The sequence below is a fragment of the Punica granatum genome, chromosome 1 (genome assembly GCF_007655135.1).
Source record: "Punica granatum isolate Tunisia-2019 chromosome 1, ASM765513v2, whole genome shotgun sequence".
NCBI lineage: Eukaryota > Viridiplantae > Streptophyta > Magnoliopsida > Myrtales > Lythraceae > Punica > Punica granatum.
Window position 1 is genome coordinate 3,108,607 of NC_045127.1, and position 60,948 is coordinate 3,169,554.

Genomic DNA, 60,948 nt, shown 5'->3' on the forward strand with positions numbered 1-60,948 from the left:
TCAACATCAACCGAACACTGAACAGTCTGTCTGAAAGTATCAAAGAATAATTAAAAAGAGCAAGTTACAAAAGAAAAAATAAATGCAATCAACCACCAGCTTAAAATGTATCAAAAATTTCAAGAACTATTTTTGTGGCTCAAACCAAGAAAAAGGACAGCAGCTACCAAAAGAAGAGAAGCAGGATGGTGTCTCAAACTATTGCATCACTTACTTGACCTTGAAATCATCCTGCAGCTTCACAGTCGAAAATCTTTTCAACAAATGATACCTCATGCAATGCACGGCCTTCCTTCACACTGAGCTGCTGTTCTTCCAAAAGACAATAGAACCAGAGCAGAGCCCTAGAGTATGATGTTGGACAGCCACACAATTATCCCAGAGTTTGATAGCCAGAATACCTATATCTAGGGATAACTATAGTCCTTGATAGAGGAAGCAACAACCATAGGGATCTCTGATTTTCCTGTGGGAGCTTCAAACTAGGATTGAGGTGATCTTTTGACAGCGAAGCCAAAGATCTATACAATCCCCATTCCTCAATGAGCACTATCTCATCGACCATAAGCAACAAATGGAGAAATTATCACCCAGATCAAGCTATGACTCAACCATGTTATAGGTTATCTATGCAAGTTCTAGCACCATTCTGCGAAGCAGGCCAAACCCTTCCGTACTCTATAGTTCTCCCCTTATTGCTATCTTGACTAGTAATTGCTCATACACTGCATAAGTGCCACATACCCTGGCCAACCAGGTCGCCAAAATAGAAACTTCCCTTTTCTACTAACAAAAGGATTATCATAAGGACATCTTGAAGTACTCTGGCGGAGTAAGTGCTCCAAGTCAATCAGCTTCCAGGTTAAAAATCATAATCAACTCTCTCCAGAAGAAACATCCAACTAATCATCACGAACAAGGAACAAATTTGAAGCAAAGACCCCAAGACTTTCTGGATGTAGTCTTAAGAAACATGTTGCATTCTACTGGCTCAAATACAATCCCAACATGAAATTTACAGACCCATTTTGACTTTGAAGTGGTATTGTACCTTTAAGGACTTTGGTAACCAACCCACATCTCACATTCCACAGAGGTACATTTACTCAAAAGTTGACAGTTCCCTTGGCAAGCTCTTATTGGGAGGAGAAACAGATTGCACCATCTTAACTTTTAGTATAAGCAATAAACACTTAGTAGGCAAGAAACAGCACAATAACAATGCCAAACTAGAAAACTATCAACCACCTAGGATACTTCCTCTAGCCTCAGCAACAACAAAGATATGTCAACATATAAATTCTTTAAATTTACGCATAATTCCGGTTAGCCAAGTAAGATATGGGCAAGATATTAAGCTAATCAAGTAGATGATGATGTGTAATTTCTCCACCTAAAATATTTCCAGCTAAAGAAATAATGAAGCTAGAGATTTAGGGAGTAATCTCTCATTAACAACAAAATAGCGCTGACTTTGGAATCCAATTCTGCTTCCAAGGATCCTTTCAATCTGATGTTTTGTTTTGGGGGTTGGTGGGGGGGGGGGGGGGGGGGGGGAGAGGAGACACTCAGTTAATGGTGCAACTAGACGGCAGGACCAGAAAGCATCTAATTTTATTTTGCTAAGAAATTAAAATTGTTGCTGAGAGAGAAAAGGGACTAAGTCAAGTCAACAAAGATAAACTTTTTTCCTGAAGGGAAAGAGAGACAACAATTCAGACAACGTAGTCCACAAATTATACAACCGTAGCTTCCAATGACCATAATGTTGGTCACATCAGCGACCCTGACTCCTCCCCTACAAGGCAATCATAGACACAGAGCTTTTATCCTAGACTTGCAAGTAAAAGGACGGAAAATACAGTGAATCATAAACGGATAAGAAAAGAAATGTGAAGGGGGGGGAGATTGCTCCCAAAAAAATCACCAAATGTATAATGAAACTACAATATTGTGGCTTTTAAGTCAGAAATGATAAGAACAACTATAGATGCTCTACTGGGAAGTATCGTCGGGTGGATTAGTACACTTTACCAAATAAGACTGTACATTTTATATATCTGGCAAGTTAGTCTTCCCCAAATTGGTCAACAGTCTCTGGCAAGCAGAGTATGTATTCAGAAAGTTTTCCTACTTCAAACGAAAAAAGAATAGCAAAGCTCACGATGTAAGCTTCCCATTCATCACCTAAAAATATCATAATAAGCTTAACGAGAGGACTTCATTCATAAATGACCGGCAAGAATGGTTAATTTATCACAGGAGTCAGGAACTCCGATTTACAGAACAATTGAAAGTAGCAAAAACTCTGGTTGATTAAGGTCTTTAAGATGGTCTGGGAAGACAAATGTCAGCTCCAGATATGTTAGTGATCGACTTTATTACTTGAATATTCCTTCCCCGGTTCTGGCATGTCACATCAAAGTACATGATAATTTTGCAAGAGGATGCTGAGATCTATAGTAGCTGACTATAACCTGAATATTATCAGTATATAAAATGCAGTACATGCTCTGAATAACTTCAAAAACATGCTTCAAAGAAACAGAAGTACACATATTTCAAGGTGATAAACTGTCAAAGGAAAGCAACTTCCAATAAGCATGGCATGCAGTAAATGTTCAAAAATGCCTTTCATGACTCATACGATAACACTTCAAACCCTGACCTAAGTAGCGAAGCCAGAGAGTCTTGGAAATGATGGAGCTTAGGCTGATAAGCAAGCTAATCTATCTGTGTCCTTGAGCTCGGTGCATGTCATATGCACCCCAAGCAGCAGGTCCGTGTCCATACTGAGCATAGCCTTCTGCGCCAGCAGGTACCTGACATTAAAACGTGTAAAAAATATACATATATATCAAAATAACCTCTTACGTCCAAAAAAGATGCACTTTTCTAAAACAAGTATATAAATGTGAAAAATATGCATGCGACGCCACAATGAAGCAGAACATGAACAACTATGAGACAGCAAGACTTACAGGATTAATGCCATAATTCACAGGATAAGGGTTTCCAGCAGCATAAGCAGCTTCCGGATTGCCATATGGTGCAATATAACTAGCACCTGCACCTGAGGACACACAAAGTATTCAACAATCGCAGACAATATACTAAGTTTTTTAGGGCTAATGACCAAGTAAGATGCTAGTTGTCATGTTTGCCATCTCCATGATGTTATGGCTTTTCTTTGATCAAGAAGAGACTCACCTCCACATATGGAGACACAGCTACCATGGGTAGCTGCATCAAAATTTCTGAATGCTTACTGGGAATATTGCCACGCTACTAGGTCCAGAAGTAAGAAACTAGCTGTAAGACAATACGATTTTTTTTTTAAAGGAAATTACACTTGATTAATCAGAGAAACAACAATCTTTAGTTAAAAAAGCGAATGCTGATGAAAAGTTTTTACAAGAAGTTTGACCACACGGCCGGACATGGCGAAAAGGTTTTAACATTTATCTAGTCAAGTAATCTTTTTACATACATGAAAGGGCACAGCGAAGAAATCACATTCTGACTCCAAATCTCAAGAGAAATGACAAAGGAAACAAGTCCAAAACGTAAAGCTTAATAGGGATTTTACTCAATTATAAGAGTCAGGATAGATGGCCACTAGATGGGTTTTAACTGCATAATGGCAGGTAGAGGCAAGTAATTCCCAATAATTAATTCAAAATTCTCATAAAAGCTTTTTGTTGATTCATTGGCTACTATATCTATCTAATAATATGAGGCCTCTCAATTAAATCAGCCCATAACAGTAAGTAAATGAATTAACAAATTCCACCCCCCCCCCAAAAAAAAAAAACCCACCAGGATTGCCAGCAACAGCAACTGCATGAGCCCTCTTTTCCGCATTAGCAATCTCTGCGCGAAGCTTTTCCAACTCCCTTGCCATCGAGATTAATTTCTGCTCCATCACCTGGCCATGTTCATAATTTTCTGCACTTCCTTTCTTTTCATACTCAATAGCAGTTCTGGAGAGCAGCGAAAGCACAAATAAATTATTCACGTCCATAAGAATTCATACTCCTTCACAATTTAAAAGTAAGGAACAAGGATTCAAATCAAACTCCGTGTACCTAACACGTTGCACTTCCTGCTTCATATTCTCGATATCTGCTTTTAAAGCAGGAACCTGACGCAAATCAGCAGTCATTCTGGCCAAATCTTGATTCATAACCTGCACCTGACCTGTAAGGTCCTGCCTTGCACTAGTAAGTTCCTTAATATCAGCATTCACTTGAGAAAGCTCCGCTCTCATAGCCTCCACTGCCCGAAGATCCACTTCCATTCTCATACACTTCTCATACAGTTCCCTCATATGAACATCCTTCTCAGCGCGTAGAGAATCCGAGACCTGCACCATCCTCTGCAACTCATATTGTGCAGCTTCCAACTCCTGCTTAAGCGCCACATGGGTTGCAGCTAGCCTTTGGTTATCAACTAGAAGCCCTTGAATCTCCTCGTGTTGAACTGCAAGGCGATCCTCGATAATGGCCGGGTGGGGAGGGAGTCTTGGTCCTGGGACCCTACTAAACCGGGGTTCAGGAAATTCTTCAAGCAAAGCTGGATGAGGCGTCAGACCTAGTCCCCTGCCAAATGGAGGCTCGTGAACAGGTGGTGGAATCCCACCACGGGGGATGCCCTTCATTGGAGGAGGTGGACTACGATTCCTCCCGGACATTCTCTCTTGCATAATTGGTTACAAGAAAAAACGCTGCAGCAGGAAGATAGGAAAAAGGAAAGAAGAAACCTTTACAGCTTGTAATTGGTACCCAAAACATATCATCCAAACAAAGAGAATTTGTATTGCCATATTCAAATGTTTAGCCCGCATGTACCATCATAACAGCACCTTCATTCGCACCAATACACTGATATTGACCATATAAAGAAAGGATTATGAAATCAGAAGTACTGTTTCTGCAGCCTTCTGATTGATTTTGCACGCACTTAACCAAATTCTACAATACAACAGAGAAATTTTCTACCACAATGCATAAACATCATAAATATACACCAACCCGCAGCCATTGCCAGTGAAACCACATGGAAACCAACAAGACAATAGCAGGGATGAACAGCTCGCCGAATCGAACTCAAACAGCCGCGCAATTTCCAGCACTGAAGAAATACAGTGACGTTTTCATAATTCGCAGTCAGCGAACAAGATAAGAAAATGCTCAGCGAAAGAGAATATACAAAAAAAAAAGAAAAAACTCGTGATCTACGAAATCAAGAAGCCACCGAGAAATCGGAGCTCAGCAATTCTGACCTTAGCAGAGCTCGGATGTTGACGGCGGCGGCGACGACCGGAAGATCAGCTGAAGAAGATATCCCCGGGTTCCTTCAACCGGCGGGAACTCAGGGAAGAGAAGCTCGAAGTATAGATTCTTACGAAAAATGGAAAAATTGCCAGAGTTGAGGTTTTCCCTTTTTGTTTTTTCTTTTTTAATTATTTTTTTATATTGATGGGCTTATTATATTTTCAAGATTTTGGGCTAATGGGCTTTTGTGCTTCTTACATATAAGGCCCAATGTCACAAGGCCTTTTTCTGGGCCAAATTATCACACGAGGACTAGGATGTAACGAGAGTTGGATCGGGTCTGGCCCATGCCCACAAAGCCTGGATCAAGTTTGATATAGACATGGTCCATGGAACGCGAGACCATGTGAGATAGAACCTACCTAATGCGACCTTGCTTGCAGGGTGACTCTAAGTTGGAATCGACCTCGGCTTGCGATGCGAGTCAATCGGAGTCTCCTACGACTTCTTTCCTGGCATACATGTCCTCTCGCCTGTGTTCCGGATCCCCAACACCTACTCTCCAGCTGCTAACCGGAAGTGCAACAGCCCGGCGGTCTAACAAGGTCCCATTAAAACAGTGAAAGGCCATACACAATATTAATTACAATGATGATAAAGATTTTATAAAGATTATATACATATATATAATATATATACACACGATGCTGCACGTGGCGAAATCAAACGCTAGACATCAAATGCCATTAATGGGAGGCTCCGTCTCTATCATCGAGTTGGAGAGGCGATGCATATAAATAAGGCACATCATTTGATGCCAATTGGTGGACTAATCTAAGAACACAACGGCAATGAGAAAGTGTGTGTAATACTGTGATACACGCCCTTACTTATTAATCAATAAATTGCAAGCCCGATTCTTATAGCAAAATTACACGTGCCTATTTATTGATTATTGTAATATCACAGCTGTAGTTCCAACTTGCATTGATTGGTATTCCGCAACTTTACAATCCACATGGGGAAATTACCAAGAGGTCAATACAAAGACAAGCCTTCTCTGCCTCAAACGGATTGACATTTGACTTGGGCCACAGAAACTGCCCGTCAAAAAATTTCGCACGTTTTCAACAATCTTAACATGACACAGCAACATGCTTCCAAGTTCCAAAGTCTCAGTCACGGAAGTTAATTCTCAGTTTTAATTCAAGCACACACGTATGTGCCGATGTATTTCCGAAACATTGATGTAGCGCCGCTGCTTTCCTCAAGACTGTAGCACACTACGATTTCGTCAATCATTCATGGTCCGGGTCTTAGAGAGAAGGTCAAGAAAGGGGCACCAAACGCGGTATCAACAACAAGCTTCAACAATCAAAGACAATCAATCATTTCGAAAATCAGACATGGAGAAAGACCGTTTTCTCATCATCTGCCTAAATTATCCGAAGCCCAATAACAAAAGCAACTGCCAATGGCACAGGATCAATCGGGCAGTGAGTTGTATCAAATCACACCAACATCCAGCTAAACAACTGATAATTGACTAGGCAACTGAATGGAGCAGAAACCGAGGCACTTGATACCGTTCTATTATTCCAGAAGAAATGATGCAGCAACTGCCCTGTACAGGGGGACGTGATATACACATACGGGCACAAGAAATAATATATGACGGCTCCTTAACAATGAGAGTGACCCGGGCTCGAAATCTATGGCCAAGCAATTCAGAATAACCCAACCTGGAATAACAAAATGAAACAAACAAACCAAAAGGTCTCTGAATTTCAGGTTTCACCTTTTCCTACCCCTTTATGCTCATGAAGAGACTCTAACAAGGGTTCCCTCGAGCTCTCGGAGCCGTTGCTTTTGTAGTAACAGTACAAGAGCAATTGCGTCATCCCCAGGAGGGTTCCGATACTATTTGGAAGCTGCAATACGAACAAAAAATATATAAGCCAGTAGGATTTGCAAGGCACAATTTTTCTGACTGATCATAGATATAAGATGTGGAGAGCAGTGAGATAAGGGGATCTTACGATGATGAAGATGTCACCATTAAGAATGCCGTAAAGGAGGAAAGATGTACTCATTAGGAACGTTGAGAGGGAGAGATAAAATGGCATAAACTCAACGCTCCTAGTCCGTATCACCAGGTTCTGCAAGGAAATACATTTAAGTTTCTTCAAGAGTCCGACCATTCAACAAACAAGGCCCAGTTCTGTTCCAGAGAACTGGGAAAACGAATTCCACTTTTCTGTTTTTCCCCTTCTTGAAAGTCAAAGCTAAAAAGAGATCGGGACATCTTTTCATCAGAATGATCGGATCATGAAGCCATGCATGTTTGAAATCAAGCAACGTTTTTCAAGAAGAGAAAATGGATAACTGAAAAAAAGATTTTCTAGTCTTCTGAAACGAATCTAAACCCAAATTTTGCTATGGTACAGTCACATAAGATTTGATGAGTTTTATCAAAAGGCAGATGAAATTTCGAAAAACTCACGATGATAAATAATGGAGAAGCGAACATGGATATCAGAGTGAAGCCACTTATCACCCCAACAACTATCTGCCTCAAGTGATAGTTAGGAATCTGCAGGCTCCCCACGACAATTATTGCAAACAAAATGATATCCCCCGCTAGCAATCCAAGCATTCTCACCTGACACCAACATTCGAGATAGATAAGGTACAGCAAGTTAACATATCCGCTTGGCCATGGAAGAGTATCCCAGTTTTCTGTTTTTCCATTCTTTAAGATTAAAACCACAGAAAGCCACAAGTTTCAGATCGCTCTTTGTAACGATATCTGTTTCATACATAGCATGAGAATTGCTTTTGGTTTCCGAGTGAACTGAAGAGAAAAAGGGCACAAAAACATTTTTCATGCACAAAAGAGAAAACCAGGGACCATTCTCCAGACCAATTCTTTTTGTCTAAAATGTCATAGAGGAGACAGGAGACCTTCTTTGCTTTATCAGCACATGTGATAAAGAGAAGTACGTACACCAACTGGAAAGCCGCACCCGTTGCATTGACCGTCATGACCAGTATGTTATCGATCGATATAATAGGAGTGCCATACCACATGGTGATGAAGCAGTTCAGGAGGGCATAAATGTATGGCAATCCAGAGAAATTTTCTGTTGAACGGTTTCTGATGATTCGTCGGAACGTCGGTCTGAAAATCAACCATTAAGAATGATAAATAGGTGAGGAAGAAGTTCGTCAACGAGGCATCCACCCAGAAGAATCGTGCCTAAGAGTGAATCTTACATGGGAGACACAAACAGGCCAAGGGCAAAGATGTTTCCTACAATAAGAAAATAAAGTCTGCATCAGTCTCGAATCCTCCATTGCAGGACAATGAGCTTTCCAAATGTGATTCCGAACCCGGCTAAATAAGCTTCAATATGGCAGGAAAAAGATACAAGTAACAGCCAGCATTTCTCGATGCATAGACCTATTCAACTCGCATCTTTCACGGGAATTTACCATAAAAATTAATCTACAAAAGCAGCTGTTTGTAGTGAAAGGAAGGTCCAAAATGCATATCTATCACATTTCAGAATCCAAATATCCGACATCCAAGTGAATATTGAGACCCATCAGAGCATTTTCTGGGCATTGGGCATGCATCTTAAATGCTCTCATGGTTCAGAAGGATTGATTCCCATTTGGCTGGAGAGAAATGTTGAAGGGATTTTGTGGGAAGCACACCCCTTTTCTCAACTCCTGAGATTATTGAAAACGGGGAGAGGTCATTTTTCTAGTATGAACCAATATTTTTTATGTTTCCCAGAAAAGGGAAACATAATTGAAGAAACCCTTAATCAGAGAAAGGTCGGCAGCAGCAGAACACTCAATCAACGAATACGCATGGGGAAGAAGAAAGGGGGTGGGTGCTGATGACCAGAGGGACAGGGCACATTACATGAGAATCCGAGGAGGGCATGAAGAAGCAAGAACCGACAACATGTTACCAACTTCACCTTTACCCTTTTAACAGTAAGAAGGTCCCGAGTTCTTGACAAAGAACGCAGCTGACCCAGAATCGGAATTGGATAGACAGACACAGAGAGAGAGAGAGAGAGAGAGAGAGAGAACCTGCAACTCCAGCTGCATCCTTTAAAATCAGATTAACCATTAATGTGTTCTAGTTATGCAACAGAAACCCTCAAATCAAAAGCAAAACTATCTCATGTCAAAAAGGTTAAAGGGGGCTCTCTATCTTCTCTCCCTCCCTCCCTCTCTCTCTCTCTCTCTATCTGGAAACAGACCAATTTCCCGACGTTAGAAGAAGAAGAAGAAGAAGAAGAAGGCAATGGAAGATCGATGTAAAGAACGACGGATATGTAAATAAAGTGAGCTTAGGGGGTCTACATCTACATCTACAGCTATTGTTGTCCCGTAACTGCAGTCTCACTCCCCTGTTCTGCTCAAGCAATCTCAACTTGCCAACGTGGTCCTCTGAAGCCAAATCATTGGGGGGAGATGCTCACCTGGCAGTTTGTGTCGTACGAGTCCACGCGTGGACTCGTACCACTCAGACAGCGGCGTGGGTCCCACACTCACTTTGTCCCTATAATTTTGCTCCTAAATATGGTGAGGGTAGATTTTTCTAATTCGTGATAACAACACCACTCATGCTCGTGTTATGCATAATTTCTTTTTGTTGAAAATTCTTTATAGAATGTAAATATTATTTTTAATTTTTATGATGATTTATTAATGGAATAAGAGGGAGATAGAGAAAGTAGGAAGAGGGAAATCGAAAACTGAGGGTTAAAGACAATATTAAAGTTGCTATTTTATTCTTTTAACTCCCCCTTAATTTAAGTAGTTTAAATTTATAATTTTTATTCTTAAAAATGGCAACCTCCAAATGAGAAAAGTTAGTCCAACTGTCATTCTATTCATTTTGTAATACATATTTACTTATATTTCTAATAAACTATTAATTAACGAGATAAATTACTAATACAAAATAAATTACGCATGTTCCGAGATAAATTGCACATATTTCGAAATAAACTATACAGCTTTTTAGATAAAATGTTCTAACTTCGAATAAATAGACAATTTCGTCCCTGAATTTCGCAAGTTACATCAATTTCGTTCCTGATTTTTCAATTACATCAATTTGGGACTCGACATCATTTTAGTCTCTCGTTACATCAATCCAGTCTCTCACTACATCAATTTAATCATTTGTGACATCAATTCAATCCCTCGTTACATTAATTTAGTCATCGTTACATCAATTTAGTCTCTGTGTTACATCAATTTAGTCCCCGACTGGTGTAGTTACATCAATTAGTGCTACGGTTGCATCGATTTGGTCATCGTGTGGTGTAAGTGCATCGATAATGTCCCAATGCGACATCAATTTGGTCCCATGCCACATCAATTTGGTATTACCGTTAATTATGACTGCTGACGGTGTTAAATGGTAGAAATTGTCACATCAATTTGGTCATCGTGCTACATCAAATTAGTTATTCCTCCCTCCGTCCCTCTTTCATTTCACATTCTCTGAGCTGAGCTTAAGGCTCAGAGAGATCACATTTCTCCTACTGTGAGCCCATCAATGGCTTTTACTGTAAAAACAAAACTTTCCACAGCCTCCATCCTCAAGTTCCTCTCACTCCGCCTTCCGATCATAAGCCCCTCTCCATCACCTACTACGCTCTCTCCCTTCTCCGCACCTCCAACCTCATCTCTTCCACTTTCGTCATCGACGCCTCCAATAACATCGACCGATGCCTCACCTTCTCTGAGACCCTCCGCCTTGCCAACTCCTTTGCTTTCTGCCTCCGGGCCTGCTTTTCCCTCCCCAAGGGCGACGCGGCCTTTATCCTTATCCCCCCCTCCCTCAATGTTCCCATCATCTACCTCTCCCTTGACCAGTGTTATCGGAACCGGACCGGATGATGAACCGAAAGGGGTACGGGTTCATGGGTTTATGGGTCCAACCGGGGGTTCGATGGGTCGGACCGCACGTTTATTTAAAAAAAATAAATATTCATATTATTAAAAAAATTATGATAATTAAGATAAAAGTATGATGATTTTAAACAAATATAACAATAGTATAAGAAAGTATCTATATTAATATTTCTTACTCAAAATAAATATTTTATTTTAATAAGTACTTAAAAGTAGATTTAAAAAAACAAAAAAGTGGTGGTAGATTGGTTGGTAGTATGCTAGTATGAGAAGTAAGAGGTCATGAGTTCAAATCCTTACACAACCAATCAATTTTTACATTAAATAGGAAACCCATAAAACCCATAGAACCGGCCGATTCAATGAAATTTTGCTTAAAACCGGCCGGTTCAATGGGTTCGACGGTTCAAAGTTGCAATTTCGGTTTTCAGGCAAACCGGACCGGACATGGTACCGGTTCCCGATCCGACCGATCAAACCGACCAATCCAATCCGATTCTGATAACAATGCTCGTCGTCTCTTATACAAACCCACTCAGCTCTGACTCAGAGATTGCCCACCAGGTCCACATCAGCAACCACTCAATCGCTTTCGCCACCTCCTGGACTGCTTCCAAGCTGCTGCTTAAGCTCCGACTGTGTGTGATCTTCGTTGACTCGCCCGAATTCGACCCTCGTCGGCTCACCGGAACTGGAAAGCAACTGGGGTTCACCGCAGGAACAGAGCTCTGACTCAGAGATTGCCCACCAGGTCCACATCAGCAACCACTCAATCGCTTTCGCCACCTCCTGAACTGCTTCCAAGCTGCCGCTTAAGCTCCGACTGTGTGTGATCTTCGTTGACTCGCCCGAATTTGACCCTCGTCGGCTCACCGGAACTGGAAAGCAACTAGGGTTCACCGCAGGAACAGAGTGAAGAGAAGCTGAGCGAGAAATGGAAGCTCACACGAGGAGAGGAAGAGAAAGAGGAGATAGATGAGAGGAAATTCGTTTGAAATGGGATTGTGGGACGAAAGATAAAGAGAGACAGAGAGAGAAGGCAGAGGAAGAAGAATAATTTAATTTGGGGTTACATCAATTTGCCTAAGAATAACATCAGTTTAGTCCATGAATAAATTAACGGAACAGTAACATCGTCTGTCCCTTTTGTCGCAAGGATCAGATTGACATAATCGGGGATCGATCTAATGTCACGCCAAACTCAAGGACTTGTGTTGCACTAGTCAAGGACTAAATTGATGCAACACAGGGACTAAATTGGTGTAACGCATGGACTAAATTGATGTAACGAAGACTAAATTAATGTAACGATGGACTAAATTGATGTAACGCGATGACTAAATTGATGCAACGAGAATTAAATTGATGTAAAGAAGGACTGAATTGATGTAACGAGGGATTAAATTGATGTAACAGTGCAAAAGTTGAGCTTCAAATTGATGTAATTGAAAAGTCATGGACGAAATTGATACAATTTGCGAAAGTCATGGACGAAGTTGCTTATTTACGCTCTAACTTCAAGAATCTTTTCATAATTTTTTAGTAAAATACTATACAAATTCTCTACCTAGAATTTTCATATTTACTCTCTACCTAGAATTATCTAGCTATCGCGGCAAGACCATCCAGAAAAGGTGGTGCTCCACGTGAGAAATTCTTTGCTAAAGCTGCTGAGGGCAGAACCGCTTTGATTAAATAATATTTTTTAGAATATTTTTAAAAACTATTCACTAAAATATAATGAAAATAATTTTTAAAAAATTGGGAAAAAAAAACAAAACAAAGCCAGAAAGTTATAACCATCGGCTTCAATTTATGTTGGAGCCTTATAAATTGCATTCTACCTGGTCCAACCGACTAATTTTTATCTGGGTTTCGATTTTTTCTTTTAAGAATCTTATTTTTTAAACTATACGCGTAGACATTCGGTCCATTCATGAGGAACCCAACTGAATCCGGCCCGAATCTAGATGTTTCGAGCATGTTGCTCAAGGTCCTAATTTGGAATCTGGCCTCCCATGAGGAGTGATGGAAATTCAATCAGAGATTACAGAAGACATTCTTTTGGAGCTCTCGTATCGACTAAGTAGATGTGATTTATCGGCTATACAAACATACAGGCACATAATGTTCAGGGCGAGTGCGCCATTAGAGAGGTGGTTTAGTGAGAATCCATCCGATGAATCTCTTGTACTGTGAATCCATCCTATATAGTGAGAATCCATTCTTGTACCGTGAATCCCTTGAGAGTTTCAACGGATCGGACAACTCCGAAACTTTCTCGGGTCCTATAATATTATTCCTTAGTATATAATGTGGTTTCATACTTTTTTCAACGATATGATATCCACTAAATATTCTTTAGAAATAGAAAATTAAGACGTGGGACATATTTCCTAAAACATAGCAAACAAACAACTAGGAAATTTAAATTTAAAATAAGTTCACATTATTGGAGTACCGTCTGAGTTTCATCTATATATCAATTAATCGCGTGAAGATAATGTGTTCAATATTTTAATACACGTACTTACCGAAAAAAAAATTAGTACACGCAGCATGGGATGAATGATGATTATATTCTATTTATTTTTTTTTATAATCATCCACATGCCTCGTGATGATAAATGATATATATATAATCGTCCACATGCATGTGGATAGATTCTTTAGTTTTGAAATGGTATGAAGAGAGGCTGGAGGCCTAACTTACAAGAATTCATTCCGAGCCATACTCTACACCAAATATCGATTCCCTTTCCGATAGGTGCGCCGTGCAAGCGACAAGGTCGACATGCCCAGCCAGCTCGGCAAGGGTTTCGCCCCACCGGTATACTCAAATTAAAATGCAAGCAAGCGATATCTTGCAAGCAATATAAATTGCTCTGCTCGTTTTGAAGAAATTGTATTTTGAAGATTACCTAAAATATAATAAGAAGAAGATAAGGGGGGACAAAAAAAGTCAACTATTCCAAGTTTGATTTAATTTAATTTAAGAAGATAAAAAAAATAATTTAAAAAGTTATATAAAAAAATTGGATAAATACCATTATGTATCTGAACTTTTACACTTAATATTAAATTTTATCAATTATTCATTAATTTTTTAAAAAATATAATCATTAATTTATCTCAACAATGCATTACTCTTTTTTTTACTTTTCTCCATAATTCAATAACACAATCATTACAATCCCAAATAAAATATAATTATTTATAATTGAAAACTTAACCCATTTCCAAACAAAGCTTAAATAGTTGAGAGAATTTAATATTAAAAAATAATTGTAATAATATATAAAAAAAGTGTGAGAAAGAATTTAAAAAATTAAAACTAATGATTGTGTCATTGAATTGAGGGAAAAATAAAGTGAAAGTTAAGTTAAATTAAGTAATTTATTTATACGCGAATAAATTACACATAATGTAAGTAAATCACTCGAGTTCAAATAATTTACTTAAAAAAAATGTAAGGCTTTATTTGATTTTTGAATAAAAAAATTTTACTCTACCCAATTCAACTTTATTCTTCATCAAATTTAACACTATAATTATTATTGTTTTATTTTTTTCTCAATTTAATAGTACTTTTTTATTCAATTTTTTTTAATTATTTTTATAATTAATTTTTTACTAATAGAATTTTCATCTACTTTTACATTTATACATACATATATATTCTCACTCATCCATATATTTGTCAATATTTATAATCATTACATAAAATGAAGTTGAGTTGGATTATGATCCAACTCCAAAACCAAACTTAAGCTTAAATAATTTATTTGCATGGATCATATTAATAATTTCAATCATACGTATTGGAGACCAACCCGACTCCATATAATCCAGATATTGGAAATTTTTGTAAATCCAGTTGACGTGGTATAGGTTGATATATAGGTTCGATCAAGTTGGTTATTAATTATAGGGTCTGTGTCATATGTCGGCCTTTATATATCGATGAAACACATAATTATGCAAATGAGCTATATTCAGGGCCGACTCTTAATACGTACATTCGGCAACCAACCGATTTACATGAAAGCTAATTTCTTTGGATGATTTAACATTAATCTGGGGGGGATGCTTGGCTGGATATTGATCACAATTGGTTTATTTTTCCTTTTATCTATATATACAAGTTTCGACTAGCCATGTGAGTATCCGCCAGGTAGCATTCTTAATCTACAATTTACCACAACGTGTTTGGCCTAACCAGGGACGGAGCTAAATGGCCCTCCTGGAAAACAAAGTTGATTTATTCATAAATATGCAATTTTCCCTAGATTATTGAATAATTATAAGTTCTGCCCCACCTAAATCGTGGAATATGAAATCCTAATTTTTAATTGCCCCTAGTCAACTCTCTTTGTTGGCCTATCATAGCTTCAATTCTTGTGATTGCCCGTTTGAGTTGAGCAAAACTAACGTCACATCATAAACTATAGTAATATTGCAATATTAACTTTCTTTTGTTTGAAGATAATTTTGGTACTGATATTTTCTCCTTATTTTGATATAATAATGAACGGTGGCGGAGCCAAATGGACTCCAGGGGGGCAATTGCCCCCCTGAAGTCTCAATTGCTTTAATTTTTACCCTGGAAATTATATTAATTTAAGATTTTATCCATATAAAATTAATATTTTGCCTCTCCTGAAAAAAAATATTTTTGCATTATCTATGTCAAGTCGTATTTTGGCCCCTCTTACACGAAAATCCAGGCTCCGTCCCTAATAATGAAGATTTTGAACAATTTCTCACATGAAAATACAGTAACTTTAGCTAAATAATAAGTTCATTACATGCACTTTCAGCGAAAAAAATAATAATTTATTACGTGCACACGAGTGGTCAAAGGTTTAGCAAGTATAATAATTATTCATTAGTGAAATAAACTATATTGTATTTTAAATGTGAGAACGATAATGAGCAATGACAATATTATCTTACAAGGAATATCTACGGGCTTAGTACTATGAAAAATTGAGATCAACGCGATTACCACCTACGTGCTTACCTCAATTTTTGATAAATCTCGTGTCATGGTGATGAAACTTTTTCCATATAGTTTTTTTGGATAAGTGTTCGTTGTGAATTTGTTCACTTCTGAATTATTCAACTTATTTAATTTATGAATGTACTTTATAAGCAAAATCTTGCCCCCTTTGAAAAAACTTTCTGGCTCTATCCCTGCTTCCACAAGATGTTCTCTTCGCTGATAAGGGTGATGTTTTCCTGATATTCATCGGGACGGCTAGTGCGGCCAAGAGTGCATTTTCTCTGCCCATCGTGACCATCTTGTTCCCCCAGTTGATAGATTTTTTTGGGAGGAACGGGGCAGAGGAGTTCGAGTTTGGAACAACATAGAAACCAAATTCTAGCCGATTGCAGCTACTTTGGTTCGCAATCGCATGTATATTTTTGCACATATATGAATATACATACTCATTTACTCACCCATTATCTACACTATCAATAATCTGAAACCTTTTCAACCCTCAGTTACTTTTACTCCAATAAAAATTATAAAACAATTAGCTTGCATTGGTTTTCTATTTGGATAAATGATCCAATTCAATTTGATTTTATGCAATAATTGAAAATGTTGATAAATATATTGATGTGTGAATATATATATATATATATATATGAAAGTAGATGAAATATTTATTATTAAAATATTGATTATAAAAAGTAAATAAAAAAATTAATTATTAAAAATGATTAGAAAAAATATGAGTAAAAAATTATTATTAAATGGCTTCGATCCACCCCCGCGTCCTGTGGTCTCCCCCTTGCTGTGCACCCTCTCGCACTCCTCCAAGGCATTCAATAAACTTATAATTAGCTATTGTTGTGTACTTGCTCGTAGTAATTCAACATGCCCTTCTATGTGCAATTTCAATTTTCGACTTCCCATATATGGAGAAATTAAATCCTCAATAACTCCATATCTGCTGGCCAGAAATTCAATTCGCACTTTTAGTAGATGTAAACTTCTTATCTATATTAAGTACATTGGGCAATTAATTATTCTATAAATTTAACCTAAGTAGATATCACGACCGTTGTACGTCAATAAGCATGTGTAACTTTTTTCAATTTATAAAAAAATATTTTTGTTTTGATATGCTTGTACAAGTTCATGGTGATTAATTTTGAAATGATGCGTAGTTAAATTAATATCTATCGGTATGTCCAAAAAAAGAAGAAGAAAGAAATGTCTGCTGATGTATTTCATAACCATAACAAACAATGTTTAAATTACTTAGTCGATAGCAGATTAATCAGATCATACACAAAAATATAAAGTTGGATTAGTGTAACCATCGAATAATCTATAGTTAAGATATCCAATGCGAAGAGGTCTTCATTTTACTTCTCAAAATAACTAATCTTAGTTAATTTCGAAATAGAATGAAGTTTTAAAAATAAGACACAAGTACAAAACTTAATTTAATTTTTAAATTGTGTATTTGTTCCATAAATCATAATTAAGTGGAAAGGACTAGCTAAGAAGGCAAAAGAGAAAAACGAAGCTCATCTGCAAAATATGACAGCACTGGCAGCCTCCTTTCCGGTGACAAGCGACGCCATGAAAGGAGGATTCAATCTACACATTTGGATTTTTAATTTTTCTTTTTTTTAAAAAAATAATTTTCAACGCCATCATAAAAAGTTGCTAGCAATTTCTTAGGCTTTCTCCAATGGATCTCTCATTTTGGAGTCTCTAAATTGAATCTTATATTATCATAGAAGCGTCACGTCGAATAGATACAAATTTTTTAAAAAAAAGAGATACACAAATTCCAATGCAATGCAAGCCTCTAAATTTACTCTATGATCCAAACTTACATATTTTATATTTTTAAAAAAGAAAGATAACAGCAGCTGTCGCGTGGGGCCTACGATTGCCACGTGACAATCACTGGTTAGTGCATCTATGTTGAGAGACGTCTCTCTGCTGAGGAGAGAAGTCTCTTTGCACAGAGACGTCTCTGGCCACGTTGGAGCGTCTTTGAGCTGCTCCAGTGGCAGCCATGTCTCTGATCAGCTTCACGAGGAGAGAGAGACGACATGGAGAGATCGGCAAGAGATGGTTTTAATACCCATGCATTTCACGGAATAATTGAATTTTTAAGTCAATATTCATATAACTAACACATATTGGTCCAAACAATTCGTCGTTTATTTTTTAAAAATATAATCTCGAGTTCGAGTGTTGTAAATTAAAAAAATACATAATTAGAGAGAATTTTATTTTTTAATAGATCGACTTGATTTGAACTGAATTAGTAAATTGAATTTTCGAATATGACGATGAAAAAAAAATAGAAAGGTTAATATTCGTATATACATATAGTTTCCAGGCACTTGAACCATACACACAGCATACACATGCCACCTATAGAACATGGACTAGTATTCGGTTTTGTTTTGATTCCATCAGGACATCTCTCTCTCTCTCTCTCTCTCTCTCTCTCTCTCTCCTTTTCTTTTAAATATTTGTTTCCCATTGGTTTGAGAAGTTTTCTGTGACCTTGCAAAAGCTATAAGGAAACGAAGGCATCTTGTCAGGAATTAAAGAATATTCACATGAAGACATATTAAATTTGTGAACGTGTTAAAATAATAAAATAAAATTGGGCAGATAAAGATATTTTGGAATTAAGATATTCGAGAATCCTATCCGATCCTGTCCTATCTATATGGAGCTGTTCTTACACGATAACACGACGAACGTAACTGATGTTTTACAGCTGACTACCAGTCGAGTTTTTGGAATTCTTCACGCCTCGAGTCTGCATAAAATTTCCGAATATTAAGAAACACCTTATAGATTCTCGTAGGATCTGCGTTATTTTATCCCGATTGTCCTCCCGATGGACCAGAAGAGGCTCGCAGGGCAGATGCCTCCCGTAAAATTACAATCTTCTAAGTAATTCATACATAAATATTTATCCTTCCACGAAATTACTCGTTTTCGTTTTCGTTTTCGTTTTCCCTACTAGTAGGAATTTTTCACTTCTCCCATCCAAGGAGCCTACCCATATCCAAATCATCGGTCTGTTCCTGCCAATAGTATTGAGCCGACCCGCATTTCCAAGGCAATGTACAGAGGAACGCGAAACGCGATTCGGCTCGGGATCTATTGATATATCCGACCAATTGATAAAAGCCCGAGCACCTTTAAAACCATATGGAGGCCCATGAAGATACAGAAAATTCGGCTCTAAAATGAAATATAAAAAAGACCGCATGTGAAATAGATCTTTTTTCTGGTCCGTGTCCATATCCATTGGACAGCATCTGATCAGGACAAAGATGACAGACGAAGTTGGCACAACATCATTCCTCTCCACATGGACAAGGGAAAAATAAGTCCGTACTACAGTGAACAGTTGATTATGCGAAAGGGTCGGGAAATTATTCGGTTCATTCGGTCGATTTTCTGCAAGTAGATCCCCCTTGAAACAGTTGATCTAGCGGCTTGTAGAAGCACGAAACCGTTCCTCGTAGGAATTAGATGATTTTCGTGAACGTATGTATATACCAACTATAATAATCTTATGAAATATGAAGATTTAATTAATTAATTAATTTTTATCTTTTCCACGAGAAATAATTATTTAAATTTTCCCTCTATCTTTTGTGCACCCAAATAACTCATTTTCGGTTTAAGATTACAGAGTGAAATGCAGACCCCGGCCCAAATGTGGTTTGTCCGAACCTTCGTTTTGAAATATGACAAAAATTTTGCCTTCGATTTCATACATAAAATTCTATTCTATCTGTCAAAATATCCGCCGTTAGATTTCCGTGAGCACACGACTTAACAGCATTAAATCGAATCAAAACAACAATGTTTTTACACAAAAACAAATACATTTTTTCAAAAGAAAAGAAAATGCAAGAGGAAGGGGGAGGTCTGGAGGTTCCCCGTGACCTTTCCCTTGGGCTAGGTTGCCGGAGATGTCGGACCCCCTCCGGTGACCTTGCCCGAGGGAAGATCCAGTGGGGGAGTTTTGATGGGGGCTCCCCTTCTTTTTTTTTTTCTCAAATATTAAAACGACATCGTTTTGGTTGTTCAACTAAAACGACGTCGTTTTGAGTTTTTTTTTTGGCATTGTAGGGTATAAAAATGATATCGTTTTGGTCTTTTAACCAAAACAACGTCATTTTAAAATTCAAATGACACCATTTGATATTAAAAAAAAAAAAAGGTAGGGGAGCCCCTGCTGAGCTCCCCCACCAATGACCTCCCCTCAAGCAAGGTTGTTGGAACGGTCCGACCTCTCCGGCAACCTAGCCCAACCCCCCAACAACTCCGTCTCTTTCCCTCCAGTGACCTCGTCGCTGGTGGAGGTCGTCGGTTGGGGGCAGCTCCGGTGGAGCTCCCCCCTTTCTCTTGTCTTTTTTTTATTGGGTAAAAACGGTGTTGTTTTGATTCGATTTAATGCCGTTAAGCCTCCTGGTCATGGAAGCCTAACGGCGGGTCATTTTGACAAACATAGTAGAACTTCATGTATCAAATTGAAGGCAAATTTTTTTCTTGTATCAAATGGAAGGTTCAGGCAAATTTTATGTACCAAATTGATAGTTTTTTCATGAATAAATCAATAACAATCAAATGGAAGATGATAATAATGATATGAAGATTTTATCAATAGACAATAAAGGGGTACGATATATAAAAGATTTCCCGCTTTTTTCTATTTCAAGCACGTAGATGATCGCTCCTGCGCTGAGCTTGGACCATGACATGAGAACAATGTATGATCTTTTTGAGGGGTGAAATGAGAACTACGAATGGAACCCTTTAATTTATTGTTTTGTCAAAATAATAATAGCAATTATAATAATTGTACATGTCTTACGTTAATGTCTAGAATATGTGTAATAACTCACGGCGGGATGTTATTCTTCAGATATATATATAGCCTAGAAATTAACATGATCAGCTCATATACATAGAATTATGTGATCCGATTAATTAGGGAACCGTCTCCGTATTCAACCCTCCCGATAAGCTGCGGCAAGTCAAGCCAGCTAGTGATTTTGTTATTCTTTCTTGGAGGGAAATGACTATTTATCATCCTTTTATAATATAAGATAATAAAGATAAGATGCGTACCTAATACTCAATCACCACGTCTTCATTTGGTCTTTAAAAATAAATGCGTATACAGAAAGGGATTTGATACAGTGACATTATTATTGATTTAGAATTAAGGATCAATTTTTATTTTGAGACCTTACACGCCTCTTCATTTCCCTTTCCCCTATCTTCTTCTAGGTCAATGAATTTTTTTTTCTTTTTTAGGTTAAAAAAGAGATTCACAAGTCTAATTCAAAGAAAATAAATTGAAATAACGGAAACACTTATCATTCATTGATAAGGGCAAAGATGACAACCGAAGTTGGCACAATATCATTCCTGTCCACATGGACAAGGGAAAAATAAGTCCATGCTACAGTGAACAGTTGATTATGCGAACAGGTCGGGAAATTATTTGATTCATTCTGCACGATGTTAGGTCGATTTTCTGCAAGTAGATCTCAAATTGAAAGAGTTGATCTAGCGGCTTGTAGACGCACGAAACCGTTCCTCATAGGAATCAGATGATTTTCGTGAACGTATATATATATATATATGTATATATAAAAGCTATAATAATCTTATGAAATATGAAGATTTAATTAATTAATTAATTATCATCTTTTCCACGAGAAATAATTATTTAATTTTTCCCCCTCTCTTGTGTGCACCCAAATAACTCATTTTCGGTTTAAGATTACAGAGTGAAATGCAGACACCGGTCCAAATGTGGTCCAGCAGGGACAGAAGAAATGAACTGGAGAATGAATAAAGAGAAAATTGTCAATTTGGTACGCGAGGTTTGCCCGAACCTTCAATATGATACATGAAAAAAAATTTCCTTTGATTTGATGCATGAAGTTCTATTCCGTCTGTCAAAATAACCCCTTGTTAGACTTTTATGACCACATGACTTAACGGTGTTAAATCAAATCAAAACGATATTGTATTTACACAAAAAAAATCCATTATTTTCAAAAAAAAAACAAAAAACAAGAGGACCGGGGGAGGTCCGGAGGTCCCCCTGTGACCTTTCCCCTGGAGGCTAGGTCGCCAAAGATGTCGAACCCCTCCGGCGACCTAGGGAGATCACCGGTGGGGGCTCCTTTTTTTTTTTTTTTTTTTTGCGTCGTAGGGTATGAAAATGACGTCGTTTGATATTTTTTTTTAAAAAAAAGAGGGGAGCCCCCACCGGTGACCTCCCCTCAGGCAAGGTCGTTGGAAAGGTCTAACCTCTCCGACTCCCTCGTCGTGGCTGGAGGTTGTCGGCTGGGGGGAGCTCCTCTCTTTTTTTTTTTCTTTTTTTTTGTGTGTGTAAAAACGGTGTCGTTTAGATTCGATTTAACGCTATTAAGCCGCGTGGTCACGGAAGTTTAACGGCGGGTCATTTTGACAGACGGAATGGAACTTCGTATATCAAATCGAAGGCAAAAAAAAAATATGTATCAAATCAAAGGTTCGGACAAATTTCGTGTACCAAATTGATAATTTTCTCATGAATAAATCATTAACAATCACACAAAATATGATAATAATGATATGAAGATTTTATTGACAGACAATAAAATGGTATGATATATGAAAGATTTCCTGCTTTTTTCTATTTCAAGCATGCCGATGATCGGCTCCTGAGCTCGGACAATGACATGAGAACAATGTATGATCTTTTTGGGGTGAAATGAGAACTATCAAAACAATAATAGCAATTATAATAATTGTACGTGTCTTACATTAATGTCTAGAATATGTAATAACTCACAACGGGATGTTATTCTTCAGATATATATATATATATATAGCCTAGAAATTAACATGATCAGCTCTTATACATTTATAAAATAATTATGTGATCCGATTAATTGGGGAACCGTCTCCGTATTCAACGCTCCGGATAAGCTACGACAAGTCAAGCCAGCTAGTGATTTTGTTATTCTTTCTTGAAGGGAAATGACTATTTATCGTCCTTTTATAATATAAGATAATAAAGATAAGATGATTACCTAATACTCAATCACGAAGTCTTCATTCGGTCTTTAAAAATAAATGCGTATCGAGAAATGAATTTGGCACAATGGCATCATTATTGATTTAGAATCAAAGATTAATTTTTATTTTGAGACTTTACATGCTCTTCATTTCCGTTTCCCCTATCTTCTTCTAGGTTAATGATTTTTTTTCCTTTTTCGGTGACTTACGAATCTAATTCCAAGAAAATAAATCGTAATAATGAAAGCACTTATACCTCTTCCTCTAATGAACTTTTTTTAATTTTTTTAAAAAAGTGTATCTGATGCATTTGTTTTTCTATTTACAGATTTTTTTTTCTCAACAAGTAACGAGATTATTATCATTACTGAAATATCAAATACAAACAAGCATTGGAGGGGTCTCTCAAGGCAAACTACAACATAAAATTAGCTGGATAACTCACCGGATATCAAGCACATAACCACAAACCAACCGATACCTAAATCGGACATTTCGCATAAGGATCCCCAGTGAAAATTGAGAAGTGACCATAAATCCAAATAGACTCAACTTCTAATATAGATATCAATAAAACAAAAATTCATAGTATTAGGCTAGGGAAAACTACATATTTAGTCATCTATATTTAATTACTTTTCTATTTTCGTCATTATTATTATTATTTTTATATATTTTCATCCTATACCATTCATTGTTTATCTCTTTTCATTCTTCCGTTAACTATTCCATTAAAAATGCTGAGTTAGATCCTTGTGGATACAACATAAATGAGGCATCAACAAATTTTTATTTTATTGAAAATAAAAAAAATCCAAAAAGGTCAAAAAATAGAAACAAAAAATAGAGAGAATTGAAGAACAAAAAAAAAAACATGGACAACATCACAATATTTCCTCTTTCTCTTCCTCTCTGAGCTAAGCCAAAGTAACGAACTAATCCAACTTTACTACGTTCGCATTCGCTCTCCATTGTTTATCATTTGAGATCTAACATTGAGCATTCAAAAATTTACAAAACTTATATCGAAAAAAAGTACAAATTGATAAATAACAAGGGAGATGATACAACATAAGAGTGAACGAGATGAATATGATAAAACTAAATAGAGGGTGTATATTCGAATTTTACAGTTGGACAAATTCTCTTGGAACTAATTCATCTATGGGATGAATATGCTTTAAAAGTCAATATGCTTCAATGAAACGACATTAGGCAGTGAAATGAGAATGCTGAAGGAAATTGGGATTTGCGCAATAAAATTAGGTTTTTGTTAATTTGATAAGTGTGCAAGTTGATTTTAATAAGATTTTTCTTGAAAAAATTGATTCACTTAAATTCCGCGACGAAGAGGAAGGGCAGATGGACGTATAAATTCCCATACAGCATCGAATTTCAGGAGGACTCCGCTCAACTCCCCCTGTCCATCAATGCTATTAGCACCGCCATCGTCGCCGTCATCAGATCTGATGCCAACACTTTTCAAATGAAAACGCTTCTTATATTATTATTATGGAAAATTATCACTAGTTACTTTCGCAAGCTTTGGAAAGTCCATCCAACCATTTTACGACACGTGGCACAGCAACGTGATCTTGGCAGCTGGCGATCGCCACCGTATGGAGAAAGACTAGCGCGCGTTCGCGGAATGCCAAGTTCACCCGCCCAGTCAACCGGCACCACAATCACTTCCCAAACGGCGGCTGCCGGTGCCACCAGCCGCGTAACCCCTCGGCGCAATTACGGCATTTCCCGGGGGCATATGCGTCAATTCGCCGAATCCAATGGCGTCCCTTAACTGTCTCGGTGAAATTCCCCAAACGCGTGGCTCCCTACACACACACACACACACATATATATATATATATATATATATAAACGGGAAGAAGAGAGCTATTGAGAAGGGAGCGGTCTTACAATTTTCTCTCCTCAGCTCAAATCTGCGTCTTCCCCATTTCCATCATCTTGTCCGAATTGTCCGTACGTACGGAGGAGTTTGATCTGAATCTGACCTGTGAGTTTCGATCAGCTCCTGTTCCATTTCTCTGCAGCTTACACTGTCATTCTCTGCTCTGCGCTTGAATTTCTTGTTGCTTTTCGCGGATTGCGCATTGATTGAAGCTCGTTCGAGATCTAGCTCCAGCTTCGATCTTGTTAGATCTGTGCAGCGATTTCGTCCCGTTGAGCATGTCGTCGTTTTGCTGCATATTTTTATGATAAAATCTGATTCGATCTGCGAGGAGTGGTGAGATGAGCTCGTTCTGTTCGGTTATACGTGAGATTTGGTAGTTTCGAGGAACCTGCGGTGAGATCTGAATGTTGCTTTTGGTTTTGGTTTGATCCGTGTGTTAGTGGAAATTAATCTTCCCCTGCAGCAGCAGCTACGATAAAACTGCAAGCAACGATGAGCATTTTTTGTTGTAATTGTGTTGTTTAGGATCTAATCCTTTGAATACGTAGCTGATATTATATGTAGTAATACGCTACTGATTTACATCGTCGTCATGGTCTGTACACTGTTTCGAGTAGATTGATGACGTAAGCTGGAATGGAAATGGCAATGATCCAAGCCTGATCTGATGCATTTTCAACTTCTACGTGTCTCGATGCCGAGAAATATATGTTGATGGATATATATATATATATTTATCTTTTTTATTTGTATCTTTCACGATGGATTTTGTTGGATAAGTTGCATTTAATCAAGGATCTGACGTCGATTTGGTGATTTTTCCATTTGTAGGAGCTGCTTTAATATGGCTAATTATACTCCGAAGAATATTCTCATCACTGGGGCTGCTGGGTTCATCGCATCTCATGTCGCGAACCGCCTTGTTCGTAGCTATCCTGAATACAAGATTGTCGTGCTTGACAAGCTTGATTACTGCTCGAACTTGAAAAACCTGATTCCTTCTCAATCCTGCCCCAACTTCAAGTTTGTGAAGGGAGACATTGGCAGTGCTGATCTTGTCAACTACCTCCTGATTACTGAATCCATTGACACGATAATGCACTTTGCTGCACAAACGCATGTTGACAATTCATTTGGCAACAGCTTTGAGTTTACCAAGAACAACATCTATGGCACACACGTGCTTCTTGAAGCCTGCAAGGTGACTGGGCAGATTAGGCGATTCATCCATGTTAGTACGGATGAAGTCTACGGAGAAACAGAGGAAGATGCTGTAGTGGGAAACCATGAAGCTTCTCAACTCCTACCCACCAACCCATACTCTGCTACGAAGGCTGGAGCTGAAATGCTCGTCATGGCATATGGTAGGTCTTACGGGTTGCCAGTGATAACGACCCGTGGAAACAATGTTTACGGGCCAAATCAGTTTCCTGAGAAGTTGATCCCCAAGTTCATCCTCTTGGCCATGAGAGGGAAGCCTCTCCCGATCCATGGAGATGGATCCAACGTACGGAGTTACCTCTACTGTGAGGATGTCGCTGAGGCATTCGAATGCATTCTTCACAGGGGAGAGGTGGGACATGTCTACAACATCGGGACAAAGAAGGAAAGGCGAGTCATTGATGTAGCAAAAGACATATGCAAGCTCTTTAACATGGACCCAGAGACCAGCATCAAATTTGTGGAGAATAGGCCTTTCAATGACCAGAGGTACTTTCTGGATGACCAGAAGCTGAAAGACCTAGGTTGGTCTGAGCGGACTATATGGGAAGAAGGGTTGAAGAAGACCATGGAGTGGTACATCAACAATCCAGACTGGTGGGGCGATGTTTCAGGGGCATTGCTCCCTCATCCTAGGATGCTTATGATGCCAGGTGGGATTGAGAGACACTTTGATGGGTCTGAGGAAGGGAAATCCCCATCCTTTGAGTCAGGCCCCAATCAGACACGAATGGTGGTCCCACCTTCTAAAGGCAACAGTTCTCCCTCGAAGCCATCCTTAAAGTTTCTTATATATGGGAGGACTGGTTGGATTGGAGGTCTGCTTGGTCAACTGTGTGAGAAGCAGGGAATCCCATATGAGTATGGAAAGGGGCGTCTAGAGAACAGGTCACAGCTCGTCGCAGATATTCAGAGCATTAAGCCGACCCATGTCTTCAATGCTGCTGGTGTCACTGGAAGGCCCAATGTTGATTGGTGTGAGTCCCACAAGACTGAAACTATCCGCGCAAATGTTGCTGGAACCTTGACCTTGGCTGGTGTGTGTCAGGAGCACGGGCTTCTGATGATGAACTTCGCCACGGGTTGTATTTTTGAGTATGATGCTCAACACCCTGAGGGCTCTGGGATTGGCTTTAAAGAGGAAGATAAGCCCAACTTCACCGGCTCTTTCTACTCCAAGACTAAGGCCATGGTAATAGAACTTCTAACTTCTTTTCTGTGCTTTTTAATCATGCCTTTAATGTGCTTACTGGCCGGGGAAATTGGCATTACTTTCTCAAAAAGAATGGAAATATCCAAATCTGAATTTATAGGATTTCGAGTATCATAGTTTTTTGAATTTTTCTACTCCCCTTTCTTTTCCTCTGAGTTCTACTACAATTGATTAGAAATCAGTTTACGTTTAATTCTCACTTCTCAAATCAGAAAGAATTCTTAAACTGAAATTATTTTATTACAAGGCGAGATGAAGAATGAGATCACTCTTCTCCGAAGCAAAAATAACCTCCTCAACATTTACACTTTTCCTGAGCAGGTTGAAGAGCTATTGAAGGAGTACGACAATGTCTGCACTCTGCGAGTTCGAATGCCGATATCTTCGGACCTCAACAACCCACGCAACTTCATCACCAAGATCTCCCGCTACAACAAGGTGGTCAACATCCCAAACAGCATGACCATTCTGGAAGAGCTCCTCCCAATCTCAATCGAGATGGCAAAGAGGAACCTGAGAGGGATATGGAACTTCACGAACCCAGGGGTCGTTAGCCACAATGAAATCCTCGAGATGTACAAGGCCTACATTGACCCTGACTTCAAGTGGGCCAACTTCACCCTGGAGGAGCAGGCAAAGGTGATTGTCGCCCCTAGGAGCAACAACGAGATGGACGCGACCAAGCTGAAGAGCGAGTTTCCAGAGTTGCTGCCGATCAAGGAGTCGCTGATCAAGTACGTTTTCGAACCGAACAAGATGACTTAAGGAGAGTTAACCCTGGTACTTAAAATTTTTTTTCTTCGGGTACGAATTTTCTTGGTCTGGGTCATGTTACACTGTCTTATTGGGAGGGTTGGTTATAACGTGGTTGCATTAGCCATTTCACAGGAGATTTTACGAGCTTTCTACAGGGTTAAAAGTATTTTAACACCCCATTATTATCCCTTCATTCTACTGTCATCGACTGCCATTGGGAGAGAGAGGATGAGCATTAGCTTGTACTTAGGTAAAATGCTTCTTTTTGTTTTGTTCGGTAAACGTAAGATGTTGATTTATTCGAATAAAATTGAAATTCTTAATTTATGAACGTTTTTATTTGTTCTTTGTTGAATGGCTCTTATTGACTTGCACTGGAGCGGGTAAATCATCGCCATTCAAGCTATCATGACCAGAGCCGTCAGAGAATTCCACCTGAATGTCTGCCGGGTCAAGGCCCGTATAATTTTTACAATTGACATTGACCTGCAGGGGTTGTTTATTGGAACATAATAATGCCTTTTCACACCCAGCATAGTCCAAGAATTCAGAATTAGATCATAGATCTAAGTGGGAATATTCCTGTTTCTAGCCTCTGTATTTTGTCCAATCAGAGACGGGTCGAGGTCTTAACTCATAGTCCATGCCGGAATCAGCAGCAGATAAAGAATTCAACCAATAAAGTTTCTGAGTATAGCTCTATTTGCTGATGGATTGCATCATTAAGAATCGCAATTTTGAGGTGTATTTCATACCAGGAAATTCTGGACATGACATTCAATTCGGATTTCAATAATCCAAGAATGGGATCGGAAGAGAGGGGGCAACGAGAGAGAGAGAGAGAGTTGAAAGTAAAATCAGTAGCAGAAAGAGGACTAGCTGTATTCACAATATCATGTGAAAAGGGATGAGAGAACAAAATGATCTTCTTTCTTTGCCTCGTTGTCATACCTTCGAAACTCTGAAACTTGGCCCTATGAACTGTTGAGGGCAGCAAGCCTCCTACTACTCTTGCAACATCCAACTCGTAACTTCAAACTCAGTCCCTCTGTGTGGAGGGATGTTTCCCTGTCCTTTTTATTGGTTGCGAAAACCGAGGATGGCGGAAGCTCTCATGAAGATGCACCGGCTAGTTCCTTCAATAAGAGGACTACATTGTCAGAGGAATTGAGCAAGTAGCGGGCATTGGTTCGGGTTCGACCCACGGCGCAGGAGAAGTAGTTCTCTCCTTTGAGGTCCAGCACGTTCCAGGATATCTTCTCAGGTGATGAGCGCTTCCCACTCCCAGAGCTGTTATTGGCGGTTGTTCTCTTCTCTGGGTTTGGCAAGGGGCGCTGCGCCCGAGGGTTATTAGATGACTTCGACCCGCTCTTGCCTGTGGGGAGCTTCAAAGATGGTCTCCTCTCAAGAAGGGAGTTCATTCCTTCAGAGGCCTTGGTCCTAGCAATCCCCAGAGCATCGGAAGGGAGCTCTGGCTCGAAAAATGTGTAGACGTCTTCATCCTAGGAAAGGAAAACTTATGCTCAAATTTTTTGGTTTATAATCCCTGAGAAATGTCCGAGCATGCAAATTTAAAGGCTCCTTTTCTCTGAGTAAAAAGGAAACAGTCGCCTCCAAATCAAGTGAATGTTTACCTTTCCAAGGAAATGGCCAATGCAGAGGACATAATCTATTGGAGCAGTCAGAGATTTGCTGTGAACTATCTCACCCAAAATTCGGTCTATAGCCGCTCCCTGAAAGTATTCAGCATCTTACATAAGCAACGAGGATGTTCGGCTTTAACACCCGGTAGACTTCGGTAGAAGGAGAAATGATATTAAGTAAAACAAGGACAATCACAGGGGGGCTCACTTTTGTTACACCGACTGCTCGAACCTCAACTGATCGGCTTCCCTGGACAACATCGACAGATGCATTGGATATTGGGCCTGTCCAAAGATGCTGCAACATATCTCTTGCTTGTAGTCTTCCAAATTCAACATCTAGAACCATTAGAATATTATCTATGTTAATAAAAAGAGGTATATGGACCGAGTGCTGTGGATGAGAGAATGAAAGGATATAATAGGAAGAGAAAAGGAGCCTTGAGAGTAAGTTGCATACCGGCATACTTGTAGTTCCATAAAAGTGAGGTCTCACGGAGTTCAATGTGCGACCTTGGAGTTCTTTCTGTGAAATACTCAAATACATGCTGAAACATGACATCGGCATCTTAAAAATTCAGAAGCTAAGATAATAAGTATAAACAGGGAATGCAAGTTTCATGATAAGCACCTTTACACTGTCGACCCATTCCATGTTTAGGTGTTCGGGCATTGTAGTCATCCACTCTCCCTTCGTTAGGCGAAGAAACATCCCGTTCTCAGCTGCTAACCACATGTTGTAATCGCCAAAATTCTGATCAAAGGAAGGTAGTTAGTCAAACGAGGCAAGTGTAAAAAAATGAGGAAATAGAACATTTAGAAGAAACTTGAGTACATCATCTAAGACACTTCTGTTACTTCCACTAAGGACTACAACTGTTGTCTTTGGATCGCTACATAGTGCTGTCAAGGGTTCTTTAAGTTCAGGGTGCAACTTGAGATCCATTTCTTTGATCTGATCGCCTCTTTGACCAGGGGTGTCCACTGGCTCAGTTAAAGTTGCATTAAATCCCTGAATTGAAACCAATTAAAGATACAAGGATAAGAGAAAGAACACAATTTGACCATAAAGCTTAGGTTGTTGACTGCATTTTACATAATAATATATATATATTTTTGGGGGTGAAACACAAGCGTCAAAGCCCGACCAAACTTGCTATTTGAATGTATTATATGCACATGCAGATTAGCTGTGGAATGCAGAGCTTGAAATATGGCAACTTAAATTCACCCAAGTTCATCATTGATCGCACTGTGTTTGCAAGATCCACAATGAAAGTTCCATAACAGAGAAGTCAAACTTTTCCATGGTTGGGAGTGGGAGACAAAGCAGGTTACATTTAATTCTCATAGCAAGCTGAATTAGTCCAATGGGAACTTCACTCAAATCTACCATCAGTTTCAAGATGGAGGAGGTATCAGTGTCAGATAGTATTTTAAGAAGATTAGGTAAAACATACCAGTATCAGCAACCGATTAGTGGACTGCAGATAACGTTGGATGGCATCTCCGGCAGGAAGTGGAGGTGGAACTTGTCTTGTTCTTAGCTGGGTTTCGACCACTGTATCATTCAATTCACTGCAACCAATGCATTTTGAATTATAGTAATCCATTAAATAGCATTTACCATGGAGTCTCATATGGTACTGTAAGATGATGATGCTAAAGCAAATAGATGCACCATCACTCAGACGAATCACCACTTATCACCCAAAAGGCTTTGGAAGCAGGTGATGTTGTGACTTCAAGATGGCAGGTTACAAGGTTCAGTCACAGACAATAGACAGCCATCTTAAGTTTGGCAAGTCAGACTATCAGTAAGCTCTTCTAAGATGAACCGTCTCAGTAAAATGATAATTCTTACATAGCCCACAGCTGGCATCCAGATTACTTACATAGCCCGCATCTAGAAGCAGCTAGTCATTTCATTAACAGAATGAAAACTATAAGGAGCTAAGGTCTTCTAGTTCAGACTGATTTTCAGTTCTGCAATGCCATTATGTGCGCACCTGACAAAAGTTTCCGCCCATTCTTGAGCAGTATGTCTTGTCACGTGATTAAAATTATGTTGATGTCGCTTTTCCCTCTCTTCAGCTGGCATATTTAAAGCTTGAGCTATGGAAGCAGCAACCTCTGTTATGTTCCAAGGATTTATCAGGATTGCACCGGCACCTAAAGACTGTGCAGCTCCAGCAAACTGCAAAGAGGAATAAACTATGTCAAAAGTTAAATAAAATATTAGCAAGAGAATAAGATATTGATGTCAAAAACTGGTGCACCCCCAGAGATACTCCTCAAACTAATATTAACTGTTATCAGCTTTTTAAACCTTCCAAATCTTGGGAAAGAAAGCATTAGTTAATGACTAACACGAATACAGTAGTTGATCTAAGCGATCTCATCCCAAAAAAGATAAATTACTTTATCGCATTAGCAGTGGAGTAGTATTTGTCAGCAAAATCAATAAGATCAATGGCTGCAGCAAAATCAGAAAGCTGTACTATGCATGTAATAAATACTTCCAGAAGATTCAAAAAGACTCATGCGTAGAAACATCTTCAGCAATAATTTTCCAAAGGATAATCTTCACAGCTTTCATTATACCCTTACAGCCCTATGTTGAAATTGTACTATAAAACTACATACAGATTGCAGAACAAATCATCCAAAGGAGCACAGATATTAATGGATCACAGAAGTTAAGGGTCAAGGACTTATTTCACTTAGAATCAGAACCCCTTTCTTGGAATCTTGGCATGCCACAAACTCATAACTCACGAGATTCATTCCATCCCTCAGTGAAGTGACAAGTGCAACATCTGAAAGAAAAAATAAAGTTAGTGTCAACAATGACTTCCGCACAAATGGCGCCATGTCTGGCCTTATTAATACTCAATTCGTGTGGATTTCCTTGTCCAACACAATGGACTGTTTCCCTGTGTTTACTCCCTCTCTCTTTCTTAGGAGTGAGATTTTCTTTTGAGACTCTTACTCTAAATGTATTTCTCTGCATGTTCTAGTTGTTTCTCAGCAGATTCTTCTATCATTATCACTAAAAAAAAAAAAAAGCAGTCAGCTGTAAGGGCTCGTCATCTTAACCTGTAAACCGTATCACTTATAAGCATAAACAATTCATATTTACATGCTTAATTAATTGCAAAGTCATAATAAGGCTTCATTTTTAGCAGAAGGCATCTGCATATTTGGTCATTCACCTCATCCACCAAATGCAAATATAACCTACCATTGGCTTTCCATTAAATACAGTACATAGAAATTGCATTATGAAACCTTCAGAAGACAGGGAATGAAAAAAGTTCTGCCAAGATTATTAGCTTAGAGAAACTCAGAGAAAAACAACAGTTTCTGTAGAACAATAAAGCATGCAGTTGCATATTTCTTGTAATGTAGATAGAAAGAAAGATACTTTGGAAATGAAAAGTCTGATCATATGAAATTCTTTACCAGTAACAGCATATAGTGCGCACAGCTTGTAAAAGTCGAGAGATCGATCCTGCAGAGAGAAAAAACAATATCCTAAGACAATTCGCAAAGCAAAAGTGTCACAACAACCAGATGAAGAAATTCAGAATAAAAATAGCACAAACATGATGATTAGGCCTCCAAAAATGAACGTGATTCTTAGTATCCAGTCATTTTTAAATTTGAAGCATAGGACATGATCGTGTTGATTTAGGACAAACAGACAGTGGAAAAACCTTAATATTGGCCTCAATAAATATACTGAGTAGTAATGACTGACAAACTTTTGGGAGTTTTTCCAGCTCCATTATTAACAGGATCAAATGGCATGTGTTCCTGGCTTCGGAGCCCAAAAATTTTATAATGTCTGTGGTTCAGCCCACTAAAAGAAATTAAAACATGCTAAACAAGTATGATGAATAAGGAATACGTGAGATATTCATGCTTGCAGCTCTATCATCTTCAACAGTGTTACGTCGTCAGCCAAATAAGATGTTGAAAATAGTTTGATGGTCACTCTTCAAAACTCCAATAACAGGAAAGTAAATATCAGGAAAATAAATATTAAAAATAATAATAATAATTACCAGGTGATGTATTGGAACTGCAGTCAAGGTTCCAAACCTTCCGTTGATACGTCCAACAATTTCATGAACCTGGCTTGTGAGTTTCTGATCTGAGAAAAAACACTAATTATAAGAAAAAGACTAGCAAGTAGCAACCTAGCCAATGGTTCTGGCAAGAACATTAGGAAACAGCATTGAAGCTATGAGAACTATAAATTGCTCAGGCTAGAACAATTAAAACAACTACCCTTGAAGCTATAAGAACTCAGCAAGTCCAACTGACAGATAAACTCAAGCTCTATTAGAGAAATCACTAAGAGAATGTACGCTTCAGAAGAAGAGAATGCTATGTTTAAAGAAAATTTAGGATACTTAAAATTTAGAGCGGCAATAATTCTTCCAGACAATGTCTTTACTCCAGGTTGCATTGCTTTTACATCAGTTGCCTTTATTCTCTCTAATAATTGATGTGTAAAAAATGGAAAATTTCCAGGAACAGATAGCTGGAGGCTACAGAAATCTTCACTCTAGGTTAAAAGATTCATTTCTCAGAGGTGGAAAAACCTGCACCTTTGAGAACCTAAAGCAAGCAATCTGATATGCTACACACATCAAGCTCTCTAAATTAGAATGATAAAAATAGGCAACAGTCCTTGTTCCATGAGGATACTGACTGCACTGATGGCTAGCACTCTTTAAGAAGTTATAGTGAAGTTCAAGGAAAGCGAGATAAAACCGTACATTCAGGCACATCTGTTCTCGTCGGCACTGCAATTTGCAGCAAAACAACTTTGTCATGCCAATCACGATTTTCTTCAAGAAATTTCTCAAATGCCAGTATCTTCTGAGGAATTCCTTTAATCATGTCAAGCCGATCAACGCCCAACATAACCTGCCAAGTGAGATATCATAATGAAATTAAGATTTGCACATATAGTCGACCAACAAAACTAGAGCCAATGAATAATCACCAATCAGCCTCATGGGATAATTAGAAAGGAAATACTTACAACATGTGTGATAGCTAGAAGATTGCACGCCTAAAATGTTATGAGGTGTTCATTTTGTTGCCAATCAATATGACATGCATAGTTAGTGATGACCTAGGACTAGTTTGTTGTGGATCAATAACTAAGTGAGACTTTATGCTTATTTAAAAATGCACAACAGAGAGAAGCTGGGACAGAGGTAAAACTTCTATATGAATGCATGCTATACTCAAGAACATACAGCACAACTTAAACTAAATAAAATTACTTCTATTTCTCTATGTTGTTTCTCATTTACTTCCATTGTGACGGTCAGATTATCTTTCTGAACTCAAAATCCCCAGTTGCCATTCTCTCTGAACAACTTCTGTATAATTGTGTCCCTTATGAAGCTTTTTATAGCAAAAAAAACAGGATATCACAAGTGCTTCTTGTTAAAACCAGTAAAGGATATTCAATTGACTTCTACTACATGTTAATTCATAGATAACCAAACTGGATAACTCATCATGACAAAGGAGGAGGTTAGCAACAGGGGTTACAAACCGTACACTTAAAACATGAAAATCAGCAAAGCAAGAAATTCCCAGTGATCCAATATGCAAGAATTCAAGAAAGATTCCCAGTGACCTGATCTGCAGAAATTCAAGGAGTCTAGCTACTTCACCTATTCGAGGACCAAAAGCTCAAAACACTATGTTCAACCTACTCTGGACTAAGCCATTCGAAATGCATTAGTTACTGCAAAAAAGCAAACCATCTCTTATCACCTTAACTAAAAAAAGACGAGACCTGGTATATCGCACTATCAGGATAGGTAATTCAAACCATAAGAGACTTAAAGTTAGAAGTAGTAGCATGAATTGGTTCCAGGGATAAGCAGACTACAACTATTAATAAGAAGCTGAAGTGACCTCATAATGAGTTGCGTCAGATAAGACTGCAAGTAGAATACTAAAAGTTTTATTAAGACGGCTTTTAATATCTATCCTGCTGCTGCCACAAGGTGTGGGTTTGGGGCCTAGGAGTTGTAGAGGAGAACTATGAACTTGCTGCTTCATCACTTTCTGACTTCTTTAAAGCTAAAGACTTGGATTACTTGCCTTCTAGAGAAAAATACAGGCTCTCAGATTTTTAATGAATAGGAATAAAAGCAAGGGAATCAGTTTCAGCAGCACTTCATCTGTGGAGAAATTACTATATTGAAGACACTAGATCCATACAAAAAGGCGGAAAGGACTTCTTAATAAACACTTCAATATGAATATATGGATCATTATTTTTTACCAGTGCATATATATGCTGCAATAATAAAGAAAAAGAATTACAGAACAAAGATAATAAAAATTTAGGTCCTGATACATAGGACAGAAATATACCTTTCGGCCAGCAAACCTATCTTTCAGTTCTTTAATATGCTTCTGAACATCCTGAGTCTCAAGAGCTCGTCTGAACCGGTCAGCATCTATCCCGATAGGGAACTGAAATTTCAAGTACATTAAAGAACCAGATCAAAAACCTGCTTTCAACACACTGTATAAAAGGCTAGATTTATTCCATTGTTCCTTTAAGACATACAGCAGCCACTCTAGTAAGCCTCCCTTGGTCCTCAACCCCTTCAGGTGTACCCTCAAGTCCAAGGATACGAGTACAAGCGCTCACAAAATGCCTAGCATAGTCATAGGTATGAAAACTGCAAAGAAAGTCATACCGAGCTATTAGTTTTAACAAAATAAGTACGAAATCGAATAGTTGCAACAAAATATAAATTAATAAATAACAGATGTTATTCTTCATTTCGCCAAGAGATACAGATATTCTTCTCAAGAACTCGTAGCATGTGGTACTCAGTTAATATGCATTATCTGGAACTCATGCAGCTATGCAAATGCGAATATATATATATATATATTTCCTCTCCTATTCAAAGACTGCCAGCTATTATTTTCAAAGATTTCTGATGCAATGCATTATGAGTTCAAGCTTGAGCAGAGACAATATAACAACCATTGGAGCCAAATGCAATAGAAGCTTTACCCAACTAAATCAGCAGCAAGAACTGAACGCAGTAGCTCTGATCGGGATGGCAGTGTCCTGTGTATTTCAGAGGATGGGAAGGGTGTATGGAGAAACCAGCCAACTTTCATGTTGCGGTTGTACTCTTTAAGACATTTCGGAAGAAACATGAGATGATAATCATGGCACCAAACCACATCGTCTTCTTCATAGTGCTTGTTTACCACATCAGCAAACATTTGATTTGCTTTCTTGTATGCAGCAAACTGAGATTGGAAACTCCTAGTGGTGGCAAGACGATCCTCTTGTGGAAGTCCAAGGTAATGAAAGAGAGGCCATAAGATATTGTTGCAATAGCCATTATAATATTGATGGACAATGTCCTCATCAAGGAACACGGGTATACACCTCTGCGAAAACAAATTATCAGGATAACCAAGTTCAGCTTTGTCATGTGGTAAACACCAAAGAGAAACTCTAAGTATCTTCTGGAAGATAAACTTTATATACCTATATACATGCATATATAGCTCAATGGGTCCACTAAAATGACAGCAAAAGCCTGGGCATGGTAGAAAATTGGAGTACCTTCTCAGCCAAAGCTTTAGTAAGGGCCCTCTGCCCAATCTCATCTGGGACATTAACACCAGCCCATCCGATCCATCTTGCCTCAAACTCCTTCACACCTTCAAGAGACCCAATTCTGTCAGTTCCTTTTCAAGTGTAACAAGACTATCAAATTCGAATATCAGGAAAAGAGTGGGAATGATAAATTCATAAGTATAACGAAGCACCCACGAAATATCAAGAAGATGAGCTCTCTCTCAAATTGAAAAGAAAGAAACATGAGCAAAAAATTTAAAACCAATAACAATAACTTGTTATATACAGTAGCTTACCCAGAAGAGCGGTGACTAGACCACCAGCACTCATCTCCAGCGACCAGGAGTCTTCACCCCGTCTGACCGCAGATACTGGTAGCCTATTAGCCACAACCAAGAGTCTCTGTCTAAAGGGCCTCCCATCCTGCCTTTCGCTGCCTTCGATGAGTGCCCTCGCAGCGATGGCTGCCCCCGAGAATTGTTCCTCATAGGAAGCCCCCGCTCTTTCGCCTTCTCTCAGTTGAAATTCGTGCTCAAAGAGTTCTGGGCCCTTGTTACCATCGCCTGCCTCATTAGACTGAGAAGCCTTGCTGCTCTTCCTGAGCTCCCTTTCCCTCAAGAGCCGTCCTACACGAGTGGGAATATGAGCAGAATTGGTGTTGTACTTGTTTCCAGGCATACGCTCCCTTTAGAATTCGATCTTAGGCAGGCCTTATGACGTCTGTACTTCAAAGCAATTGAATGTCCTACATTTTGTTCAACCGGAATTAAGCTTTCAGTAAGCAAAATGCAGCTAATAAGAAAAGCAGAATCTTCCTCCACAGAGATGCCAAAAACGAATATAAGTAATATTTTGCTGTACAAGTAACAGGACAGGACATTTACTGCCGTTTTAAGGATAAAAACATATCCTGAGCAGCTAAAAAAACAACCATCTTTAGAAAGAAAGCATAAAAAGGAAGATAAAATCAACAAGAAAACAAAATGACAGAGGAGCAGAAGAGGAGATAACAGAGAAAATGGGATCCACAGAATGCATTAGGCACTGCAATCGGGGGTCTACCATATTCGTGCTGATTGAACCGCGAAATTTAGTATATTGACGTTCACAATAAATGGACGCCCATAATTATCCCAGAAAGTCAGAATTCAAGGAAAAAGAAGCAGAAAATGAAATGTGCAATCAGGGGTTGTCTTGTCCATAATTGTAAGATACTGAGAGGCCGATCGCTGTCAACTGAAAAAGAAAGAACCGTCAGCAAGGTTCAACAGCGAGCAAAGTTCCGTTTTTGCCGAGAATCCCCACCCCCCATGCGAATCATCAGAGCAAGAGAAAGCATCAAAACCCCACCTTTGGAGTCGCCTATGAAATAGCGCCAGAGCCCCCAAGGAAGGGAAGCCTAGTTCTTTTTTTCGTGATGTGTTTCATCCGATATGCTATCCGATCAGACAAAAATACAAGGAGAATGGCGGGGAAAGAGAGAGAGAGAGAGAGAGAGAGAGAGAGAGAGAGAGAGGTGAAGATATTCAAGATTCAGAAATGAAGAGCGCTGCTATTGAGCGAGCGAGAGAGAGAGAGACAGAGAGACAGAGAGGAGAGAAACAGAATCCTCGTGTAAGCTTCACAGAGTACATAAAAGCTTCACACCCATGCAGGTGACACCAAATGAAAAGCTAAGGAAAAGTTGTTAACTTCACTTCCACCCAGAGGCCAAAACACACAAATAAAGAAAAGGAACAAAATAGTGAGAGAGAGAGAGAGAGAGAGAGAGAGACCGCCACGAGAGTGAGAGCTGCCCGAAGTGATGGCAACGTAACATATCGGATCTTTTATTCTGCGGGCTATTTAGCAACTAAACTCACATGTTGATGTAACAGATAATTATATTCATATAATTTAGTAATATTATGATATTATGTAACGATGAGGCCACGAATGAGAGTTCTAGACTTCTGGGCTGAGGAAGAAATCAAAACAGATTCAAGAGCGCCTCCCTCTTACGGGATTTATCTTGGATCGCGTACCCAAGACAGCTCCTTCACTATTGTCGGATTTCTATCACAGCAAATTCACTCCAGAAAAACCATCGAGGAGCACAAACAGCATAGCAACTAGCAAGCAAACATTACATGTATCGTTCCACGGAGCAAGGGAAATTCTTCGTGTGGATGACAATAAGATGTGAAAGTATCTTTTTATGATGCAAATAGTAAAATATCTCCCTTGAGGAGGTGAAAGGCGAGAGGGAGATCTGTGGACTTGGAAAGAGAAAGGAAAAGCCAAAGTTTCAGAAAGCACCAGTAGACATGTGAGCAATTGGACGAGAGGCCCAAAGGATGCAACGGCAACACTCACCCAGATATTGACAGAAGAGACTCGAATGCACGCTGCAAGTTGAGTTGGTATTACTGCTCTCAGAGGTACGGAGTTCCAGACTAGGGGCTCATAGCTCGTGAGCTCATTATATGTTATGAATATCAGAAACGGGTCAGAGGATAGGTATAGGAAAGCATGTAGGCTTCCCACCACTCAGTAGATTGTTCTGATTTCTGACCCGACCAGACAGAGGAGCAACATCATTTGATTAGATCCAAGAAGATCTTGCACCATCTAATCTGTGGGATCTCCAAGGATAGCGACAGCATTATTGTTGCCTGTAGTCAACCAAACGGAGCAAACAAAGTTGGCGGAACCTTTTGTTCTTATTTTCTCCATTTGGGTTCAAAAATTTTGCTGAAATTTTCTCTAGCTAGCACACTGAGAGACCAATGACAAATTCCTGCGTGACCTTTTCCAGTTCTCTTACCGACAATTTCGCATTACACTGTGGCTATTGGAGATTTGACATCAGCCATTATTGCATCACGATTTTAAGGTCTTGTTTGGATTCAAGAACTCTAACTTTTAACTTTAACTTAATACACTACACAACAAAAACACATATTTTTCAAGTCAAAAATTTTAACTTTAACTTTAACTCAACAAACTACACAACAAAAATATACGTTTTCCAAGTCAAATTTATAATCACATCTCATTTGTCATTTTCCACAATTAAAATCAAAATTAAAATCAAAGTTACTTTAACTCTGAATTCAAACGCACCCTAATTGATTTTACTAACAAGTTTGCATGCCAAAGGGTCATTCATATTTCTCTGGCGATTATATCAGTGTTTGATGTGATAATCCCACGCTATAAGAGAGTATGGAATGCGAACACCAAGTTTTAAGGCAGGCATCTCGACTGTGAATCTGAGTGGAGAGGCAATCTTCCACCCGTAGACACTCCCCAACACTCTTGAGAACTCCAAAGCATCTAAGTCAGGCCCAAAGAACTTCACAGCAATATTTACAGACTCGAAAAAATAGAGAGTTATTTAAGGTGGTACGAGGTAAAAACTAAAGACATTTGGAAAAAACAAAATTCTGAAACAATTCAGAGTTGCTTTACCGAATGAGTTGGTAATCGACCCAATAATACCACGAATCCTACAGAGATTCTGAGTTCGGAGCATTGAGACCAACTTCAGGATCACAACAAAAAATTCATGGCCTATTTGACAACAACATTCTAGCATATAGATATATCAGACCCCAATTGAGGTGGGGAAGGGAAAGGCTTTAGAAGGAAAAGTTACTGATCGATTCATGGCAAAAAGCATGCCTGACCTTTGCCATGCAGAGCAATATTGAGGTAAAATCTGACTTTCTTTCCATGTTTTCTGCAGATATGGAACCATCTACACGAACTTGAGGTGTCAAAAACTGATGGCATAGAAGTAATTCGTCGGATACGATATTTCATTGAGGCCAGCACTAGTTGATAATACCGTATTCTCTGTACCAATTCCGAGCAATGTTCTGGAATCCAGATCTAAGATGAACTTATTATACATCATCCTACTTACACCTAAAGTTAGATTTAACAACTCTGTGTGCTTTTTGCATCTAAGATTGCAAAGCAAAAGAGCACAGGAATTCAAATTTCTTTATGATGTTGTCATGACTATTCTCAAAGCAATCTCTGTGGATTGAATCGAATCATTGACAGGTTTGATCAAGAGAAACTAAAACAGCACGCGCGCCGCAGGATATCAAAGAGCAAATCAAAGTAGTTCGGCAAAGCCGACCACAGATTTCGTTAACCAGAAAATGCATAGCATGTAGGTGTGTTGTATGAGTCATGGCGCTACTTGAGGCAAATAAAAAACAATGATAAAAAGAAAGGATAAATAAAACTAAGCCGAATCACCGCAGACTTTAACAGGTCCAGATTGAGTTGACTAATATTTTTTAGTCTTCGACTTTCGAGAACAGAGCAAAAGTGCTAAGAGCAATTTCTCGCGAGGAACTCCTGATCAGAAATCCATGCACATATTCAAACTCAAAGAGACGACGGAGACGAAACGAACCTGCCGATCTGAAGCTCGTTCTCGGCGGTTGATCTCTCGAACAATCTGCCAACGGTTAACAGAGTCAGCAACGTGACATCCAATTAATGCATTCGAAACAACTGAAGCCGCCGACGAACTGGACGCAGCGAATGCTCCCTATTCAGCTGATCGACGGTAAGAAAATCGGCGATCGTTCGAGCACCGGCGGCTGCGAGACTCTAGAGAGAGAGAGAGAGAGAGAGAGAGAGAGAGAAATGTAGAGAGAGGGAGAGAGGTGGGGAGTGATGAAGGGAAGGAATCTGAGAGACTGAGAGGGAGGGGTGAGGGGAAGCGTGAGAGATGAAATGGCAGACACGGTTCCAGTCAGTCTTTGCTTTCTGGCGGGGAATAGAGAGAGAGAGAGAGAGAGAGAGAGAAGAGGACTGATCGGGGTTTTGCTTTGTTCGTGCCCAATCATTTGGAGGGAATTTGTTCCCCTGCCCTTCCTTTTGAATTTCGTTCAATTTCAATAATACATATATATATAAATTCTTAAAAAAACAAATATTTCCTCTTGTAAACGAAAATAATTCCTCTTTCTGTGTAAATTATTCCATCCAAAAGAAAAAAAATTTCCTTTTGCAATTGATCAAAGTTTTTCCACATAATACAACAGTTGCAAGCGATTGTCGCTACACACAAGATGCATCCCACGCTATACGCGGATTTTTGAAGATTAATTTGACGAATCAAAATACGAATTGGTAAGACAAAATAAAAATTATAGGATAGGTTTTTAAATTAATACGATGAGCTGAAATATGAGTCTATATTACAATAAATATTAAGATAAAAACTGGTAACATTTATTAAAAATAATTTCACATGTAAAACTATCGTTAAAAATATTGATTAATTAAAGATTACTAATTAATTTTCCATACTGTTTGGATGGAGGGGGGGAGAGAGGGAGTGAAGGAGAGGATTCCCCCGGGAGAGAGAGAGAGAGAGAGAGAGGGAAATGAGAGGTGAAAAGTGGATATTATGGGTAGCTATTATTCTAATTTTTTTTATATACCAATTGATTCTAATGATTTTTCATTTGTTCCTCTTAAATAAAGTCTCGGATTTAAGTATTCTGAATTGATAACATTCGCATTAAAAATTTTATATCTTTTAATGGACCAATCCGACTAGACTGGATTAATCAGGAGCCTATTGAAAATTTGAATACCATGATGCACACCAAACTTTTTTAATTATACTCATAATTAGAGGGCTCTCAATTACGAACTGAATTAATTCAAATTGATTGACGCTTATTCCTTTTAAATAATATCTCAAATTCGAATCTTGTGAATATAAAAAATTAACATTAAAAGAGTTTTAATACTTAGTGAATCGACACGGTTTAAACTAAATTAGTCGGGTCATTTGAATTTCTTGGCATGGAGGTGCACATAAGAACAAAGCTCTCAATTAATAAAACTACTGGTATATGAGCAAAAAGAGAAAAAATCATATAGTTAAACTCCTCTCCAATATAAGAGAAATAGATAAATATATATGTAGCAATCATTTAACATAATTTACCCAAAAAAACGTTTAACATAATATAATACTGAGAAAGTGACCAACTAAATTTTATTTCAACAAACACGAGCCAATTCAACGGTGCATGTTCCAAACCCGCCGCCCCAACCCAAAAAAAAAAGTCATCAAAGCATGCTATATTATTTATTTATTTATTTTTGATAGGTATCAAAGCATGTTATTGGCAAAGCATGCTATTAGCAATGTTCGAGAGTCAGATAATCAAAATTGGATTGAGCCCAGTCTTGAGGCAATCACCTTAGAAGCACAACCTGCATAAATACTTCATCCACATATTTTACCTTCGGGAAATAGCCTACAAATTCACATAATTTCCCTAAATTCCTCAATCTACCAACTTTTCATATTTTGACTTGAAAAATCAAAACGTTTCTCTCCATTTCTCCCATCTACCAATCCATTAACTTTTGCTTTAACGATGCTAACGTGGACGCTAACTCTGCCTAATGTGGCGGACGGAAGTCCACATGGAAAAAAAGAGGTCCTTTTAACCTAAAAAATTAAATAGTTTGAAATTTTTCCTCGATCTACCAACATATCAAAAATTCTCTCTCCCGACTCTCTCCTCAACTATCTCTCATCTCTCTCCTCTCTCTCTCTCGGCTTTCTCAACTCTCTCTACTCTCATCTCTTTCTCTCTCCTCTCTCTCCTGACTCTACTCTCTCTCTCGAGTCTCTTCTCGCTCTCATCTTTCTCCCTATGCTCTCATCTCTCTCCATACTCTCTCCTCTCTCTCTCTCGGCTCTTTCTTCTCTCTCCCTCTCTCGATTCACTATCCTCTCTCTCTGCTCTCTCTCAACTCACTATCCTCTCTTTCTCATCTTTGTACCCCCTTTCTTTCTCTTTACTCTCTCGACTCACCCTTCTCTCTCTTACCTCTCTCCAGACTCTCTCTCTCCTCTCTTCTCACTCTCATCTCTCTCCCTACTCTCTCCCCTCTCTCCCTTGGCTATTTCTCCTCTCCGCCTCTCTCAATTCACTCTCCTTTCTCTCTGCTCTCTCTACTCTACTCCTCTCTCTTTCTCTCTCCCTCTCCTCTCCTCTCTCTCTCTCTCTCCTCTCTCTTACCTCTCTCCAGACTCTCTCTCTCCTCTCTCCTGGCTCTCTCTCCTCTCTCGTTCATCTCTCTCGTCTCTCTCATCTCTCAGAGGATAGGAGAGAGAGAGAGAGATAGAGAGATAGAGAATAGAGAGAGAGATGAGAGTGAGATCAAAGAGAGATGAGAGTGAGATCAAAGAGAAATGGGGGAGAGAGATGAGAGAGAGGAGAGAAAGTCAGGAGAGAGGAGAGAGAAATAAATGAGATCGAGAGGAGAGAGAGTCGGGAGAGAGTGACGAGAGTGAGTCGAGAGAGCGAAGAGAGAGAGGAGGGAGAGGAGAGAGAGATAGAGAATATAGAGAGATGAGAGTGAGATCAAAGAGAGATGAGAGTGAGATCAAAGAGAAATGGGGGAGAGAGATGAGAGAGAGGAGAGAAAGTCAGGAGAGAGGAGAGAGAAATAAATGAGATCGAGAGGAGAGAGAGTCGGGAGAGAGTGACGAGAGTGAGTCGAGAGAGCGAAGAGAGAAAAAGATGAGAGAGAGATAAGAGAGAGGAGAAAAATAGGAAAGAGAGCCGAGAGAGATGAGAGAGAGCCGAGAGAGATGAGAGAGGAAAGAGAGAGAGAGGAGAGGGAATTTTTGATATGTTGGTAAATTGGAAAAAAATTTCAAACTATTTGATTTTTTAGGTTAAAAGGACCTCTCTCCTTTTCCACGTGGATTTCCGTCCGCCAAATAGGCGGAGTTAATGGCCATGTCAAGACCGTTAAAGTCAAAGTTAACGGATTGGTAGATGGTGAAAATGGAGGTAAATTATTTGATTTTTCAAGTTAAAATTTGAAAAGTTGGTAAATTGAGGAATTTAGGGAAATTATGTGAATTTTTAGGCTATTTCCCATTTTATCTCTTGCTTGAAAAGACAGCCCAAAAAATAATCCGGATAAAAATATTATTTCTCGTAGAATATCTTCCCTTAAACAAAAAATAAATGGATTTATCTCGGACAAAAAAATATTGAATATTTTCCCCTGAACAAAAAATAAATGGATTTACATCTTACATTTGAGCAAAAAGATATTTAAGATATAACTTGGCCCCCACTTTTAATAAGAAAATGAATCCGCCTAGACTACGATGTTACACATGACTCAAAAAGATACCGTGGACAGATTTCGTCCCGAAACTACCACAAATCGGAACAAATACCAATTACTTGAATTTCGATATTCTGAAACGCAACAAAGACAGGATCAATGCAAAAATAAGGAAATTGATAAAATTCGAATTCTACATCAGTTATCCAACGAGATCTGATACGAGATTTTCATATCCTCTTCAAGCAAGGTTCGGCAAATCCAGATCAATTCGAGCCTGCACTTTTGGGTGATGGCCCTTGACATTGCATGGAGCCACATAACAGATAAGCCACCCTGTATTGCATGCATAAAAGATTATGCTTGTGATGTTTACTTTTTCCATGGTGTTTAATCCTCCACCGCAACTTTCGAATATCAACCTGACAACAAAAAAACATGCCATATAAAAATAAATTATTTTCATGGTGCACGAATATCATCGACTGTGCGACAAAGATTTCTCTTTAAAACGTAAAGTTAAATTATAAAAGAGAATGTAAGACAGCGTCGTATGCATGCGTCTGTCAACTAAAAAGTTACAGGTTTAATTATCCCAGTGATCGGTGTCCTTTCGATTATAAAAAAGTGTGGTCCACTATAAGAATGGAAATAACAAAGTAAAAAAAAAAAGATACATAAATTTCACTGATGAAGATCGAACTCGAAACCTCCGCTACTAATACCCTTTAATTGATTATTTAATTTTTTATTTCGTTATATTAGTTTATATGTCTCTCCTCTATTAAAAAAAAAGTGGTAAAGTTAAACCAAATTAAGAAGTATATATTAGGTAGATTCGACCATTCGACAAGCAAATACAGTAAAATGATTAATTTATTGTACCCCACGAAGCTTAAAGCTGGACGATCATGGAGACGTGATTACGTAGGCAACCACTTAAAAGATTTCTTAATAATATATATATTGTCCCATCAGCATGCATGGCCATCACGTGAGAGCATATTAATTAATTATTTGCATTTTGTAATTATTGGTCATTAGCGTACACTTTGCATATACAAATAATCATATGATATGATGTAGAAGCTGTTTTGCGATGGTAATATAATTAATGAAGTCATAAGACTATATATTATACACCTTTTGCTCACGAGGAACTCGTGATCCATACGATCTTAAAAAGTCGGATGAGTCGATCATAATATTAATGCAATAACTGAACAGCCGAACAAGAAGTTTTAACATTCTCCGTATGCACCAGCCGTAGTTCTGAAACATCAAAGGGACAGTTGTTGCTATATATGCACTGGGATTATGACCTCTCCATATGCATTTACCTTGAAATCTACCATACAGATAAACTTATAATTTTGGTACTAAGGTACTGTTTGGTATGTATGCGAAATTGGAATAGATTAATGAATTTTATAATATGAAATATGTAATTGGTATTAAGAGGAGAATTGTAAATTAAATTTTTTATTAAACGCGCACAATATGGAAAAATATAATTATAACACTGGACATATTTTTTAAGGTATCACTCTCTCTCTCTCTCTATATATATATATTCTTAAATGTATGAAATCAGAAGAAGATATATGATACATAAAAAATAAGTAGTTGAATATAAGAAGTTGAAGGATGAAATTTTCATTTCATTTCATTCGCGCGTATCAAACGGGACCTAATTAGAAAAAGATAGTTGAATCAGTGCAATCCGATGTGGATATTGCTATGTTAAGTATATGATATAAAGGAACTTTTTCTCGAAGCCCACAATCAAATTAAGCAATATTATCGAGAGATGATATAGAGCAGCAGCGCATCTCTTGCTTGGTGTCTAAGAGATCATAGGTTCAATACCCAATAAAACTATTCGTGTCCCTTTATTAGATATTTAGAATTTATATTTCAATATACTAGGTTCATAGGCCTCCCTTATATCATCCCGTGGTGGAATGGTCTTGAGGGGCTTGTAGTTTTTCCGGCTCTTTTGGTGGTTGCATCAACCTTTGATGAGGTACCCAGCCAAAAAAAAAAAGCAGGGAAAGGTGTCGTGCCAATCAAACAAATCGGCAGCCATCACCACCAACCATTTGACGCTGCCAACTTTTAGATTCCTCTTGATGCAAAAAGAGGGGGAGAAAAGGAAAAAAGGGATTCTTCTAGCAAAGGAGGCAAGAAAGATCGCTTTGTTATGATCCCTTTAATTTTATTCATGTAGCTGGGCAATCTCTTTTCGTGCCAAACACTTTGTTTGGATCTCACTTGGCAATGAGAAGGGGAGGGAGAGAATTGAGAGGATTAAATTTTTATTATTTGGATAGAATTAATACAGGAAGGGAAAGAAAGGAGAAGGAAATTTTTTTTACACTAACTGACTAATATATGTACTTTTATAATATGTTCTTGTAAATTTAAAAGGGGCAAAAGTTTCTTTTCAAATTTTAAATGTTTTGGGTGTGCACCATAATATTTAAAGGTTCAAAGGGTCTCGATTAATTTAGTTTGAACCGGAACGATCAAACAAAGAGGTACAACTTTCTAACATAATATTTTTTTCAATTTAAAAGACTTTGGATCTGAGATCTTAATTAAACGAAATAAGCGGCGAACCACTTGAGTTAACTCATCTTGGTAAGTTATTTTTTTCGATGTGTACTCCGATATTTAAAAGTTCAACAGGTCCTAACTAATCTAATTTGAGTTGTATAATTCACTAAGGGATAAAGATCTCTCGGTATAGATTTTCTTCTTTTTACCATACTCGAATCAAATACCTTATTTAATAGGAACAAATGCTGAACCGCTTAAACTAACATCTGTTAGTTACCTTGTTAAGTTGTTTTAATTGACGTGTTTCCCTCCAAATCCTCTCAATTTGGAGAATTAAAAATATATAACCCATGGAAAAATGAAAAGATTTAATTTCTTCCATTTTCCACCCCTCTCTAAATCTTTTCCCCCTCCTTTCCTCCCTTTTCCTCTCTTTTTTTCCAAAGCAGCTAAAGTAAATGTCGTTGTTAGCATACTTCGTCACCACGCTAAATGTGCTTTCTGAATGGCATTTGAGGCCTTCTATAGGGTATATATTGCTGAACGTCTTTGTCGGTATGACATCTTCTTTACGGTTGTCGCTACACGAATAAGTTATGATCTATTCACTAGACATTACACGAAGACAATCCACTTGTATTACACATCAGTTTCACAATCCACAGTAAATACGTGAAATCCAACGGGCAGCTAGCGATGACGAAAAAAGGAGCAGGCACGCGCGTCCGAAAGCAGGGAGAGCCTAAACCTAAGTTGTTGGACTAATTGGACCCCTACATGCTAAAGGGGACAACCGATAATGAGTGAGTGCAGCTCACTCGAAGAGGATGTCGTGGATGTATACATATACATATATATATATATATACACACGCACATAAGCACAACTTTCATGCACGTACGCCGCTGGTCGCGGCTTTAGACGTTTGATTCCCTTCAGTGTACGAAAAGGAAAAGCTTCCCAAATAATGCAGAGACAGAGGCCACCGCACATTTCAAATTTCACATCATGGAATCGACCAAAGTGGGATTAACCTGAGGAAGAAACGAGAAAAAACAACCAAAAAAAAAAAGAAACATTATCCCGGTACCCTAAGGGATAATGATCGCGAATTATATTGTTCTCCGAGCATACAAGATGTTTACTCGTGTTATCATAACTTATTTTCTTGCCCTTTTATAATCTCTAATAAATGTAATTATTTTTCATAATTTTCCCATATGTATTTAGATTTTTTTATAGCAATTAAATAGGATTTTCAGTAATTAAAATATATTAATTAAGAAAAAAAAAGGAAATTATGAGATGGTGAGGGATTCGGAGAACCCGACAGAAGACAGCGGGGGGAGAGAGAGAGAAGAAAACTGTGAATCGGAGAGAAATAGGATAGGTGTTTTGAAATTTTTTAAAAAATACACCATTAACTTTAAGGACACATAAATTATTACTATCAGTATAATAATAATTAATAGATGTATGTACACATAAATCTAATGGATGAATGTATGATATGAGAATTTACATTTTTGCTGGCTATTTAAGGACAAAATAGACCACGCAAGACAAATATAACAATTGCAAATATCGAATATACTTTCAAAGTTGGTCATGGTTTCACTAATAAGAAGAGTGATTCTTCAAATTTTCGCTTGTCGTGCAAGCTCATTGACCCCATGCTAGTTACGTTATATCATTATCCATTACTTAGACTGGTCTGCTTGAATTCTTAATTGTAACGATTAATTGAACTTTAAATACACATTATCAATTGAATAAAAATGCACTAGATTAAGCTTTTATTGCCTTTTACGGGCTAACCTTTATTTTTTTGGGTAACACGTTGCGAATCGATAAAGGGAGATCGCACGCATCCACATCCACAAATTGAAGAGAGAAGAGAATGACTGAGAAAAAAAGAGGAATAAAAGGGGGAAGTCGGGTGGGGGATGGTTCATGTTTTGGTCTCTTGGTGTATGCAAATTTAAGGTGCAAAGTGGGCGTAGAAGGAATATATGCTGATCTTATGGTCTAGAATCTCCTTAGCAGATGGGGCACTCTTTAAGGGGCTTGCCTTGCACTTTGTTGGGAGCATAATTATGACTTTACTCGCTTGCTTTTTGCCAATTAGATTGGACATTTGGTTTGATATAATCCAGAGGAATCCGAGATTCTCCATAGATTATACCCGAATTTCCTATGTTTGGCAGGAAACTCGGGCTCGAGAATCTTAATTTAAGATTCCCGAACCTTACCAGATTACCCCGTACGGTGTAATCTGAAAATACCAACATCAAGGTTGGTATTTTGAGATTACACCCTATGGTGTAATCTCTTATATATATATATATATATATTATATTTATATTAAATATTTGTATATTATATTTATATTTATATGTTTGATATAAATATTTATATAAACATATAACAAATACATATATATAAATAAAATAATAATAATAAAAATAAACTTTTGACATAATAACCATATAAACGGGGTATATCTGTAAAATTTCTTTTCTTTCCTATCGATTTATTTAATATACCAAACGTAACAATATTATAATATCTTATACTTTCTCAAATATATAATAACTTACCAAACACAGTAATGTTATAGTCCTTATAATATGACATTCCCAAATTACTTTTCCTATAATCTAATTGTGCGTTTGGTTTCAGAGTTAAAAGTAACTTTGATTTTGACTGTGGAAAATGGCAAATGATTGTGTAGTGTGTTGAGTTAAAGTTAAAGTTAAAATTTTTGTGATTTTCACTGCGAAACCAAATGGAACAAACATTCTCTGTAATCTAATAATTAGAGAATCAAATGGCCCCTTATAGCTAGAAACCTCCCTTGGAATTCAAGGCATTGGTTTAAATTCCTCGTGACACCATTAAGAAAGATTCAAATATGTAACGCAAGCTAAAGCGATAACGCTCCGACTGCTTGATCATAGTATTTTCTCTTCGCCCCATTCCCAACATAACGTAGGTCCTTTCCGCTAAAGCTCATGGGCTTACTATTGGCAAGTTTGGATTAATTAACCATTGTCGAGACAAAACTCGAGAAGTTCAATAGTGACTGAACTATCGTGGGGGATCGCATATGAGGAGCTCAATTTGTTCGTAAAACACGCGGCTTAGTTTTTTTTTGCCCCCTAACTCATGTATCGTTGCGAGCAAGGAATAGGATCAAACTATATTGCAACACGACCATCGTCTGCTGGGCCTTCAATCTCGGAGGCCCGAAATATTATCGGACTGTGTCTGAAAGGCCTCCAACCACCCTACTCACTGGCCCGTCCAATTGAAGCCCAAGAAGTTTGTTCTTTGCACTATCGCCCCTTAACTTTGATCAAATTGCAAATCTACCCTTCAGTTCTGGGAGAGGAACTACTGCGTACTGACCTCTCTCTCTCATGAACCCCGAGCTTATCGAGCTTGTCGGGGGCGACAACAATGGCGGAGAGATAAGAGGAGGAGGAGGAGATGGCGGGGAGGAGGAAGCTGCTGTTGCTGTTGAAGCCATTTGATGTGTATCCAGCAGTCCGTCCATCCAACAACGCCCTCTCTCCCCTTCCCAACCCTCAGGTCCGCATTCACCGTTCCTCTGTCTTTCTGTTTGGCTTCTAAATTGACGATTATTTTTGGGTTTTTTTCTAATTATATTGAACTGGTGAGTGGTGTGGTACTTTCTTTCCCATTTGTTCGACAAAATGCCGGAAGGTTAGTCTAAGCTATTAGGAAATTGATGTTAGCAACAAATTTAACTGCTGCGGTTGGTCGGGATAGACGACAGCTTGATAACTGCACTACTCTTGTTGATCGGAAGCGAGATATAGCTAATGTCCTTTGTTCAAATACATCGTATCGGGACGGTACATATTTAAAACTATGTGGTCTGTGTTCTGTTTGATTACTCATGTTTCACGTCTTGAAACCGGACGCTGCAGATTCTAAATTATCTCGACCACCGGCGTAAAGTCCATAGGAAAGCGATTAGCTTTTGTCAGAATATATTGCAGAGAAAGCCTGTGGACTGGGAACTCATGATGCGGAACGATCTCTCACGGCCTATCTGTAATGTGGATCTCGTTGTCACTGTCGGTGGTGACGGAACTCTCCTGCAAGCTAGTCATTTTATGGATGACTCGGTTCCTGTTTTAGGAGTGAACTCTGACCCAACAAAGGCAGAAGAAGTTAGTCTGATTCATTCATTCGTTTGGTTATGGTTTTCGGGTTTTCTCAATCTCCTTTCGAGAAAGAACATGTTGTGACTATTATAATTTACCTGTTTAGGTGGAAGAGTTCAGCAACAAATTTGATGCAACCAGAAGTACCGGATACCTTTGTGCTTCTACAATCGGTAACTTCGAGCAAGTAAGACTGCTCGACTCATGGGTTAAAGCAGTTTTAGGCCAATACTTGAAGATTTTTGAATCCCGGGAATTCCTTGCCTTCAATTCTTTCTTTGAGTTCAGCAGAAAGTGCTTTCCAAGTTCCAGTTATTTGGGGAAGAATGTGATATGATTCTTCCCGTCTTTCAGATTCTTGATGAGGTTCTCGAGGGCAGATCAGCTCCTTCTGAATTGTCGAGATTGTCGATCCAAGTAAATGCAGAATCACTGCCGAGTTATGCTCTAAATGACATTTTAATTGCCCATCCATGCCCCGCAGCAGTTTCTCGTTTCTCGTTCAGGTTCTGAAGACGGACTTACTCGTTATGATATATTCATTCCCTTCTCATTCTGACTTGACATGAGTTCTTTTCCCCCCTTTTGGCAGAATAAAGAATGATGCCGGACCTTGCTCTCCAATAGTAAATTGCCGATCGAGTGGTCTGCGAGTTTCGACAGCAGCTGGATCAACGGCCGCGATGCTATCAGCAGGCGGAGTCAAAATGCCGATTCTATCACGAGACATCCAATATATGGTAAGAGAACCAATCTTGCCTGGGGCTTCCTCCTCCCTAATGCGCGGATTCGTGAAACCCGGTCAGTCTATGGGCACCTCGTGGTTCTGCAAAGAAGGTGTGATTTATATAGATGGTTCCCACGAGTGCCATCAGATAAAACATGGGGACACCATCGAGATCTCTACCAAAGCTCCGGTCTTGAGAGTACACCTGCCCTCTCATTTGTTGTCTTAGAATGCAGTCGGTCCATCTACCTTCTCAGTCAAGAGCTTCCAATGTGTGAGAGAGACAAACGGTTTCGAGGGGAAAGCAATTATGTCAGAACAACTGTGAGTGTCGCAAACTTTGACCAGATATCATTTGAGTGTATCGGGAAACATGGAGGAAAGCTGAAGTACAAGGTTATGTAATATAAAGGTGAAGCTGTGGCAGAAAATCTCTGGGTCACCGACTGCGATGAAATAAGATCACAGTTGATAAAGACCGACTACCTATGAAGGATGTATGCCTCCAACAAATTCTCAAGTGTAACATCTCAGTTACTTCCATGTTGAGTCGCGTGTATATGTAAAATCTTTCATTAGATAGGGTAATATTGCTATAAACCTACAGGCTACAATGATTTGTTCTGAAAGAAGAGAATGTATACAAAGTTGTCTCCTCACTCCGAACAGCTATTTCTTTGTGGAATGCCTCTAAAACTCGACGATAATTTTGCATTAATTTCGGCCACCAGAATTCACAACAGTGTGTACTATAATCTATTAAATTCAAACATGGAAGCACAGGAAAGACTGTTGTGTTCATGCAATCTGAAGATGGCACTTAATCATTGAAATGAAATAAGGACGGGCTTCAGTCCGGAAATGGTATAGATTTCCAGCACAAAGAAAATCAAAACCAAATAGATTTCCGCGAAATGTGTCTGTTAATGGGTACTATGTAAAATGTACACTCTCCGGGCAATATTTGACGGATGCATCACCTCTGGCTAGAGCCTACATCCTGCTGAATTGCATCGATTTCCCAGCATTAGAATAAGAAGAGGGGAAGCTTACTCTAATCCTCGGCATAATTTCTATTTGAAACCTGCCAACTTACGTGAACATTTGGGTGCGATTTCGAGAGAGTTGAGGCCGCTTTATTGGAGAAAGTATGAGGTTCCTCAGAGTCATTGAAGGGTTACTGGCTCCAGCTCCAAAAACAGGGTGCCCACCAGTTCTCCTGCTGGTGGTATCGACCGGTTGTTTTGCTGGAGAACCTCCAGAAATATCAAAAGGCCCAGAGTTTGAGCTATTTTGCCTAGCTGGCCATATGTCTTCTGTAGGCCCTGGAGTTTCAGGACGGAAAACCGTCCAATCTGCAACAAGTAAGTCAAATGGTTCTTGGAAGTATTTAAAGCCAAAAATAGTGGAGCTGAGAACAAAAAGCATTTCAGAAGGCAAAGGCTTAAACTTTTCAGTACAGGTTCAACAAGCTTTGAGACTATGAGCAATAGTTTGCTTAAACAGATCATCGTATTAAGACAGCTGAGTTACCTTTCCTCATAGGATCACCAGTGTCCATCATACTGGATGTGTTTGCAAACAAGTTGGGCTCCGGCCTTGAGTAGAAATTGCTTGCAGGTTGGATAGCTGATCGCTTCACTGAATTGTACTCTCTCCTCAACTGGTCATACATTTCATCTAGCTTTCTCTTTTGCCTGAAGTCGGAAATTTATGGCGTGAATAGCACAAAAGCAACATCTTAGCTCCAGAAAAGACAAAATTCTCTGAAATCTCATACCTGGATTTCTCAGCAAATTTTTCCTGAAGCTCTTGCTTATCCTTGGATAGGCTTTCTATCTCTTGTTCCATCATCTGACACCTCTTGGCCATCTTCTGATATGCAGTATGCACCTGCTCCAATTTCTCAGCGAACTTCTCTTGCATGGCCTCGCATTTCTGCCGGCACTGGGCCACTACTCTGTTCATCTTAAACTGCATCTCCAATTCCTTCTGCCCGATGTAGAACATGACACTTCTATAGGCACTCTTCATCACTAGGCATGTTGAAGGAAATAACGTGGTTCATCTCCTTCTTTAGGGGTCTAAAAGTTTCAATTGAAGATCCAAAATAACTCTCAGCAATCTATCTAACATGCCATAAATGCAGAAAAGGTTGGCCCAAAATTTAAAGAAAAGGATACGTATTTGTGGGGATACTCCTGCCATGACCATCTGCAACAGAAATCATGAACAAAATGAAGTTGGCATGCAGCGACCTAAGTATGCTGTATTTCAAGTGCACAAAATGAGCACAACACCTAGAATTCAGAGGACAGCTTGCTTACATTTACCCATTCGTCATTGGGATTGATATCCACAGGTTTCATATGACTGCCAAGAATGAAAGAGAGAGAAGGTGAGAAAAATAAATTCCAAAATCAAATCTCAGAACATATTTGTCCTCGGCACTGCTACACCATATCAAAGCGCAAGTAGAGAATAATAACATGACGCATAATTTCCCAAAGATCAAAGAAGAATCAAACTTTTTTACTCAAAGGGGTAATCAATAACAGAAATATTGTCAAGCTCCGCATGTTATTGCAAGTTCTGCTTGTAACTCCTGAACAATTACCTCTTAGACAGAACTTGGTCACAGATGGGACAAGCACCATCATTACTGAGAATCTTGCTGGCATCTTCAGTACCTTCCCACAATATTAAGGAAACTCTAATGCAAATGATCAATTTTACAAAAGAACAGCTGGGAAGAAAAATTGCATTATAAGAACAACCATAAGGTAGTCTAGGATACATAAAAGATGACCGCAGGTGGTGGAGACCGCTCGGCCTTCCAATTCTCGCCAGCATGCGTTGCATCTCATTTCAGCCTTCAGAATTAATCTTTAACATGGTAACAGGATGATGCAATAACTCATCGAAACAAGGCTAATATTTTGATAAGATTGATAAGCCGCCAACGTTAAGCTTCACAGAGAAGACAAGAAAGGCTGGAATAAACTCCGTGAACAAGCACTCTACCACCAAAAAGGAGTTAACTTGTCACCATCAGCAAGTAAGAGTAGCATAACACCATAATATTTAACACATACAGGCCTGAGCATTTCACTGATTTGAGAACTTCATGATCAAAGTTGCCTTTGATTCATCATTGAATAATGCAGTGACAGTCTGCCCTACTTAGGAAAATATTTTCAATCAAAGTTGCTTTTGGTAGATTTCTATGCAGTGACAGTCTGCCCTATTTAGGAAAATATTTTCAATCATCATTGAATTCTGCAGACATTGCAAAGGGACGATAGGCAAAACAAGTAACTGAAAGAAATTAAGTTCTCGAAGATCCTACTGTCATGCTGGTGCCATGGTAATATAGGTAGAGAGCAATTGGAGGTAAGGCGACAAGAAGAGCTCAAATGTTCCTCCGCTCTTCTCTCTGTTGTATCTCTCAAATCAATATAACGCCAGGAAAAAAAAAAAAACCTGCATTCTCAATATACGCAATCATCAACCTTGAAAAAAATCACATTGTAAACAGAGATATTACATTAACTCGCATCTTCAAAGTTGATATCGATGTGAAATCGCAGTTGAAATGTATACCACAAGCCCTAACGACAGATGGAAAGCTGAAGTTTCACACGCACAGCTCAGCGAACTACAGTCATGGCGGCTAGAACCGGCATTGGAGTCCAATGAAGCATCAAGATGAAGCAGAAAGCGACAGAAAATCAGGAATTACGGTTGATTACCCTGAATCACTCGTCCTCGATCAGCGTAGAACTTGAGAGCAGGGATGCTTACTCCTTAGGAGCGGCGAGGGAGCGAATTGCGCACCAAAGATGAAAAGGAACTTCAATTTTCAAGTAGAAACCGGAGATGAATCGGAAGATAGAGCTGAGAGTTTTCCGTTAGTCGTCTCAGTTTCCGGTCAGATCGTCTGCAAAGTTTCGAAATGAAAATGGCGGCAAGCGATTGATGACTCGTCAAGAACTGATGAATGAATCATCTGACGGGCAGTTTATTGGTGCCGGCAAATTGTGCATTTGCCCCCTACACTTTTACATACGAACCAGTATGCTCCCTAGATTTAGTCATCTACCGATTTTCACGAATTTGCCCCTGAAGTTTAACTTACACCAAAGCTATAATTCTAGCCCTAAATTCCCAATTTGCGTTAAGCTTCTACAATGTTGAAACTCAAAACAATCGTTAGACAGCTTCGCATGTTATTCATCTATATACACGGATAAGTTTTTTCCTGCTCAGGTGAAATTTCGAATTGTTGCAAAGTTATTACTACGTCACAATTGGGAGTCGAGTTTGTTCAAATTTATCACTCCTACATATCCGAGTATCATGTCAGCTATTTTCTGCAATCGAACGCGTTTCATATCCTTTTAGTAGCCGAGGTTGATATAGTAGTTGTCTGGGAGCTTAAGTTTGCTTTTCCGTCTACAACTATAGAGTCGAAGAAGGACGAGGGTATTGAATATGAAAAGTTATTGGATGATTCTTATTAAATAATATAGAGAATTGGTACAAAACTCACACACAAAATTTATGGGATGATATGATATGATCTAAGAGAGAGTCAAGAATAGGGACTGATATGATCTAGGAGATTATGGAGAATCTTTTATATTTATGGGATGTTAGAAGAGCCTTGATTGCCCTGAGAGAACTGAGGTAGAACGATAATGGAGTGTTCTGCAAAATTGAGGTTGCTGGGGGCGCCCGATTAAAGCCGGACGCGTCGGCAAAGAATATACTTAGCGGAAGTCTTAGTTAGTACTAAATCGTCCTGCTCTGATACCATAAAGAATATAAAGAATTTGTATAAAACTCACACACATAATTGTGTGGAGATTGTTCTTATTTATAGATTAGGATTATAACCAATATATAAACATAAGATTACATAATAATTGACATCCCATAATCTCCTAGATCATATCAATTTCTATCATTGATTCTCTCCCATACTTATAAAAATAGACCACAATGAATTGTTACAACCAGCCGGTCCGGGTTTGTTGGCTTCTTAAATCCAACCTTTCGTCACAAGCACCGCATATAACAATTGGTTCCATGTATCGGGAACGCCGGGGAGGCACCAGTGGCTGCAGTCGTTGCCCCTACTACCGCCGTATCCATATGCAGATTGATGTCCATCCTTTCTCAGTTGAGATAATGTGGTTATGTCCAATAAAGTGACCTTTCTGGTCATATTTCTTAGAACATCCCAGACCACCTTAGCTGCGGGCAACGAACCCCCGGGGTACTTTGTCCCTTTAACAGGTTGAGTCTGTGACCTGCAAGTTGCTGTCTTCGATTCCCCCCATTCGTCGCCCCTACAGGCAATTGTAATAACACCGAGACTCGACTATATCAGTTAAAGAGAACATAAAAATAAAATGAAGAAATATGTATCAAAGGAAATGTGTATATATGTAAAGCATACTCATGATTTTGTAATTAGCTGCTTACCGGTAGTGAGTTGGAGAAATGCCTTGGAAGAAAACTTTGGTTTTGGTGGGATCAATGTTGGAGGCTACCCACTTGGACCATGTAATGAGTGCCTCCTTGAAAGCAACCAAACGGTCCATATCTTTGCGTATAGAGTTCCCTTTTTGGATGTAATCCCACCTGATGATTTAAGGGGGCAATTATTATAACAGAAGTAAGCATAAATTAATTGGTCCAACTGAAATAAACGATCGATATCTCAGCTCGGGGTGCAACCGAGCCAAGCGGAGTTAGTGTAATCAATGAACAGATTTAGTTAGTTATAAGTTAAATTCACGTACGTTTGTTTGCTTCCTTTGTGAGTAAACCAGTGCCAGGTATTAAAGATCATAATGTCGTATCCTTTCCATGATTTGATATTGATAGAATCAAGCTTGAGAACCCTCCCTATCTTCTCTTGCACAACATCCACCAAGAAAGCATTTCTTGACATTGTCACCGACACCCCAAAATCCTGCCCAAGATCAAAGAAAAGGTTTGGTCAGCAAAAACACACACACGTACACGCAATATATTTGTGTATATATGCCATAAGATGTCGGGCCCTTTTAGCTTTTCTTAGAAAGAGTCGTTCTTTAGTGGAGCCCATCACCACAATAGGAAGGATTATATATAGAACAACTCCGATATACTGTAATATATATGTTTGCATACTTGCGAAATTAAGCAACGCGTTAGACAATTGTTACGACGAGAAATCCTTGCACGTGTAGCCCAGTGAGTGTGGAATGAAAGGAGGGAATACAAGTTGCGACGAACCCCATGACTCGACAGGATGGCTGATAACTTGGGTCGAAGAGTACTACATAGAGACAGGATGTCTCTTGCAGTATGAGCACACAACTTAGGTAAAATTAATGCAGAACATATGATATTTCGCAACATGAGTATGCGCATGATGAATAGATATCAGCTTCTTAGGAGACACAAATCCCGACAACTAAAATATCGATAGAGAATTAATATATATATATATATATATATATATACCGAGAATGCCGAGAGTTATTCTTTCTATTCAGAGGTACGATCGATATAGTGAGAATAACTCACTGGTAAAGTAAAGATGGTGTTGTATCCTTGTCTGCGAAGAGAGTAGTTGGTCTTGTTAGGCGATGCTGCATACAACATGCACGTCAATGATTGCCACTGGTTGAGGCTCAGCGAATCTCCCACAACCAGTATCTTCTTCCCCCTCAGCTTTCTCAAGAACAGCCCGCTGTTGAATCTGTATATATACGGATCGATATATTGTACATACGCAGAAAAATTAATCTCCGAAAAACAATCCGGTTTACTTATATAGAATGGAACTGTCCATAATATCGAACGTATATCGTTTTTATTTTCATATATAAAAGAACGTGAACTGGAATATATCTTGATATATATATATATATATATATATTATAGTTACCTAGGCAATGAACAGCCGCTTGGTTTCCATCTGTACTTGAGGTAGAGATTATCGGGACGTCCGTTCCCTTGGCAGTCGAACGAGTCCTGCATGAAAGGGCAGGACAACTTATTGTAGGGAGGCCGACTATTTCCATCGTAAACCCAACTCCCCCGGAAGAAGTTGCAACTGGCAGCATCGGCCTTCTGGTTGAGGCCCGAAACGACCAAAACAACAACATCAAGCAATGCTAACAATCCGCAGCATTGAAAGCCGGTTCCCATAACGGAAGGAAAGAGACAGGAAGAGATGAAGAGAAATTCTATATTTATGATAGCGGGTTGTGTGCTACGTACGGGAGACTGCTTTGCTTCGAGATGTACAGGGAAGAACGTGATCATATTCTAATGTTCTTATCAACAAAAGTATCAGGCCCCATTTGGATTCCAAGTTCAATGATTTTAACTTTTAACTTTAACTTTAACTCAATACATTACACAATAAAAATATACATTTCCCAATTCAAAAATTTTAACTTTAACTTTAACTTTAACTCAACACACTACACAACAAAAACACACGCTTTCCAAGTCAAATTTATAATCACATCTCATTTGTCATTTTCCACAATCAAAATCAAAATCAAAATCAAAATCAAAATCAAAATCAAAGTAACTTTAACTCTGAATCCAAACG

At 38.7% G+C, this 60,948-nt stretch overlaps 7 protein-coding genes across 27 annotated transcripts in view; 2 read left to right on the forward strand and 5 right to left on the reverse strand.

Annotated features, from left to right (window-relative positions):
* The window catches only part of LOC116187477 (protein FLX-like 1), a 7,500-nt gene extending 2,059 nt beyond the window's left edge, over positions 1 to 5,441 (reverse strand). For 3 of the 8 annotated variants that reach the window (XM_031516190.1, XM_031516227.1, XM_031516219.1), the window contains exons 1-5: positions 5,285 to 5,441; positions 4,089 to 4,726; positions 3,820 to 3,983; positions 2,982 to 3,073; positions 215 to 2,806 (exon numbers count right to left, since the gene is read on the reverse strand). In XM_031516190.1, the coding sequence (XP_031372050.1) occupies positions 2,708 to 2,806; positions 2,982 to 3,073; positions 3,820 to 3,983; positions 4,089 to 4,705 (972 nt within the window). In that variant the 5' untranslated portion in view covers positions 4,706 to 4,726; positions 5,285 to 5,441 and the 3' untranslated portion in view covers positions 215 to 2,707. Of the gene's footprint in view, positions 1 to 214; positions 2,823 to 2,981; positions 3,074 to 3,210; positions 3,313 to 3,819; positions 3,984 to 4,088; positions 4,727 to 5,033; positions 5,134 to 5,284 lie in introns of those variants that run through there. The other 5 variants (XM_031516201.1, XM_031516248.1, XM_031516212.1 and 2 more) reach the window with 5 other exon arrangements.
* Positions 5,442 to 6,642: 1,201 nt separating this feature from the next.
* LOC116187511 (bidirectional sugar transporter SWEET2-like) lies at positions 6,643 to 9,654 on the reverse strand. Its single transcript, XM_031516258.1, has 6 exons — positions 9,384 to 9,654; positions 8,553 to 8,589; positions 8,241 to 8,457; positions 7,780 to 7,938; positions 7,316 to 7,435; positions 6,643 to 7,207 (listed from the first exon to the last, which is right to left on the reverse strand). Exons 1-6 carry the CDS (start codon positions 9,421 to 9,423, stop codon positions 7,064 to 7,066), a joined length of 717 nt encoding a protein of 238 aa, XP_031372118.1. The 5' UTR covers positions 9,424 to 9,654; the 3' UTR covers positions 6,643 to 7,063.
* Positions 9,655 to 25,174: 15,520 nt separating this feature from the next.
* On the forward strand, positions 25,175 to 28,757 carry LOC116214687 (trifunctional UDP-glucose 4,6-dehydratase/UDP-4-keto-6-deoxy-D-glucose 3,5-epimerase/UDP-4-keto-L-rhamnose-reductase RHM1). The gene is made up of 3 exons (XM_031550112.1): positions 25,175 to 25,330; positions 26,060 to 27,641; positions 27,984 to 28,757. The coding sequence occupies exons 2-3, from the start codon at positions 26,073 to 26,075 to the stop codon at positions 28,425 to 28,427; spliced, it is 2,013 nt and encodes a 670-aa protein (XP_031405972.1). The 5' UTR covers positions 25,175 to 25,330; positions 26,060 to 26,072; the 3' UTR covers positions 28,428 to 28,757.
* A 355-nt stretch (positions 28,758 to 29,112) lies between these two features.
* On the reverse strand, positions 29,113 to 42,552 carry LOC116214663 (alpha,alpha-trehalose-phosphate synthase [UDP-forming] 1-like). 5 transcript variants are annotated; one of them, XR_004158309.1, is made up of 18 exons: positions 42,133 to 42,552; positions 38,015 to 38,463; positions 37,704 to 37,801; positions 37,137 to 37,525; positions 36,678 to 36,792; positions 36,479 to 36,580; positions 34,852 to 35,002; positions 34,132 to 34,220; positions 33,527 to 33,575; positions 32,780 to 32,880; positions 32,071 to 32,258; positions 31,522 to 31,639; positions 30,897 to 31,073; positions 30,693 to 30,815; positions 30,522 to 30,587; positions 30,270 to 30,400; positions 30,053 to 30,151; positions 29,113 to 29,920 (listed from the first exon to the last, which is right to left on the reverse strand). XR_004158309.1 is itself a non-coding variant. In XM_031550075.1 (18 exons), the coding sequence occupies exons 2-18, from the start codon at positions 38,394 to 38,396 to the stop codon at positions 29,531 to 29,533; spliced, it is 2,790 nt and encodes a 929-aa protein (XP_031405935.1). In that variant the 5' UTR covers positions 38,397 to 38,463; positions 42,133 to 42,551; the 3' UTR covers positions 29,113 to 29,530. The 5 variants fall into 5 exon arrangements, 4 of the variants coding, with proteins under 4 accessions (XP_031405935.1, XP_031405950.1, XP_031405942.1 ...); XM_031550075.1 differs by having other exon boundaries at positions 30,522 to 30,609; positions 42,133 to 42,551; XM_031550090.1 differs by lacking the exon at positions 42,133 to 42,552 and adding an exon at positions 40,074 to 40,096 and having other exon boundaries at positions 30,522 to 30,609.
* Positions 42,553 to 51,821: 9,269 nt separating this feature from the next.
* On the forward strand, positions 51,822 to 53,995 carry LOC116192513 (NADH kinase-like). Its single transcript, XM_031521071.1, has 5 exons — positions 51,822 to 51,998; positions 52,361 to 52,606; positions 52,707 to 52,787; positions 52,955 to 53,106; positions 53,193 to 53,995. The coding sequence occupies exons 1-5, from the start codon at positions 51,897 to 51,899 to the stop codon at positions 53,554 to 53,556; spliced, it is 945 nt and encodes a 314-aa protein (XP_031376931.1). The 5' UTR covers positions 51,822 to 51,896; the 3' UTR covers positions 53,557 to 53,995.
* Positions 53,996 to 54,060: 65 nt separating this feature from the next.
* On the reverse strand, positions 54,061 to 57,351 carry LOC116192514 (E3 ubiquitin-protein ligase CCNB1IP1 homolog). Of its 10 annotated transcripts, none has more exons than XM_031521076.1 (9): positions 57,080 to 57,351; positions 56,125 to 56,297; positions 55,945 to 56,017; positions 55,655 to 55,700; positions 55,511 to 55,541; positions 55,108 to 55,363; positions 54,861 to 55,024; positions 54,424 to 54,682; positions 54,061 to 54,330 (listed from the first exon to the last, which is right to left on the reverse strand). In XM_031521076.1, the coding sequence occupies exons 2-9, from the start codon at positions 56,192 to 56,194 to the stop codon at positions 54,321 to 54,323; spliced, it is 909 nt and encodes a 302-aa protein (XP_031376936.1). In that variant the 5' UTR covers positions 56,195 to 56,297; positions 57,080 to 57,351; the 3' UTR covers positions 54,061 to 54,320. The 10 variants fall into 10 exon arrangements, with proteins under 10 accessions (XP_031376936.1, XP_031376933.1, XP_031376935.1 ...); XM_031521073.1 differs by having other exon boundaries at positions 56,125 to 56,347; XM_031521075.1 differs by having other exon boundaries at positions 56,125 to 56,347; positions 56,875 to 57,351.
* An 810-nt stretch (positions 57,352 to 58,161) lies between these two features.
* LOC116197928 (protein trichome birefringence-like 38) lies at positions 58,162 to 60,593 on the reverse strand. Its single transcript, XM_031528211.1, has 5 exons — positions 60,274 to 60,593; positions 59,910 to 60,084; positions 59,138 to 59,310; positions 58,818 to 58,976; positions 58,162 to 58,681 (listed from the first exon to the last, which is right to left on the reverse strand). Exons 1-5 carry the CDS (start codon positions 60,534 to 60,536, stop codon positions 58,372 to 58,374), a joined length of 1,080 nt encoding a protein of 359 aa, XP_031384071.1. The 5' UTR covers positions 60,537 to 60,593; the 3' UTR covers positions 58,162 to 58,371.
* Between the last annotated feature and the right edge of the window lie 355 nt (positions 60,594 to 60,948).

Bases quoted from the DNA above. Each gene is read 5' to 3' on its own strand.
- LOC116187511 (XM_031516258.1), bottom strand. From the start codon at position 9,423: ATGGTTAATCTGATTTTAAAGGATGCAGCTGGAGTTGCAG. The intron at 8,590-9,383 runs GTTCTCTCTCTC...TTCTTATTGTAG, and splicing joins GGATGCAGCTGGAGTTGCAG to GAAACATCTTTGCCCTTGGC. The intron at 7,436-7,779 runs GTGAGTTTTTCG...ATTTCCTTGCAG, and splicing joins CTTCTCCATTATTTATCATC to AACCTGGTGATACGGACTAG.
- LOC116214687 (XM_031550112.1), top strand. From the start codon at position 26,073: ATGGCTAATTATACTCCGAAGAATATTCTCATCACTGGGGCTGCTGGG. The intron at 27,642-27,983 runs GTAATAGAACTT...TTTCCTGAGCAG, and splicing joins ACTCCAAGACTAAGGCCATG to GTTGAAGAGCTATTGAAGGA.
- LOC116214663 (XM_031550075.1), bottom strand. From the start codon at position 38,396: ATGCCTGGAAACAAGTACAACACCAATTCTGCTCATATTCCCACTCGT. The intron at 36,793-37,136 runs GTAAAGCTTCTA...CTTTCTTTGCAG, and splicing joins CTTGCTGCTGATTTAGTTGG to TTTTCATACCTATGACTATG. The intron at 32,881-33,526 runs GTAAAGAATTTC...TTTTTCTTTCAG, and splicing joins CGCACTATATGCTGTTACTG to ATGTTGCACTTGTCACTTCA.
- LOC116192513 (XM_031521071.1), top strand. From the start codon at position 51,897: ATGGCGGGGAGGAGGAAGCTGCTGTTGCTGTTGAAGCCATTTGATGTG. The intron at 52,607-52,706 runs GTTAGTCTGATT...TTACCTGTTTAG, and splicing joins ACCCAACAAAGGCAGAAGAA to GTGGAAGAGTTCAGCAACAA. The intron at 52,788-52,954 runs GTAAGACTGCTC...CCCGTCTTTCAG, and splicing joins CAATCGGTAACTTCGAGCAA to ATTCTTGATGAGGTTCTCGA.
- LOC116192514 (XM_031521076.1), bottom strand. From the start codon at position 56,194: ATGAGATGCAACGCATGCTGGCGAGAATTGGAAGGCCGAGCGGTCTCC. The intron at 56,018-56,124 runs GTATCCTAGACT...TATTGTGGGAAG, and splicing joins CACCTGCGGTCATCTTTTAT to GTACTGAAGATGCCAGCAAG. The intron at 55,542-55,654 runs GTAAGCAAGCTG...TTTCTGTTGCAG, and splicing joins CCAATGACGAATGGGTAAAT to ATGGTCATGGCAGGAGTATC.
- LOC116197928 (XM_031528211.1), bottom strand. From the start codon at position 60,536: ATGGGAACCGGCTTTCAATGCTGCGGATTGTTAGCATTGCTTGATGTT. The intron at 60,085-60,273 runs GTAACTATAATA...GTATATATACAG, and splicing joins AGCGGCTGTTCATTGCCTAG to ATTCAACAGCGGGCTGTTCT. The intron at 58,682-58,817 runs GTAAGCAGCTAA...AATTGCCTGTAG, and splicing joins ATTTCTCCAACTCACTACCG to GGGCGACGAATGGGGGGAAT.